Source organism: Enhydra lutris, unplaced genomic scaffold (assembly GCF_002288905.1).
Source record: "Enhydra lutris kenyoni isolate GAN:26980312 unplaced genomic scaffold, ASM228890v2 scaffoldscaffold147, whole genome shotgun sequence".
Lineage (NCBI taxonomy): Eukaryota > Metazoa > Chordata > Mammalia > Carnivora > Mustelidae > Enhydra > Enhydra lutris.
In genome coordinates, this window is record NW_019154231.1 from 207,644 (window position 1) to 278,909 (window position 71,266).

General features: G+C 45.4%; 4 protein-coding genes across 7 annotated transcripts; 3 read left to right on the forward strand and 1 right to left on the reverse strand.

Annotated features, from left to right (window-relative positions):
• Window positions 1-5,851: 5,851 nt before the first annotated feature.
• On the forward strand, window positions 5,852-27,951 carry LOC111140043 (leukocyte immunoglobulin-like receptor subfamily A member 1). Its single transcript, XM_022492416.1, is given in 19 exon segments — window positions 5,852-5,885; window positions 6,041-6,080; window positions 6,248-6,531; window positions 6,676-6,768; window positions 6,771-6,977; window positions 7,202-7,498; window positions 7,679-8,023; window positions 9,509-9,556; window positions 9,669-9,820; window positions 13,423-13,493; window positions 21,314-21,360; window positions 21,553-21,588; window positions 22,391-22,675; window positions 23,354-23,653; window positions 25,525-25,831; window positions 26,429-26,472; window positions 27,200-27,304; window positions 27,632-27,684; window positions 27,781-27,951. Coding segments are annotated over 19 exon segments (2,895 nt in total). The 3' UTR covers window positions 27,928-27,951.
• A 6,095-nt stretch (window positions 27,952-34,046) lies between these two features.
• Window positions 34,047-44,003, forward strand: LOC111140044 (Fc fragment of IgA receptor). Its single transcript, XM_022492417.1, has 4 exons — window positions 34,047-34,080; window positions 38,902-39,186; window positions 41,892-42,141; window positions 43,913-44,003. Exons 1-4 carry the CDS (start codon window positions 34,047-34,049, stop codon window positions 44,001-44,003), a joined length of 660 nt encoding a protein of 219 aa, XP_022348125.1.
• A 7,575-nt stretch (window positions 44,004-51,578) lies between these two features.
• On the forward strand, window positions 51,579-56,555 carry LOC111140056 (natural cytotoxicity triggering receptor 1-like). Of its 4 annotated transcripts, XM_022492433.1 has the most exons (7): window positions 51,579-51,627; window positions 51,711-51,746; window positions 51,931-52,215; window positions 53,733-54,011; window positions 54,273-54,323; window positions 55,039-55,086; window positions 55,210-56,555. In XM_022492433.1, the coding sequence occupies exons 1-7, from the start codon at window positions 51,594-51,596 to the stop codon at window positions 55,398-55,400; spliced, it is 924 nt and encodes a 307-aa protein (XP_022348141.1). In that variant the 5' UTR covers window positions 51,579-51,593; the 3' UTR covers window positions 55,401-56,555. The 4 variants fall into 4 exon arrangements, with proteins under 4 accessions (XP_022348141.1, XP_022348142.1, XP_022348143.1 ...); XM_022492435.1 differs by lacking the exon at window positions 51,931-52,215 and having other exon boundaries at window positions 51,594-51,627; XM_022492434.1 differs by lacking the exons at window positions 54,273-54,323; window positions 55,039-55,086 and having other exon boundaries at window positions 53,733-54,038; window positions 55,192-56,555.
• A 9,837-nt stretch (window positions 56,556-66,392) lies between these two features.
• LOC111140045 (NACHT, LRR and PYD domains-containing protein 7-like) lies at window positions 66,393-67,981 on the reverse strand (the record flags this gene model as incomplete). Its single annotated transcript, XM_022492418.1, has 1 exon — window positions 66,393-67,981. A coding segment is annotated over one exon (1,470 nt), but the record flags the coding sequence as incomplete, so codon positions are not given.
• Between the last annotated feature and the right edge of the window lie 3,285 nt (window positions 67,982-71,266).

Here is a 71,266-nt window from a genome sequence, read left to right on the forward strand (position 1 = left end):
ATGAATCCAAAACCATTCCCTGAACCCTCTCTAGACTCACAGAGCTCTTCTGTCCTCATGCGGCAACACGTGGTGGAATCTTCCAGAAACAACACCAGTTTGAGTGAGCTCAGGGGTGTTTGAGGTGAAGTCAGTTAGGAGCTGCTACACTGGCTCCAAGGAATAAATGGGTTTTCCTTTTTTTTTTTTAGTTGTGATTTGGTGCCTTTGAATTTCATTCTGTGAGGCACCTGCCTTGGGCTCAGGTCATGATCCCAGGGTCCTGGGATGGAGTCCTGTGTTGCGGGATCGCTGCTCAGTGGGGAATCTGCTTCTCCCTCTGTCCCTCCTTCCCGTTTGTGTTCGCTCTCTGTCTCTCTCTTTCTGTCTCTCTCTCAAAAATAAACAAATAAAATCTTTAAATAAATAAATAAGTAAATGAATGTACGAATGAAGATAAAGTTGTGTGTAACCGTCCCTCAGAACAAGGTACTGACCACACATGCTTGATCGTGGACCAGCAGGGGCGCCTGGGGAGAGGATGAAACACGTCCTTGCAGTGGAGCAGCTGAGGTCACCCGCCTGCTCAGGGCGGAACTTCTGTTTTCTCCCCTTCTCCCGAGATCGCCTGTAGTTAATTAGATGATTCCTCCAAATGCCTTTACTCAACCACTAACCCCTCCTGCTTGGTCAGGCATATCTGGTTTATCTCTGTCTGCTTCCTCCTCTGCTGATTGGTACCTCGTATCTAACAAATACGGGACTGAGGAGTTGTTCTGGGCTGCGGTCTCCGCACCTGCCGACCCCTGCTCCCACTCTCGGGAAGCGGAATTGTTTGTGCCTCGTTCTTCCCCGAGTGCCGTTGGGAAGTGGCAGTTGTGATTGTGGCTTCTGCCTGTTTCCTTGCATGTTTATGTAAGGTAAGTTATGAAATACGTCATAATTGTATACTTTTGAGCAAGCATTTAGCGTAAAAGTTTATTTTGTGCACTCACCACATCTTATGCATAGACTTGTAAATCTGATAACCTTTTTTTTTAATTTGACAGAGAGATCACAGTAGGCAGAGAGGGGGAAGCAGGCTCCCTGCTGAGCAGAGAGCCCGATGCGATGCGGGGCTCAATCCCAGGACCCTGAGATCATGACCTGAGCCGAAGGCAGAGGCTTAAACCACTGAGCCACCCAGGCGCCCCTAAATCTGATAACCTTATGCAGATTTTTTTGTTATTTAGTCACCCCCACAGTACGTCATCACAGTACACACAGTTTCTGATGCAGTGTTCCATGATTCATTGTTTGTGTGCAACACCCAGTACTCCCTCCAACCCGTGCCCTCCTGAATACCCAACACGGGCTCGCCCATCTGCCCCCGCAAAACCCTCAGTTTGTTTCTGAGGGTCCGCAGTCTCTCGTGGTTCATCTCCCCCTCCAATTTACCCCCGTCATTTTCCCCTTCCTTCTCTCGATGTCCTCCATGTTATCCCTTATGTTCCACATAAGAGTGAAACATATGATAATTGACCTTTTCTGTTTGACTCATTTCACTCAGCACCATCTCCTTCAGTCCTATCCATGTTGATACAAAAGTTGGGTATTCATCCTTTCTGATGGCTGACTGATATTCCATTGTATATATGGACTTTTCTTTTAGTAATGACTCTGAAAATAAATGGGCTTAATGCTCCAATCAAAAGACACAGGGTATCAGATTGAATAAAAAAGTAAGAGCCATCCACATGCTTTCTAGAAAAGACCAGCAGAGTTTCACTTACTTGTGGAGCATAAGGAATAACATGGAAGACATTAGGAGTAGGAGAAGGAAAAGTGAATTGAGGGAAATCGGAGGGGAAGACGAACCATGAGAGACTGTAGACTCTTGACTGTACAAAGCTGAGGGTTTTGTAACGAAGGGGGCATTGGGGAAACCTGGTGGTGGGTATTAAGGAAGGCAGGTATTGCATGGAAAAATGGGTGTGGTGCATAAACAATGAATCTTGGAACACTAATAAAATAAAATTTAATTCAGATGTTAAAAAACAATAAAAAATAATAAACAAAAATTTCTTTGATTTCCCAGATTAAATAAAAAAGAAAAAGAAAGAAAACATTGCCTTATTCCAAGTACAGGAGGGCCCCAATGATGAGGAGCTGGGAACACAGCTGCTGGGGAGCTCTCCTCCTCCCTCACAGAGATGAAGCCCAAGGCTTCATGAAATCCCTTTCTCCTTGTGCTTGAGGATGTGGGCCCTGCCAACCCTTTTACCTTTGTCCTTTCAAGCTCCCTTGGGTGAGTAAAGCATCCCTCATTCATGATTCCGTATAAGTGCATATCCCGATCTCTCTGCTTTTTTCTTCTCCTTAAAACTCAGCTCCTGTCTTCTGCCCATTTTTTGACATGATTATATATATATGATTATATCAAAAAAATGGGCAGAAGATATGAACAGACACTTCTCCAATGAAGACATACAAATGGCTATCAGACCCATGAAAAAATGTTCATCATCACTAGCCATCAGGGAGATTCAAATTAAAACCACATTGAGATACCACCTTACACCAGTTAGAATGGCCACAATTAGCAAGACAGGAAACAACATGTGTTGGAGGGGATGTGGAGAAAGGGGAACCCTCTTAAACTGTTGGCAGGAATGCAAGTTGGTGCAGCCTCTTTGGAGAAAAGTGTGGAGATTCCTCAAGAAATTAAAAATAGAGCTTCCCTATGACCCTGCAATTGCACTACTGGGTATTTACCCCAAAGATACAGATGGAGTGAAAAGAAGGGCCATCTGTACCCCAATGTTTATAGCAGCAATGGCCACTGTCGCCAAACTGTGGAAAGAACCAAGATGCCCTTCAACGGACGAATGGATAAGGAAGATGTGGTCCATATACACTATGGAGTATTATGCCTCCATCAGAAAGGATGAATACCCAACTTTTGTAGCAACATGGACGGGACTGGAAGAGATGATGCTCAGTGAAATAAGTCAAGCAGAGAGAGTCAATTATCATATGGTTTCACTTATTTGTGGAGCATAACAAATAGCATGGAGGACATGGGGAGTTAGGAGAAGGCATTTGGGGGAAATTGGAAGGGGAGGTGAACCATGAGAGACTATGGACTCTGAAAAACAATCTGAAGGGTTTGAAGAGGTGGGGGGGTGGGAGGTGGGGGAACCAGGTGGTGGGTATTAGAGAGGGCACGGATTGCATGGAGCACTGGGTGTGGTACAAAAACAACGAATACTGTTATGCTGAAAATAAATTTAAAAAATGATTAAAAAAAAAACTCAGCTCCTGTCAACTTCCTTTGCTTTATCGGGAGACACGGAGACACAGATCTGAGGGACACATCCATACATACCAGCAGCCTCCTGCTCTGTCTGTGTCTCTTTACAACACCTGACCACTGGCCCTGGGACTGTTGCCTCACACCTTCCTCGCTGCTCTCCTTCCAGACTCACAGTATCCACCGGCCCCCCGTTCCCTGGGTATCTGCATGTTCTCATTTCAGCCTGTCTGTCTGGCATCGGACAAAGCATCCTCAGTGTTGACTTCCAATTTCGTGTTCTGCCTTTCAGCTGCATCTTCTCACAGATGGAATGATTATTCACGTTAAGTTTTTGCTTTTATTTTTTTACCTCCAAGAATTTAATTAATTCATTTCCAGATTTCTATGTTCTTTCATAATATAACTTCATTATTGCTGCAAACAATGTGCTCCAATTTTTTAGTAGTTCACATTTTTAACATAAAATGTTAAATTTTATGTTATAAAATATAAATATAAAATTATTATAAAATATAAATTATTATAAAAAATTAAAATTATTATAAAATATAAATGTTATATTCCTGCCGTTTCATGTCCTGGACTATGACTGACAAGTCTGCACACAGTCTTCCTGAGCACTCCTTATCACCTTGGGGTCCCTCTCTGATGTCCATTCCTATTTGGCACTCACCTCCTACACCCCTGAGTTCCAGAGACAATTGCTTCCAGGGCTGTCCTGAAGCTCAGGACTGCAAGGGCTGGGTGGTTACAGCCCCACTGGCCTCTGGCATCCACTGTCCCAACTTAGCATCTGAGCAGGGATGGGTCTGGCAGGGATGACTCCCACGGGAACCACACCCTCACACAGGGACAGATGCCTGGCAGGACTCCACTGGACGGAACTCTTCCACACATACACACACACGTAGAGGGGACACGGCTCAGTGCTGATGTCTGGGCTGCGTCAGTGGCATAAACATGCCAGGGCCCACCCCACACATGGTAGAAGGGTCACACTGCTTCCACAGTCAGCCAGAAACTGGATGTCCTTCATGCTGTGATAATGTGGCCTCCTGTTCTGGTCACACAGAGGCAGAAATCGAATTTGACGACCCCCAGCTTGACCCCAGCACTGGCGGTCACTCAGCTTTCGCTTCTGTTTCTATTGTGGTCCGTTTCAATTTCAGAAACTTTTGTTTCTCATTTCCTGCAAATGGCTGTTTCCAATAATTTCATAACATTATAAATAGCATTTCTCAGTGTTAAGAACACATGGAGTCTCTCAAGGATGTGGAGACCTAACTGCAAGCTGACAGGGTCCTTGTAGTCTCGGGAGTCTTGCCAAGGACTAGCTCCCCCAATCCCTACAGTTCACTCATTACTTGATTGGGCTCACATAAGCACTCTGGGTCATGCTGACACAGTGCTTGAGATCCTCTGTAAATATGCTTGAGAAAAGTTTGCTTTGAAGCAGGGGTCACCTAGGACTTGGGGTCCTCCAACCTCAAGCTCCCTGATAAATTCTGGTTATTGAACTCTAAAGTCTCTTGGGCATGTTGGGGCTCCACTGGGTCATCAGCCCATGGAGATCTCCTGATTCTAGCTTTCTGTCTCTTGTTTTTCTGAACTCCCCACTGTTCTCTCTCGGTCTTCCCTGGGACTTCTCACGATGATCACTGATCTAACCTGACTGTGGGGTCTGACACATGGACCTCTTCTGTCTTAACCACACCCCTCTTAATCAGGTCAGGAATCTAACATGATTCATCCCATCCACTATATAGATCCCACTGACCCCACAATTACTCTGAGGAGTAGAGTCAGGACAGCAGGCTACAGACCAGGTCACTGTGCTCACGGTCACCTGGGCAGTGGACACTGGAGTAGTAATGACATGAGAATCAGCTTTGTCTCTCATATCAGAGCACTCACCCAAGTATTGTTCCCTACAGCTTACAGGCAAGACCCCTGGGTGTGGAGGACGTCTCTGCCCCTGCAGCAAGGAGCGCCGAGGAGCCAGGAGGGACTCACTCAGGCATGTGCCCATGAATGGGGTGTGGACCATGTCACAGGAAAGAGAGAAGTCCTTGGAGGCTGTGACAGAAAGAGAGCCCACAATCCAGGGCCAAGAGAGGGTCTGTGTTCCCTTCCCTATTTGCCTGTATTTCTCCTCTGGGCTCATTGTCAACGTGACCTTGACCTGACTGATTCAGAGACGTCACACAAGTGTGATGCAGGAATCCATGTCCCCTGCAGCAGCTCTGGGTCTGGGGTCCCACCAATGGTGAGGACCAGGATTGTGGGGATGAAGAAGACACTTGGGGGAGGCTCTGGGAGAGAAGGACCTGCCCTGGTCTCCTCACCTGATTGGGCATCACAGGGAGCCCAGGGTCCCCCCGCTGCACCATCATGGACACCAGAGCCAGGCTAGGCCCCTGGGCAGGGGTTGTTCAGCTTCCTATTGTCATATCCTACATACGTGACAACTCCATGAAAGGACAACTGCCTCTGAGAACCACACCCTGTGTGTCTGCCTGACCTGTGGGCGCCGTGGTCTCACTTTCTGCACATCCAGAGTGAGAGAGAAGAGACACCATGACCCCCATCCTCACAGCCCTGCTCTGTCTTGGTGAGATATGAGGAGGGAAAGGGATGCCCTAGTCTGGGAGGAACCCACCCCACAGTCAAGCCCTGGTCTGTCAGAGACCCCAGGCTCAGGAGGCTTGCAGGAAGAGGGATTCTGCTAGGATTCAGGGCAAACCTCTCACAGGGACTCTCTTCCAGGGCTGAGTGTAAACTCCAGGACCAAAGCACAGACAGGTGAGTCTGTCCCCAGAGGCCCCAGCCCCACTTCCTCACTGGGCACAGGGGTCACCCAGCAGGCAGTGAGGGACGGAGACCAACACTTCTGGGGGCACGCTGGGGGTTTGGTGCTGAGCTGGGACCTGGGGGTGAGGAAGATCTGTGTCCCAGCCTCTGTTTCCTTCCAAGGACCCTCCCCAAACCCACCATCTGGGCTGATCCAGGCTCTGTGATGCCATGGGGGACACCTGTGACCATTTGGTGTCAGGGGGGCCTGGAGGCCGAGGAGTACCACCTGCATAAAGAGGAAGACTCATGGATCTGGGACACACAGAAGACACTGGAGCCCGGGGACAAGGCCAACTTCTCCATCACATACATGACAGATGTATATGCAGGAAGATATCGCTGTGACTATGAACAACCCAATGACTGGTCAGAGTACAGTGACCCCCTGGAGCTGGTGGTGACAGGTGCGAGCCCACTCAGGGTCCCAGCCCCAGATTCTTCCCTCAGGAAGGGGGTCTGCCTCCAAGTGTCTCCCTCCCACAGCTCAGCCTGGGGATGATGTAGGGGACCTGAGCCTCTTTTTACACTGTCCACTCCTCCTCTCCTAGGATCCCAGGACAAACCCAGGCTCTCAGCCCTGCCCAGCCCTGTTGTGACCTCAGGAGGGAATGTGACCCTCCAGTGTACCTCACGGATGGGATTCCACAGTTCGTCCTGATGAAGGAAGGAGAGCGCCAGCCCTCCTGGACCCTGGTCTCCCAGGCAGCCACCCATGGGGGTACCCAGGCCCTGTTCCCTGTGGGCCCCGTGACCCCCAGCCTCAGGTGGACGTTCAGATGCTATGGCTATTACAGCAACACCCCCCAGGTATGGTCGGACCCCAGTGACGCCCTGGAGTTGATGGTGTCAGGTGAGAAAGTCTGACTATTGCCCCATTCATGCTTTGAGTCACCCGACAGGTTAACAGGGACTCTGCTCCCAGGGGAGCCCCAATGAGATGGTGGGTGTGAGGACCACGGGAACTCACAGGTCAGAGTCACGGAGGGTGATGGACAGTGAGACCCGGGGGTCAGGAGGGGAGAAGGGAGGTTTGGGAAGAAGCAGCCCCTGCCTTCCACGGCTGGTCTCTCCCAGGTGTGTCGGGGAAGCCCTCCCTCCTGACCCAGCAGGGCCCTGTCGTGACACCTGGACAGAGCCTGACCCTCCAGTGTCGCTCTGATGTCAGCTACGACAGATTCGCTCTGTCCAAGGAGGGGGCACCTGAACCTCCCCAGCGGCTTGGCCGGCAGCCCCAGGCTGGGCTCTCTGGGGCAGACTTCCCCCTGGGCCCTGTGAGACCCTCCCACGAGGGCCGGTACACATGCTATGGTGGACACACCCTCTCCTCCGAGTGGTCGGCCCCCAGTGACCCCCTGGACATCCTGCTCACAGGTGAGGGCTCATGGGTTCAGTCAGGACCGCAGACTCTGCACAGGTCCTGCCAGGGGAGCCCAAGGTGGTGGCAGCTGGGACCAGGGTTCTGGGGTCCCCAAGGAGAGAGAGAGACAGAGAGAGATGGGGGATGGGAAGGGAGAGACTCGGAGGACACAGACAGATTCAGTTCAGAACAAGGGCTGGACAGGCCCTCACCCGCCTTTCCTCTCTCTAGGACAACTGCCCTACACACCCTCCTCTCAGTGCAGCCTGGACCCACGGTGGCCGCAGGAGAGAATGTGACCCTGCTGTGTCAGTCACGGAGCCCTGTGGACACTTTCCTTCTGTCCAAGGAGGGGGCAGCCAATCCCCTGCTGCGTCTTAGATCACAGTACCGAGCTGGGCAGCACCAGGCTAAATTCCCCATGAGTCCTGTGACCTCAGCCCACAGGGGGACCTACAGGTGCTACGGCTCCGCCAGCACCTCCCCCTACCTGTTGTCACAGTCCAGTGACCCCCTGGAGCTCCTAGTATCAGGTAAGGGTCCCTGACATTGTCCTGTCTGAGCTCTGTCAGCTCAGGACCCATGTCTCAGGAAAGCCTGACACAGTAACAGATGTGGAGGTCAGGGGGGCTCCACAGAGGAGGGTCCTGCCCTGGAGAGGTTGGGAAGATCCACAGTGTGTACCCGGGTCCCCCATCGTACAGTCTCAGCAGAGTAAGGATTAGGGGCCGCGTGGGGGGTGAGTGAGGATGATGGTGAGTAGACAGCGCCTCCCACTCACCTCCTGTCCCTCCATAGCAGAATCCAATCCATGGCGTCAGGGACTCTCCTGGACAGAAGTCTCCCACCTGCGGGCACCACTTGCTGCCCTCCATACTCACCTGGGGGCCTACATGCCCCTCAGTGCACACCTGAGACCCAGGAGGGTCGAGTCTGGCTCATGGGATTCCCCAGGGAGGCTGCACCCCATGTCTGTGTACACTGGTGTCCACTCTGCATTGTGTGTGGTTGCTGGTCCAGTGTCCCTGTGTCTGCTTCTCACACCTTCTAGAGCAGCACCTGCAGATGAGGACAAAGGGAACTCAGGTGACAGGGACAGCAGACTCAGAAACCGTCCTCCTTCTCCTGTGTGCATTGGGGTTAGATGGATTCACACGGTCCTTGTGGGGAACAAGCTCTGGGCACTCCCGGGTCTTAGCACATTTTCAATGAGTCTCTTTTTTTGCTTGTTTGTTTGTTTACTTATGTACCTCTTCTTCCCATCTCGATCCACACTGCATGTGAGCAATAACAGTGTTCCTATGACCCAGTGACTGACCATCACCTTTCGTGGATACATATTTATATTCCTGTTGTAGATGTGTGCACACAGATCTCTCTCTCTCTTGCTCTGTGTGTGTGTGTGTGTGTGTGTGTGGCACTGTGGGTATCTGTAAGTAAATGAAGAATGAATTAATGAACATAACCAAGGAGGAATACTGTAGGTACAGAATAAAGTGCAGACCCTGAAGGAAGGGAGCTGGTTGACATGGAGGGACAGGGACCCGGCCCCAGACATCGGCCCCTCTGTGCTCCTGACAGTCAGGAGCCCCTGGCACCAGCCCCTCATCCATGGATGCTGCTGGGACCTCGGCTACTGAATAAATGGAAACTGTCATCTGCAGGGACATGAGCCCAGGAGGTCTTGTGTCCCAGACTGAGCAGAGAACATGCGAGGACATGATGATTTCTGTGCTGGGAGGCCATTTTTCTCTGCAACCCTGAGCTGGTGGGGCACAGCCAGAATCTATCCCGAGTGACTCAGAAGCATACTCTGAAATCAAAGAGAACAAGGAGGCTGAAGGAATCCAGTGAGGAGAGCAGAGGAAAGCCCCTAGTGCAGAGAAGGGCTAGTTCAGGAACTGTACAAAAACCACATAGTGACAGGCTGAGGGATAAAGACACAGAGCAGAGGACAGGCTGGACGGGGGTCTCTAGCTCCTTCCATCTGCTTCCATCTGCTTCTGTCTTCCCTGCGGAAGCAGCTGGCACTGTGAGCCCACCCCAAAACAACTCAGACCCCAGCAGTGGTGAGTAGGAGAAAGTCCCAGTGATGGGACTGCTGTGGAGGGGGGTGTTCTCTTCGGGGAGGCAGGTACCTTAGGTGGACATGCAGGATATGGTGATTTGGGTCCTCTCTGACATCTGCAACCTCTCTGTCCTCATTCCTAGCCTCAGACCCCAAAGATTACACCGTAGAGAATCTGACCCGCCTGGGTGTGGCTGTCTTGATCCTGGTGGTCCTCGGGATTCTGCTGCTAGAGGCTCAGCACAGCCAGAGAAGGATCCCAGACGCAGCCAGGAGCTAAACACGAGGGGGAGCAAAGCCACCACTCCCTGTGGCAGAGCTGTGGGCATGCATCCCAGGTGCCCAGAGGGATCTGGAGGAAAGTCTGCAGCTCACCCTCGCTGATCTGTCTGCTGACAACATCAAGGGGGAGCATGGTTCAGGTGCAGGACATGTCTGGGCTGCTCCCTGTCCAGGACTCATCCCCCGTGACCTGTGGTGCTTTCCCTCCTGCATTGTTGGACATCCTTGACTGCCCCCGTCTTTCCTCATCCCTGTGACTTGAGGGTTCATCCCACAAGGCAGGGCTGGTTCATACCTTCCTACAGAGGCAGCTCTGGTCCACCTTCGTGGGATTCATTTTCCTTCACTTTCCATTTCCACTTTCCCTGATGGGCGCTGCTGTCCTCCATCCCTTCAGCCCAAAACACGGACTCTGTTTTCATAAGTAAATAAGTGGGTGAAAATCAGGTCCACGTTGCAACAGATGAATCCAAAACCATTCCCCGAACCCTTTCTGGACTCACAGAGCTCTTCTGTCCTCATGCGGCGACACCTAGTGGAATCTTCCAGAAACACCATCAGTTTGAGTGAGCTTAGGGGCGTTTGAAGGGTAGCCTGGTAGGGAGCTTCTACACTGGCTCCATGTATTAAATGTTTGGGGTTTTTTTTCTTTTTAAGTTGTGATTTGTAGTATTTGCCCACTTCTTTGGTGTAAACACTCCCGTCATGGGCAACATCAAGGAGCCGTGTGAACGCACTGTGCACCCAGGTGGGAGTCATGGATACACCGTCATCACGAGTGAGTGTGATCCAGCTGTGGGCTCACCTCACTGGTCATCCCAACGTGCACGTGTGCCTCCCTGTATTGTAAACATCCTGGTATTTTCCAGCTCAGTGTAATGCCACGGTTTCAGGGAAACTGTGACACACAAATCCTACTACAGCCACAGGACAGGCAAGAGAACACAATGGCAATAGCCATCGTTGGAGAAAATACTGTGTACTGAGATCCCAGCACATTCCTGGTAGGAGTATAAACTGCTAAGGACAGGCTGGGGAGCAGATCAGAGTCACCTGGTGAAAGTAAGGGGCGCGGCTCCGCCCCAGGAGCCCACACCCTAGCGGCAGCCGTGTGTGTCGGCGTGGCGCCTGCGGGAGAATATTGACAAGTGTGTTGCTCAGTGTAGACACAAACCATAGAGTTCTATCCCACACAATTAGTATTTTTTTTAATTTTTTATTTTTTTCAGCGTAACAGTATTCATTGTTTTTGCACCACACCCAGTGCTCCATGCAATCCGTGCCCTCTCCAATACCCACCACCTGGATCCCCCAACCTCCCACCTCCCGCCCCTTCAAAACCCTCAGGTGGTTTTTCAGAGTCCATAGTCTCTCATGGTTCACCTCCCCTTCCAATTTCCCTCAACTCCCTTCTCCTCTCTAACTCCCCTTGTCCTCCATGCTATTTGTTATGCTCCACAAATAAGTGAAACCATATGATAATTGACTCTCTCTGCTTGACTTATATGAACAGACACTTCTCCAATGAAGACATACAAATGGCTATCAGACACATGAAAAAAATGTTCACAATTAGTATTTTTTTAAGAATTTATTTATTTGACAGAGAGAGATCACAAGTAGGCAGAGAGGCAGGCAGAGAGAGAGAGGGAAGCAGACTCCCTGCTGAGCAGAAAGCCCAATGCGGGGCTCGATCCCAGAACCCTGAGATCATGACCTGAGCCGAAGGCAGAGGCTTAAACCACTGAGCCACCCAGGTGCCCCTCACAATTAGTATTTAATGGCAAATGTGGAATGGGATGTTTTAAGGTTGAAAAATCACAAACTGAAACCACCAGCAGTGTACAGATCAATTTCATCCTCCACATCGTGTATAGGAAAGCACATGTCAAGAACCCTGCGTATGATTAATCCATCACATATATAATGTTCATGAAGAGACAGTCATTTTTTAAGCACAACTGACTAACTTCAACCCCATAAATAATGGGAGGAAAAGCTTCCCATAATCCATTATGGCGGTAAACCATACAAATGCCTGAGCTACGTATAGGTCCGTCTCTAAGAATCTGTCTGTTCTTCCTCATGGACTCGCCCTCTGTCCTAACAGACCGTCATCCTGAGCAGCTGGGAGGAACCTCAGTTCCAGCTCATTCCTCATCTGTCCCATCCCTCATCTCTGAGAGTTCAGGGCAGACAGCTGTGTGCAAGGCTGCTGGTCACCAGGGTCAGAGTTCTCTCCACTCCATTCCTAGATGGAAACTTATTAGGGGCTTGACCTTGAAAACAGATACAGAACCCCTCGACCTTAGTGTTGTATTAAAAAGTGGAAATAGGGCACCTGAGTGGCTCAGTGGGTTAAGACTCTGCCTTCGCCTCGGGTCATGATCTCAGGGTCCTGGGATCAAGACCCATATGGGGCTCTCTGCTCAGCAGGGACCCTGCTTTCCCCTCTCTCTCTCTGCCTGCCTCTCTGACTACTTGTGATCTCTCTCTGTCAAATAAATAAATTAAATATCTTTAAAATATATATAATTTTTTTTAAGTGGAAATGACTTTTGGGTGGCAGAGAGCTTCCAACACAGGAAAACCTCTAATGACAATCCCTGGAATAATTCTTGCCCCACAGTTAATTGTTCCTTCCCTTATGGATCTTACTTCTGGAGAGAGAAAAGAGTGGGACCCGTGAAGAAAGACCCCCATTTCCTCCGGGATTCACCATGCACGAGGGTCCTAGATATGCTGACCCATTTCCATGGCAATGGCAATATGACCCTCTACACCTCTACACCTGCAGGAAGAGAAATGCTCTGAGCTCGAGGATAACCAGGCTCTCTGAGATCCCAGAATAAGCCAGCAGGCCTCAAGTAATGACTGTGGGCACTGCAAATGCCACCAACAGAAAGTGCCCCTGGTGAGTGGAGTTGTCAGGTCAGGGTCCTGTGTCTCCACATGAAGCCCATCTTACCCTTGTGACCTGAAGTACCGTAGGGACCAGACCTCGGTCCAGTGCTGCTGATTCTCACAGTAGCCCCACAGACTCTGTATGCTGTTCCACACCCTTCAAATAACAAGGTGACATGCACTTTTGTTAAGTGCAACAAACAGTTTAGTTCTCTCATAAACCTCAGCATGACATTAGCAACACTGTTGTCATTCAGGAGATTGGTTTTCACATCAAAATCCAAAATTTCTTGGTGAAAAACACATCCACAAGGTTTGGGGGACGCCAGGTGTTGCTTGTTCAATAACTCAAGCCCAGAGAGTCCAGTTAACTCTTGAAGAAAATGAGATTGAATTTGAATCAAATTCAGCTGCTTCCATTCAGTAAGCCAGAAGAGTTAAAAATGCTGATTACCAGGGGCAACTGGGTGGCTCAGTGGGTTAAAACCTTTGCCTTTGGCTCAGGTCATGATCCCAGAGTCCTGGGATCGAGCCTCACATCAGACTCTTTGCTCAGCAGGGAGCCTGCTTCCTCCTCTCTCTGCCTACCTCTGTCTACATGTATTCTCTGTGTGTCAAATAAATAAATAATCTAAAAAAAAAGAAGGATAACTAAAAAATGTTTGGGTGGTATCTCTGTTTCAGAGAAAAGAACAGCTCAGCATGCTGATGAACAAGATCCAAGTTTTCCAGCTACAGAAACAGCAAGATGCCAGGTGATTTTTCAAACTTATTTGTGATATTTTATTTTTTATTATTATTTTTGATTGTGTTATGTTAGTGACAACCATAACACAATATTTGTGATATTTGAAAGATACAATAAAAGCTGAATTGATGTGGAGGGGGTGGAAACAATTTCATTTATAATAACATCAATAATAAAATATTTGGGAATAAATTTAACCAAAGAGGTGAAAGCTATACCCTGAAAACCGTAAGACTTTTGATGAAAGAAAATGAAGAAGACCCAAACAAATGAAAGATGTCCCAAGTTTATGGGTTGGAAGAATACTATTGTTAAAGTATCTCTATCACCTGTATTATCTAGATAAGCATGCTAGCCAGATATCTATAATAATAAGAATGGAAAAATACATGTTGATATATTCATGCAAGAAATACTATATTGCAGTCCAGAACAATGAAATGGAGATATAAAAATTGTTATGTGGAGAACGGTGTGGAGATTCCTTAAGAAATTAAAAATAGAGCTGCCCTATGACCCTGCAATTGCACTACTGGGTATTTATCCCAAAGATACAGATGTAGTGAAAAGAAGGGCCATCTGTACCCCAATGTTCATAGCAGCATTCATAGCCACGATTCATAGCCACAGTTGCCAAACTGTGGAAAGAACCAAGACGCCCTTCAATGGACAAATGGATAAAGAAGATGTGGTCCATATACACTATGGAGTATTATGCCTCCATCAGAAAGGATGAATACCCAACTTTTCTATCAACATGAACAGGATTGGAGGAGATTATGCTGAGTGAAATAAGTCAAGCAGAGAGAGTCAATTATCATATGGTTTCACTTATTTGTGGAGCAGAACAAATAACACGGAGGACATGGGGAGATGGAGAGGAGAAGAGGGTTGAGGGAAATTGGAGGGGGAGATGAACCATGAGAGACTATGGACTCTGAAAAACAATCTGAAGGTTTTGAAGGGGTTGGGTGGGAGGTCGGGGGAGCCTGGTGGTGGGTATTATGGAGGGCACGTATTGCATGGAGTACCGGGTGTGGTGCATAAACAATGAATTCTGTTACACTGAAAAGAAATTAAATTGGGAGACAAGATGGTGGGGAAGTAGGAGGAGGCGCCGTTTCAACCTGTACCCTAAAGTGAGCTGATTACCTACCAAAGAACTCCGATCACCCATGAAATTAGCCTGAGATCAGAATTATAGACGTCTGGATCTCTACAGGGGCAGAAGTTGCCAGTGGGCAGAACCGTTCGAGGGTGCACCTTGACTGCACCATGGTCAATACATCCAGCTACATCCATTCAGCCATCTCTCACCAAAATGACTAGGAGGAGGAATGCCCAACAGAAGAAAAATACAGAGGATGGGCCTTCTGCAACAGAGCTAATGGCTATTGACATAGACAATATGTCGGAAAGGGAATTCAAGCTAACAATTATCCAGGCAATAGCTAGGTTGGAGAAAGCCATGGATGACCAAACGGAATTGATTAGGGCCGAACTGAAAGCCACCAGGGATGATGTTCACAATGTTAGGGCAGAAGTGAAAGCCACCAGGGATGATGTTCACAATGCTCTCAATGAGCTCCAATCTAATCTAAATTCTCTAAAAGCTAGGGTAACTGAGACAGAAGATAGAATTAGTGATCTGGAGGACAAACAGATAGAAAGGATCAGGAGGAAGCCTGGAACAAACAGCTTAGAAGACACGAAAACAGAATCATGGAAATAAATGATGCCATGAAACGTTCCAACGTCAGAATTATTGGAATCCCTGAAGGGGAGGAGAAAGAAAGAAGTCTAGAAGATAAACTGGAACAAGTTTTCCATGAAAATTTTCCCAATCTCACAAATGGAACCAGCATTCATGTACTAGAGGCAGAATGGTTTCCCCCCAAGATTATAGATTCTCAAAAGTCCTCGAGAAACCTAATAGTAAGAATGAAGAATTATAATTGTAGGCAGACCCTCTTGAAAGCTGCTAGGACAAAAAGCTCCTTACATACAGAGGAAAGCCCATCAGAACAATGTCAGACCTGTCCACAGAGACCTGGCAAGCCAGAAAGGGCTGGCAAGATATATTTAGGGCACTAAATGAGAAGAACATGCAGCCAAGAATACTTTATCCAGCAAAACTGAAATTCAAAATGGATGGAGAGATAAAGAGTTTCCAAGACCAGCAAGGTTTAAAAGACTATGCAACCACCAAACCAACACTGCAGGAAATATTAAGGGGGGTTCTATAAAAGAGGAAAAATCCTAAGAATAGCATTGAATAGAAATACAGAGACAATCTACAGAAAGAAAGACTTCAAAGGTAACATGATGTCAATAAAAATGTATCTATCAATAATCACTCTCAATGTGAATTGCCTAAATGGGCCCATAAAATGACACAGGGTTGCAGATTGGATAAAACGACAGGACCCATCCATATGTTGTCTACAAGAGACCCATTTCGAACCTAAGGATACACCCAGACTGAAAGTGAAGGGATGGAGAAGCATCTTTCATGCCAATGGGCCTCAAAAGAAGGCCGGGATAGTGATACTCATATCAGATAAATTAGATTTTAAACTAAAGACGCTGAAAAACAATCAGAGGGGTTTGAAGCGGTGGGGGGTGGGAGGTTGGGGGAACCAGGTGGTGGGTATTAGAGAGGCACAGATTGCATGGAGCACTGGGTGTGGTGCAAAAACAAGGAATACTGTTATGCTGAAAATAAAAAAAATTGTAATAAAAAATAGTAAAAATAAATAAATAAATAAATTTTAAAAGTAAAAAAATAAATAAAGATGTCTATCAAAAACAAAACAAAACAATGAATACTGTTATGCTGAAAATAAATAAATAAATAAATAAATAAATGGGAAAAAAAAAAGGCCGGGGTAGCGATGCTCATATCAGATAAATTAGATTTTAAACTAAAGACACTGAAAAACAATCTGAGGGGTTTGAATCGGCAGGGGTGGGAGGTTGGGGGAACCAGGTGGTGGGTATTAGAGAGGGCACGGATTGCATGGAGAACTGGGTGTGGTGCAAAAACAATGAATACTCTTATGATGAAAATTTAAAAAAAAAAATAAAGACTGTAGTCAGAGATACAGAAGGACACCACATCATTCTTAAAGGGACTATCCACCAAGATGATCTAACAATTGTAAATATCTACGCCCCCAATATGGGAGCAGCCAATTACATAAGAAAACTGTTAATCAAGATAAAGAGTCATATTGATATGAATACATTAATAGTAGGAGATCTTAACACGCCTCTTTCAGTAATAGATCATCGAAGCAGAAAATCAATAAAGAAACAAGAGCATTGAACGACACATTGGACCAGATGGACCTCATAGATATATACAGAACATTCCACCCTAAAACAACAGAATACTCATTCTTCTCAAGTGCACATGGAACCTTCTCAAGAATAGACCACATAGTAAATGAAATCGATTCTCTAATTTCCCTTTCTGTATTTTCATTGTTAGTGTATAAGAAAGCCACTGATTTCTGTACATTGACTTTGTATCCTGCCATGTTACTGAATTGCTGTATGAGTTCTAGTAGTTTGGGGGTGGAGTCTTTAGGGTTTTCCATATAAAGAATCATGTCATCTGCAAAGAGAGAGAGTTTGACTTCTTCATTGCCAGTTTGGGTACCTTTTATTTCTCTTTGTTGTCCGATTGCTGTTGCTAGGACTTCTAATACTATGCTGAACAAGACTGGTGAGAGTGGGCATCCTTGTCGTGTTCCTGATCTCAGCGGGAAGGCTGCGAGCTTTTTCCCATTGAGGATGATATTTGCTGTGGGTCTTTCATAGATAGATTTTATGAGGTTCAGGAATGTTCCCTCTATCCCTATACTTGGAAGTGTTTTAATCAGGAACGGGTGCTGGATTTTGTCAAATGCTTTTTCTGCATCAATTGAGAGGACCATGTGATTCTTCTCTCTTCTCTTATTAATTTGTTCTATCACATTGTTTGATTTGTGAATGTTGAACCATCCTTGTAGCCCAGGGATGAATCCCACCTGGTCATGGTGGATAATCTTTTTAATATGCTGTTGGATCCTGTTTGCTAGGATCTTGTTGAGAATCTTAGCATCCATATTCATCAGTGATAATGGTCTGAAATTCTCCTTTTTGGTAGGGTCTTTGCCTGGTTTGGGGATCAGGGTAATGCTGGCTTCATAGAAAGAGTCTGGAAGTTTTCCTTCTGCTTCAATTTTTTGAAACAGCTTCAGGAGAATAGGTGTTATTTCTTCTTTGAAAGTTTGGTAGAATTCCCCAGGGAATCCATCGGTCCTGGGCTGTTATTTTTTGGGAGGTTTTTGATCACTGCTTCAATCTCGTTACTAGATATCGGTCTATTCAGGTTGTCAATTTCTTCCTGGTTCAATTTTGGGAGTTTATAGTTTTCCAGGAATGCATCCATTTCATCTAGGTTGCTTAGCTTATTGGCAATAACTGTTGATAATAACTTCTGGTGATTGTTTCTACTTCCTTGGTGTTAGTTGTGATCTCTCCCTTTTCATTCATAATTTTATTAATTTGGGCTTTCTCTCTTTTCTTTTGGATTAGTGTGGCCAATGGTTTATCGATCTTATTGATTCTTTCAAAAAACCAGCTTCTAGCAAAAAAAAAAAAATTATCCACCATGACCAGGTGGGATTCACCCCTGGGTTACAAGGATGGTTCAACATTCACAAATCAATCAATGTGATAGAACAAATCAATAGGAGAAGAGAGAAGAACCACATGGTCCTCTCAATTAATGCAGAAAAAGCATTTGACAAAATCCAGCATCCATTCCTGATTAAAATGCTTCAAAGTATAGGGAAAGAAAGGGAAATTAGAGAATCGATTCCATTTACTATAACACCAAGAACCATAAGATACCTGGGAATAAACCTAACCAAAGAGGTAGAGGATCTGTACTCGAGGAACTACAGAACACTCATGAAAGAAATCGAAGAAGACACAAAAAGATGGAAGACCATTCCATGCTCTTGGATCAGAAGAATAAACATTGTTAAAATGTCTATACTGCCTAGAGCAATCTATACTTTTAATGCCGTTCTGATCAAAATTCCACTGGTATTTTTCAAAGAGCTGGAGCAAATAATCCTAAAATTTGTATGGAATCAGAAGAGACCCCAAATTGCTAAGGAAATGTTGAAAAACAAAAATAAAACTGGCGGCATCATGTTACCTGATTTCAAGCTTTACTACAAAGCTGTGATCACCAAGACAGCATGGTACTGGCATAAAAACAGACACATAGACCAGTGGAACAGAGTAGAGAGCCCTGATATGGACCCTCATCTCTATGGGCAAATAATCTTCAACAAAACAGGAAAAAATATACAGTGGAAAAAAGACAGTCTCTTCAATAAATGGTGCTGGGGAAACTGGACTGCTATACATAGAAGAATGAAACTCGACCATTCTCTTACACCATACACAAAGATAAACTCAAAATGGATAAAAGACCTCAATGTGAGGTAGGAATCCATCAGAATCCCAAAGGAGAACATAGGCAGTAACCTCTTTGATATCAGCCACAGCAACTTCTTTCAAGATATGTCTCCAAAGGCAAAGGAAACAAAAGCAAAAATGAACTTTTGGGACTTCATCAAGATCAAAAGCTTCTGCACAGCAAAGGAAAAAGTCAGCAAAACAAAGAAGCAACCCACGGAATGGGAGAAGATATTTGTAATTGACAGTACAGACAAAAGGTTGATGTCCAGGATCTATAAAGAACTTCTCAAACTCAACACACACAAAACAGATAATCATATCAAAAAATGGGCAGAAGATATGAACAGACACTTCTCCAATGAAGACATACAAATGGCTATCAGACACATGAAAAAATGTTCATCATCACTAGCCATCAGGGAGATTCAAATCAAAACCACATTGAGATACCACCTTACACCAGTTAGAATGGCCAAAATTAGCAAGACAGGAAACAACGTGTGTTGGAGAGGATGTGGAGAAAGGGGAACCCTCTTACACTGTTGGTGGGAATGCAAGTTGGTGCAGCCTCTTTGGAGAACAGTGTGGAGATTCCTCAAGAAATTAAAAAGAGAGCTTCCCTATGACCCTGACATTGCACTACTGGGTATTTACCCCAAAGACACAGATGTAGCGAAAAGAAGGGCATCTGTACCCCAATGTTTATAGCAGCAATGGCCACGGTCGCCAAACTGTGGAAAGAACCACGATGCCCTTCAACGGACGAATGGATAAGGAAGATGTGGTCCATATACACTATGGAGTATTAGGCCTCCATCAGAAAAGATGAATACCCAACTTTGTAGCAACATGGATGGGACTGGAGGAGATTATGCTGAGTGAAATAAGTCAAGCAGAGAGAGTCAATTATCATATGGTTTCACTTATTTGTGGAGCATAACAAATAACATGGAGGACAAGGAGAGATGGAGAGGAGAAGGGAGTTGGAAATTGGAAGGGGATGTGAACCACAAGAGACTATGGACTCTGAAAAACAACCTGAGGGTTTTGAAGGGGCGTGGGGTGGGAGGTTGGGGGAACCAGGTGGTGGGTATTAGGGAGGGCACGAATTGCATGGAGCACTGGGTGTGGTGCAAAAACAATGAATACTGTTACGCTGAAAATAAATTTAAAAAATTTAAAAAAATTAAATCATGCATCTTTGGCAGGAATACCACAGAAATGAGGCTGTAAGTCCTTTTCTCTTTGTAATTAGAAATTAATTTTGTGAGAAGCTTCTTTTAAACTATGTAAGAATTTCATTTCTCATCATATTGTCAATGTATTCATTTATTTATATCAGGATAGACTCATGCTTTCTAATTTCATTAAATGGCATACATCCATTATTACTATTGCCTATACTGATGTTCAGTTTATCCCAAATTTAGTTAGTGGCAACCTATTTCAGCTGGATCCAACACCCTTCTGATATGTCCCTGTCATCCTTTGAGTATTCCTTTAGTTTATGGCATAAGATGTCCCAGCATCATCTTGTAATCCCCCATTCCAAGCCCTGAAATCAGCCATTCTTTCCTTTCATGTCATTCCTTTAAATAAATTGTGTTTAGAAAAATAAATAAAACAATAATAAAAATAAAAAATTTTAAAATTTAAAAAGAAGAAATTAAATTTAAAAAATTTTTTAAAAGAAGGTGAATTTACCATAGCATTATATTAATGGATATTTAAATTTATGTAACATTGAGAGAGATATATATAGATAGACACAGACAGATGAATCTCTGAGTTTGGATTTCTGGGTCATACAATGAATTTCAGGTAAAACCATATGATCCAGAATTTACATGCACTGTTCTTTGCTAATAAAGTGATATTCTATGATTCTAAATGAGTGCATAATCCTTCAAAAGGGAAATTAAATAATTTTTAATAAATATGGGTTCAGTACCAGAAATGTCAGCTTAGAAAATCATTTTGATTCGTATATTATAATTGTTTTATAATAGTATCTACTAGATATGTTGTATGTTACATACAGAGATTTTGAAGCTTAGATTTAAAAAAAAAAAACTACTATCCTTTCATCATTCTGGGTATGAGACATTGTGTCTGAGATGTGTTTCAAGTCTGACCACAGTAAATGATGTGACACGACAGGTCCAGTCTAAACGATTTCCAGGAAGCCCAACTTTACCCTCCACTGAGTCCCCACAGCCACCTAGATGCAGAGTAAGAAGAGTGTGCGTCACCTTTCCTCGCTGCGGTCAGCTTATGAACATGAACAGGACCCCATTTCACGACATCCTGTGTACTTGTCAACTCTGTTGGGTCACCGTGCAGCAGGAGCAGCACCATGTCCCCTGCAGTCATCAGCCTCACATGTCTTGGTGAGTCCCAGAAGGGGACGAGGAGAGGGAATGCATGGTGGGAATATTGGCCTGGGAGGCTTGGTCTCCCCACAGCAGAACATTCCCATGGGGACAAAGCAGACCTGATGGTGACGCTCAAGCCAGGTCGGGGGAGTGGGAGGCTGGGTCTTCTATGGAGATGGACAATCCATTGTGAGTCTTTCTTTCCAGGGTTCTTCTTCAACCAGAGGATCGGGGCACAAGTGGGTGAGTCCTTTCCCCAAACCTTGGGCTGCCATCCACTCAGAATAAGAGAATTCCTGTAATAGGAATGCAGACGGCACAGGAAGTTGGGTGATGGTTTGACTGTGGGAGGAAATGTGGGTGAATCTCTTGTGAACTAGAAAGTAGGGGGCCCAGGGAAACCCTAGTCCCAATTTTGGTCCAGAGACCCTCCCTACACCTTCTTCCCCTTGGCTGAGCCAGGCTCTAAAGCCATCTGGAGGATACTGCTGCTCAGACATGGGACGTCTAGGAGGAACTGGTGCTGTCTGTAGATCAGAGTTGGCAAGCAGTGCCAGGAACAACAGACTGTCTGAAGTTGGGACAATTACTCGAGCTCCCCAGCACACCCACGAGGGTAGGAGCCCCAGGCAGCTGCCACTGATGTTCTCAGCAGAGGGGAGAGATCCCCATGTCAGGACCCCTGGAATTCCAGCACATTCCAACATGGCACTATCATGTAACCTGCTTCATGGGTTTTGGCATGTTATGCTGATGTTATGGCATACACATAGGTCATTACTCTTCTGTTCAGCATCTCCTTTGTCTTCTTTTACATAACTGACTTACATTACTAACACCTAGGAAGAGCCCACTGTTCAGTACTCACCCAGAACTGTCAGCTGACATGTGTGTTGTAGGAGAGGCCTACATGTCTGTGTGGTGTGGGGAGTCTATGTGTGGTGTGGGCATGATGGGAGTGGAAAGGAGCCATGGAGACTTGGAAAGAAGGGAGGCCTCTGAGTCAAGGGAGGGGAAACCAATTCTGTGCCTCCTCCTCCCCCAGGTGGTCAGAACAAGCCCTCCCTCTCTGCCTGGCCAAGCCCCGTAGTTCCTCAAGGGCAGCATGTGACTCTTCATTGTCGCTCCCATCACAAGTTTGAAACATTCAGACTGTACAAGGACAATAACATCTTCATCTCCAAGCTCCACAGCACAATATCTCAAAACAGTGTTCTCATTGGCCCTGTAACCCCAGAACATGCAGGGACTTACAGCTGTCGTGGATCCTACCATGATTCCCCCTCTGTGTGGTCAGCACCCAGTGACCCCCTGGTGATTGTGGTCACAGGTCAGAGAACACCTGTCTAGAGGGGCTAGTCACTATCCCAATCTTTCTAATGTCAGAGTTTCCTGATGGGAGTGTTAGTCAAGTCCAGTTAGAACAATGGGAATGGCTCCAAGTATTGTTGATGAAAGGGCATTTCATGAAGGTGGGCAGAATAATGGCCCCCCCAATGATGTCTATATCATAACACTCCACGTCTATGAATAGTCCAAGGGCAATTAAGGGTGAATATGGAATTAAGGTTATTAAGTAGGTGACCCTGACATGGGGAGATTATCCTGGATTATCCAGGTGAAGCTTACTGTAATTACAAAGTAGAAGGAAGCAGGAGAATGAGCTTCAGAGTCATGCTGCCTGAGAGAGTCCACCAGCCACTGCCAGCCCTGGTGATGGAGGAAGGAGTCACAAGACAGGGAATACAGGAAGCCCCCAGGAGCCAGAAAAGGCTCAAGTTCGAATTCTTCCCTTCAGCCTCCAGAAGGACCCCAGTCCTGTCAACCCCTCCCTTGATCCTAGCCCATAAGACCCACGTGGGCAGAGATAGACAGGGACATTCAGACAGAAAAGGACACAGAGGAGAAGGAGACAGACAGACACAGGGCACCCTCAGTCATTTCAGATCCCAGGGAATGGGGAGAGGCAGGGTGGCTCCTTCTCAATTTACAACATCTATGTTCTTAGGAGTCTACAGAAAACCTTACTTGTTAGCCCAGTCGGGTCCCCTGGTGAAATCAGGAGGGAACATGACCTTGGTCTGTTGCTCAGAGATCCTGTTTGAAAGCTTCATTCTTCACAGAGAGGGGGTATCCAAGGACCCCTTGTACCGTGCTGGTCAGCACCATCATGGGGGCTCCCATGCTAACTTTTCCATGGGTCCTGTGACAGCCGCCCATGCAGGGACCTACAGGTGCTTCGGTTCTCTCAATCGCTCCTCCCATGTGTGGTCTGCCCCCAGTGACCCTCTGGACATCGTGATCACAGGTGAGACTGTCCAGACCTGTCCTCATCCTCTTGGAGATACAGATAGGATGTTCTAAGACCTGGAAGCCCCAGGTGGTGAAGAAAGAGATGAACGTGGGTTTTGAAGAAGAGAGGCAGCCTTGGCGAGAGCTACACCAAGAGAGACAATGACAGAAGAGAAACTGCTTGTTATAGGGGGCAGAGACAGAGTCAGTAATGGAGGCAAAGAGCAAAGGGACAGATAGAGTCGGGTACACCCCCATCAGAGATAGGGTGCTCTTCCACCCTGAGTTTGTTCAGAGACCTGGGACAGTTTAGAATGTGGTTTCCAGTTAATGTCCATGCCCTTTTCTCTACCAGGTAAACCCAAAGACACACCATGTATGTGACCAAGTTTCAGGGCCAGGCTGGTCTGTCTCACGCTGGTGACCAATGGGCCCCGGGTCCTCACCACATGTGGCACCCACAGACGCTGCATGCACTCTCACATGCCTTCATCCCATGTCATTGAGCCACAGTAGGCCCCCGGAAACCATGCTCCCGGGTGGAGGAACCTGAACCAGCCCCTGTATGTGGTATGTTTTATGGGTTCCCAAAGCTGACTCTCAGGCCTATGTTGAAGGTCACCCCAGATGTTACAGGATTACTGAGGTCAAAGCCTGCAGAGAGTTGCCATCAGACAGAAAGCAAAGTCAATGTGTGTCAATGTTCATGAAAGTTTCTGTGTAAATAGACCAGAAATGCATGTGTGCCTGTGAACACACACACAGAATGGAGGGATGACAGAGAAAGACAGACAGACAGACACTGGCTTGGAGGCACAAAACACAAAAGAAAGAAAAAGGGGTAGAGAAATAGAAAGATGGAGAGTGCAGATAAAAGCCCTAAAGGACTGAGACCTGAGAGTGGGGCAAAAAGAGAAAGATGATGTGGGGGTGGGTGACAGAGATCCCAGAAGAGGACTGGGGACAGAGAATCAGAGCAGGTCACAGAAACCAAGGTGATGGAGATAGATGATAGATAGATGATAGATAGATAGATAGATAGATGATAGGTAGATAGATAGATAATAGACTGATAGATCATGATAGATAGATAGAAGGTAGATTGATAGATGACAGATAGATAGATAGATAGATGATAAATAGATAGGTGACAGATTGATAGATGATAGATAATAGATTGATAGGTGATAGATAGATGATAGATAATTGATTGATAGATGATAGATACATAGATAGGTGATAGATTGATAAGTGATAGATGATAGAGATGATAGATGATGATGATAGATGATAGTAGAGAGATAGATGATAGATTGATAGATGATAGAAAGATACATAGATACATAGATACATAGATAGATAGGTGATAGATTGATAGATAGATAATGCAGAAAGACAAAGACAAGGTGGAATGAGAGACTCATAATTAAAGTAAAAGGCATCTCAAACCAACAGACCCCAGGAGGGGCAGAGAGAGTAAGGCAGCACAAAATGGAAAAAGGAGGGGTGCCTGGGTGGGTCAGTGCGTTAGGCCTCTGCCTTCGGCTCAGGTCATGGTCCCAGGATCCTGGGATTGAGCTCCACATCAGGCTCTCTGCTCAGCAGGGAGCCTGCTTCCCCTCCTCTCTCTCTCTCTCTCTGCCTGCCTCTCTGCCTACTTGTGATCTCTCTCTCTGTCAAATAAATAAATAAAATCTTAAAAAAAATTTTAAAGGGAAAAAGGATAGGAGGGAGGCAAGCACAAGAAACAGTAGGAGAGGTGGACATGAGGGGACACAGTGGGTCTTGGGCTCTGGGAACAGGGGGAGAGAATTCTCAGTCCAGGTGTGAAGGACACTATGAGCAAGGAAGAGCCTCTCTGTACTGAACCGCCTCCACTTCCTCCAGGTCTACATGAGAAACCTTCTCTCTGGACCCAGCCAGGCACCGTGGTGAGGACAGGAGAGAACGTGACCTTGTCCTGCTGCTCAGAGAGGTCCTTTGATGTGTATCATCTATCCAGAGATGAGCAGCCCCATGAGTGCTGGCTTGCTAAGGGGCAGAAGCATGGCAGTGCAACCCAGGCTGACTTCCCTCTGGGCCCCGCACACCCAGCCCTGGGCGGGACCTACAGATGCCATGGCTCCTTCAACCGCTCTCCTTGTGAGTGGTCAGGCCCAAGCGACCCACTGTACCTTTCTGTCACAGGTGAGGAAGTCCAGAACCTGCTCTGTGTCCAGTGATTCAGGATAGATTTGAAGGCCATACGACAGGGGCGTCCTGCTGGTACTAGTGGGATGCTTAGGAGTTCTGGGGAGATGGAAGCATAGATAGAGACAAGGAAGGAGAGACTGAGGACTCACTTCCAGCATCCTCCTGCATGGCTTGTGTGGTGACCCAAACTGGGGATCTCTGTCCCCAGGAAGATGGAAAGAGGTCAGGGCAAACCCAGGATCAGGAGAGAAGAGGCTCGGTTTAACATCGATATCAGATGTTGCATTGGCCCATCACCATTACCCACTTCCTAGCAGCCCTTCCTCAACTCTCGCCCACAAAGTGCTCTCCCAGGTGGTATGAGTGTCTTTACCACAAGATGGAGAAGCCTCCTCTTTAGTAGAGGCCCTTTTCATCATCAACCTCTCCCGTCTCCTCTCAGCAGCTTGAAGCCCTAGGGAGTCAAGGCCCCAGAGATTCTGGGGAGGGGTTCTAGGAGCTCCCAGGAGCTCAGTGTTAGATGATGAGGAGCTTCAGTGGGTAGAAGACAGTCAGTTCCACTTCTCCACCTCTCTCCTGGCTTGTTTTTTATGAAACTCTTCAATAGTCGTCTCCCATCCACAAAACCAACCTCCAAAACTGGTGAGTAAAGAGTCCCTTTTATCCCTGTTTGTGGAAACCTGACAGAGAGAAGCCTTGGGTTTGAGTGTTGGCTCAGCCACCTTCTGGTTCTGTGATCTTGGGCTTATTACCTTCCCTCTCTGATCCCCAGACTCTATGACAGCAGAAGCAGTCTGGGTCAGCACGGGGCCAGTGAGGACTCTTAACCTCTAATTTTCTGCAGCAGAGACCTCCTCCAGGAGAGGAGGGTGAGAATAAACCTGATCTCCTGGCTGGGAATAATGCTGGGCTTACTCTGTCCCCATTCCTAAGTGGAGATAAGGTTTGTGGGGACTTGAGGGCAGGGGGAAGGAAGAGAGCATTTGGTGAGGGGCAGGCAGTGCTTAGAGAAGTTCCATTTGCCAAGAAATTAGCTCTTGTCTGTCAGGCTGCAACCGTGATGTACCCAGTAGAGGGAGAGAGAACTGAGAATGCAGTCTGCCACCCAAATTCATGATTGCCTCATTTATTCATTGAAGAACTGCTCCACTATACATCCTCGTGCTGGATATGCACTTTGTATCCATTTCCTGGGCTGCTATAACAAATCTCTACAAGCTCAGTGCATGAAAACAACACAGTTTTTAAAAATAATCTTACAGTTGTGTAGGTCATAGATCTGAAATGGTCTCATGGGGCTGGAACCAAGATGGCAGTAGACTGGGTGCCTGCCTGGATTTGCTTCTATTGGATTCATTTCTTCCTACAGGTAACCCCGGACACCAGCATGTTCTGGCTGTGCCCTTAGTGGTCATCGTCTTCCTCACCATCCTTCTTTTCTTCCTCACTCGTCAGTGGTGCCCTCCCAAAGAGGGTGAGTCTTGGGAAGTAGAGGCCAGTGCCTGTCTGGGGAGGAGTGGGGGAGTGGGGGGACCTCTGTGTGCAGGCTGACTCTTGGTTCAAAGCAGGAGCCACAGAGGTTGGGCTTTCTAGAGAGAACCTCCATGCCCCCATCCTCATCAACAGAATGGAAATAGGGAGACACGAAGGGGATACATCTTTGAACTTCAGAGAGGTAGAACTTCTGACTCTACTTTGTGGCAGTAATTCCAGGCCTTCACTGCACCTCTCTGTGCTTTGGTATCTGTATCTATAAAATGAGAACCTTCCAAGTTTTTCTGATGACTTCCATTCCTTGCAGATGCTGCTATAATGAGCAGAGAACCTGAAGTGGATAGAATGGTGAGCAGGGAGGTAGGTTGTCCTCACCTCACCCTCTTCAGGGCCATCTCATCTCCTCTAAATCCCCTGAGTTTGTGCTCATCCTCTTAACCATTTCCTGTCATGCAGGACCCTCAAGCAGAACACCCACAGGAAGTGACATACACGCAGTTGGATCATCGCATTTTCATGAAGAAAAACACCACTCCTACTTCCCAGAGGCCTGGGGAACCCTTGCATGATGAAAGTGTGTACATGGAACTCGCAACAGGCTGAGACCAATCAAGGCATAAATCCTATGCCCCAAGAACCCACAAGAAGACCTTGAGGAGGCTCTCCATGGATGCCATAGCACTTTCTGAACACCCCCCGCCCACTCAACAATAGCCAGAATCGGAAGACAGAAGTCTTCATCTTCCTCTCATCCTAAGAAGGAATAAAAATCTCGGAACCCCCCTAGAAAACCCCCCATCCCTTCTAGGATACTATTATGATGATCCAGACATTTCCAATATTGTCCACAAAACCACCTTTCCTTCTCAAGGGTAAGTTCTGACTTGTGTTGCTATGTTATATAAACAAATAAATCTATCATCTCATTAGTCGTGTTTCTTCCTAGCTATTATTGAGTTTCATCTACATGGAATCACATAGTATGCATTTTTGAGACTGACTCCTTTCATTCAACATTGTATGTTTGAAATTTTTTTTCTTTTTTTTTTTAATTTCTTTTCAGCGTAACAGTATTCATTGTTTATGCACCACACCCAGTGCTCCATGCAATCCGTGCCCTCCATAATACCCACCATCTGGCTCCCCCAACCTCCCACCCCCCGCCCCTTCAAACCCTCAGATTGATTTTCAGAGTCCATAGTCTCTCATGGTTCATCTCCCCCTCCAATTTCCCTCAACTCCCTTCTCCTCTCCATCTCCCCATGTCCTCCATGTTATTTGTTATGCTCCACAAATAAGTGAAACCATATGATAATTGACTCTCTCTGCTTGACTTATTTCACGCAGCATAATCTCTTCCAGTCCCGTCCATGTTGCTACAAAAGTTGGGGATTCATCCTTTCTGATGGAGGCCTAATACTCCATAGTGTATATGGACCACATCTTCCTTATCCATTCATCCCTTGAAGGGCATCGTGGTTCTTTCCACAGTTTGGTGACCATGGCCATTGCTGCTATAAACATTGGGGTACAGATGGCCCTTCTTTTGACTACATCTGTATCTTTGGGGTCAATACCCAGTAATGCAATTGCAGGGTCATAGGGAAGTTCTATTTTTAATTTCTTGAGGAATCTCCACAGTGTCCTCCAAAGAGGCTGCACCAACTTGCATTCCCACCAACAGTGTAAGGGGGTTGCCGTTTCTCCACATCCTCTCCAACACACGTTGTTTCCTGTCTTGCTAATTTTGGCCATTCTGACTGGTGTAAGGTGGTATCTCAATGTGGTTTTAATTTGAATCTCCCTGATGGCTAGTGATGATGAACATTTTTTCATGTGTCTGACAGCCATTTGTATGTCTTCATTGGAGAAGTGTCTGTTCATATCTTCTGCCCATTTTTTAAAACATTTTTTTTATTTATTTTCAGCATAACAGTATTCATTGTTTTTGTACCACACCCAGTGCTCCATGCAATCTGTGCCCTCTCTAATACCCACCACCTGGTTCCCCCAACCTCCCACCCCCCCTCTTCAAACCCTTCAGATTGTTTTTCAGAGTCCATAGTCTCTCATTGTTCACCTCCCCTTCCAATTTCCCTCAACTCCCTTCTCCTAACTCCCCATGCCCTCCATGCTATTTGTTATGCTCCACAAATAAGTGAAACCATATGATAATTGACTCTCTCTGCTTGACTTATTTCACTCAGCATAATCTCTTCCAGTCCCGTCCATGTTGCTACAAAAGTTGGGTATTCATCCTTTCTGATGGAGGCATCATACTCCATAGTGTATATGGACCACATCTTCCTTATCCATTCGTCCGTTGAAGGGCATCTTGGTTCTTCCCACAGTTTGGTGACCGTGGCCACTGCTTCTATAAACATTGGGGTACAGATGGCCCTTATTTTCACTCCATCTGTATCTTTGGGGTAAATTCCCAGTAGTGCAATTGCAGGGTCATAGGGAAGCTCTATTTTTAATTTCTTGAGGAATCTCCACACTGTTCTCCAAAGAGGCTGCACCAACTTGCATTCCCACCAACAGTGTAAGAGGGTTCCCCTTTCTCCACATCCCCTCCAACACATGTTGTGTCCTGTCTTGCTAATTTTGGCCATTCTAACTGGTGTAAGGTGGTGTCTCAATGTGGTTTTAATTTGAATCTCCCCGATGGCTAGTGATGATGAACATTTTTTCATGTGTCTGATAGCCATTTGTATGTCTTCATTGGAGAAGTGTCTGTTCATATCTTCTGCCCATTTTTTGATATGATTATCTGTTTTGTGTGTGTTGAGTTTGAGGAGTTCTTTATAGATCCTGGATATCAATCTTTCGTCTGTACTGTCATTTGCAAATATCTTCTCCCATTCCGTGGGTTGCCTCTTTGTTTTCTTGACTGTTTCCTTTGCTGTACAGAAGCTTTTGATTTTGATGAAGTCCCAAAAGTTTATTTTGGCTTTTGTTTCCTTTGCCTTTGGAGACATATCTTGAAAGAAGTTTCTGTGGCTGATATCGAAGAGATTACTACCTATGTTCTCCTCTAGGATTCTGATGGATTCCTGTCTCACGTTGAGGTCTTTTATAATTTTGAGTTTATCTTTGTGTATGGTGTAAGAGAATGGTCAAGTTTCATTCTTCTACATATAGCAGTCCAATTTTCCCAGCACCATTTATTGAAGAGACTGTCTTTTTTCCACTATATATTTTTTTCCTGCTTTGTTGAAGATTATTTGACCATAGAGTTGAGGGTCCATATCTGGGCTCTCTACTCTGTTCCACTGGTCTATGTTTGAAATTTAATCCTATCCATGCATGTAAGAGAAGTGTCTTCCCTCCTGTATAGGAATCCATTGTGTGACTATGTCACAATTATGTATCTAGTCATGGTAAGTCTCTCAAACTCTGATGTCTTAAATTTCTTGCCCTCCTTCATCCTTCTAGAATCATCTGGATAGGTCTACCCATTCCTACTGGAATCTGGGAAGCCATGCTGGGGCAGGTCCAAACATCCTCAAGTGAGAGACACCTGGTAACTCTGGTTGGTTGCCAGAGAGCACCGGGCTGGTGTCCCCAGCATGGGGACTGGCTCTCTCCCACCACCTCTGCAGCTCCCACTTCAGGGCACATTAAAGAGTCCCATGCACACCATGTCTCAGCTCAGTATAGATGATTGGCCCCAAGGCTCAATCAAGGAGATCCAGTAGGAGCAAGTGGGTCTATCTGGATGATTCTGGAAAAACAAAACAGTGTAAGAAATTAAGACATCTGAGTTTGGGAAGCTCATTAGAACATAGGTCTAGCAATATTTTGAATGCAGAATTAGCATCAAAGTTAGTAAACATCTTTGTTAGTGAACAACAGTGAAAATGATAGGTGTCTTTGTGGCAATGACAGGAATTCACACCTTTTTGAGCACCTGTTTAATGAAATGTGCTTTACGTATGTTTCCTTGATGAATCTTTATGTAAAATTTGCCAGAGCTCCTTGTTATCTCCACTTTGCAAAGTAGGGAAATTCAAAGAGATTAAGTGCCTTGTCAAAGAGAAGGTGTGTCTTGTCAAAGGCCACACAACACAGCACAGTCGTTGACCATCATGGGGCCCCAAAGAGAAGACCCCTGAGCCCATCCATACCACCCCCTGTAAACAAAGGTCACACCTTGGATTTAGGGGATTGTTCCAGATATGGACTTTAAAACATACTTGAGTTTAGGAACCAAGTATGGCCTTGGACTTGGCTCAAAAAATTTCCAGGAAGTCAGTTAATTTTGTTCATCACACATTGTGGGAAAACAGCTACAATTAGAAAGGATGTTTTTCAGCTTCCTCTTCCTCTACATCAGTTTGTAGAGGGACCTGAACAGTGATGACAGAGCCTGACAGACCGCACTCAGGGTATGGATCAGTTCTGTGGGGCTCCTGGTTTCTGCACAACATAGGTGTACAATAGCCAGGGAAGGAAAACAAGCATATTATATCTTACTGAGATCTCCAAGGGGAAACATGGTGGAGTTACCTGGAATTCCCCAGACATCAGGGCATGCATGAACCCATAATGATCACATGGACAACTGAGGTTTTCTGCAACCCCAGCCTAGATGTGGCTTTTTGAGCAGAGTTTCAGCATGGATGCTAGGGTTAAGGCAAGAGTTTGGAAGAGAGGTTAAGTCTCCAGGTAGCTTCTCATGAAGTGTTATGAATGAATGTGAGAAGGCATGTTTTTCCTCCAGACTACAGTGTCTTCCTCCTTGGTAGAGAAGCAAGAGATTCCTTCAGGGTAGTTGGGAGGAAAAAACAGGGTGTTTAGGATAGGTTTGATTCTGGGAGGAACTTGTTGAGACCTCAGGGTTAAAGGAACACTTTGAGGATTTGTGCTTGGAAATGTGCTCTAGAGGCCTTCCCACTGGACTGATCTACATTCTGTGACCCTAAGTGGGGCCTACATCCTGTAGAACCTAAATGCCTCAAGGAAGGGAGGTGGGATGCTGTGGGATGTATGAAGCTAAGTGATGTCTCAGGACAAGGTCCAGTTCCACAGCCCGCATGTGCCAACAGATGGTGCAGGACACTGGTTCTCAGTTGGGCAATACTGCCCACCAGTATTGCCCACCACCAATATTGACCATTATGGCAATATCTGGAAACATTTTTAGTTGTCATGACTGTGGAGGGGGTTGCTACTGGCATCTACCACGCAGAGGTCAGGGATGCTGCTCAGCACCCTTCAGTGTCCAGGATGGCCTCCTCCACACACACAGGGAGCAGAGAATCCTTCTCCAGCCCCAAATGTCAATAGTACTAAAGCTGAAAAAACCTTTGTCTAGGATACAATGCTGGTCACCATTTCAAAACACTAGCAGCTGGGAAATGTGATATATCCTGAAGTAAACTCATTTTTTTTCAATGACAAAGGCATATTTTATTAGACAGTGATCGATATATATTATAACTATATATATAGATAAATAGATATATGATGTAGTTATATAGATAGATAGTATAGTTATATGTATATCTAGATATAAATAGATATTGTAGATAGATATATCTTATAGCTAGATAGCAACACTTCCATTTATTCTCTGACATAAAACATAAAATGTTCACATATCAGTATATACTAAGAAAAGCAACTTTCACCATTTCTCAAAGTAGATCCCTCGGGTCTTTTCAAGTCGACCCGTCCCTCAAGGGTAAGTCACTATGTTCCTACAAGCAAATAGAAAAATCCACTCTCTATCAGTCATTGGAATGTAACATATTGGTCATGATCATCTCATCCCAGGATGAAGTGATCAAATAACCTTGGCATCTCCCCTGGAGAGTCCAAGACATGCTTCAGAGATTAATATTTTTTGGATGTTTAACAATTAAATTTTGTTTTGCTCCTTCTTAGCTGCAGGGTCTTTGGCAAAGTCATTTCTCTTGAAGACTCATTTTCACTGTTTTTAAAATCTGACTGTTGGTGGTGCCTTCCAAAAGATGGGAGAAGCTCAAGACTTTGGGCATTTGGTGTATTGGAAGGCAAGAGTGTATGTATTATAATTAAAATGTGGCAAATGTTAGAGAATTTGATTTGGAATATTTGACTTCCCATCCCATCTTAGCTAAATATCTATCTATCCAGTATCTGTATCTAGATATATAGATAAGAATAGGTATAGGTATAAGAGTTTCTTTCCCTACAGATGATGAATAGCTCCTGAGAAAATTCCTCTGCATGCTGGCATAAAGAAAATCCCCTGTGTAAGAGTATATTGTCTTCCTGATCAAGTCCAAGGGGATATACTTAGTCCCTGAATTCCAGAGAGGGCACATGGGTCCATAACAGGCAAAGACATGTGGCTTTTGACTAATGGTCCAATGAAGACGAATCTCTGTCTGTATGGCACCATCTGACACTCTGTCCCAGGCCCCTCCACTTGGATGTGGGCTCTGGTTTAAAGAAGGATTTGAGCCCCAATAGACATCAGTTGAGGAAAACACTCACTTCTCATAGGAAACATAAGCAGTAAGATTGGTCTCCTCTCAGGCCCCACCCAAGAGCTATCCAGAACTAAGTTCTTGGGAAGGAACCATTATTTGTGGGGCAATAGATGGAGAAATTCTCTGACCAGAGACTCTGACCTCATACTTCCTGCTGATCTATCTTACTGTCTACAAGATCTCTCATTCTGCAAATGTACACCAACAAGAGACTAACTGGGCTGAGCCTGTTTCAGAATCATGGATCCCAGAGACACCATCCTTCTCTGTTTTGGTGAGTCCTCAAAAGCAAGTGGGTCCAGGGGAAGGAGGGGGAGTTCCAAAACAGTAAATGTCCCTCTTACTATGAGGACTCAGAAGATTCTAACCACCATATTGGAGAGTTGGCCTTTGCCCAGGTGTCTATAACTGGTCTGCCCAAATCCAAGTAGCTTATGGGACCTATTAAACCCATGTAATGCTGTCTAGAGATCCATGAGGGGTCCAGAATTCCTATAGATGAGAGCTGTAGGGCCTGGAATCTAGAAGATAAAACTAAAAGATGAGCCTCAAAGCTATGCTTGCTGTGGAAGAAAAAAATTACACCCTGCATGTCATTAAGCAGGGTGACTTGAAATAAAGATAGAAACTGGAGAACTAATCTCTCATGAATCTCTCTCTTCCAGTGCTCTGTCAGAGCCAGAAGATTTGGGCACAGGAAGGTAAGTGTTCTGCTAAATCTCTCCAAGCTACCTTATATCTTGGGACAGAAGGGTTGGAAGAGCAGTCAAAAACCCAAGCAAATTCCAATTTTATTCCCCATCCCAGCCATCTCTGCTGTGTTCCCCTCTCCAAACACATCTCACTCAGACCTGGATTTAGTGTTTTCTTCCATTAGTGTTTTCTTCCATTGTCTTCCCCAATATCAAAAACACATATTTAACTGACTATTCACAACTGCAGGGGTGAGGAAGTTGGGAACCATTGGTGATTGCCAATATCTGTCTCTGTGTCAGACCTGCTTGTTTTCACAATCTAATTCTCTCCACTCTAACCACTTTGCTTCATCTAATGGGATGTTACCTTAGTCCCACCCTCACAAGCTGTCTCTGTACTGGACACCAAGTAGCTCTCAAGTATGAGTGTATGTTGTCCCCTCCACTACTGTCTTGTCCATCCATGTCTTCTCTCTTCCAGCTCCTTCCAAAGACTGTAGACTGGATTACTTGAGTGTTTAAAGCACAGGTATCTTTATCTCCCTCCAACCCCTCAGGGGTCAAACTTCAGATAAATCTACTGATGTAACTGGTTCTCCCAAGTGCTGCCCGCACAAGCTGCATTTGCTCCCCCAACCCATCTTCTGCTCTCCCACTGAAACTCTGCTCCACACCCATGCAGAACTTACTTTAATTTGTCCCTCACTTATTTGTACTTTATTAACCCTTCTCCCATCAACCCTTCTGTCCACAATGCTCCTGATCTACCCATCCACATTGCCTAGTCAAATGCTACTCATCCTCATGTATCAGCTGAACCCTTACACTATTATCAAACTTCCAAGATCTACATCTCTGCACTGCAAACTGTGTGTCATGACCTGTGATTATATACTTTTTTATTTTTAAATTTATTTTATTTTTATTTTTAAAAAATTAGTATTGAGTTTGAGAAGTTCTTTATAGATCCTGGATATCAATCTTTTGTCTGTACTGTCATTTGCAAATATCTTCTCCCATTCCGTGGGTTGCCTCTTCGTTTTGTTGACTGTTTCCTTTGCTGTGCAGAAGCTTTTGATCTTCATGAAGTCCCAAAAGTTCATTTTCACTTTTGTTTCCTTGACATATCTTGAAAGACATATCTTGAAAGAAGTTGTGGTGGCTGATATCGAAGAGGTTACTGCCTATGTTCTCCTCTAGGATTTTGATGGATTCCTGTCTCACGTTGAGGTCTTTTATCCATTTCGAGTTTATCTTTGTGTATGGTGTAAGAGAATGTTCGAGTTTCATTCTTCTATATATAGCTATCCAATTTTACCAGCACCATTTATTGTAGAGACTGTCTTTTTTCCACTGTATATTTTTTCCTGCGTTGTCAAAGATTATTTGACCATAGAGTTGAGGGTCCATCTCGGCTCTCTACTCTGTTCCACTGGTCTATGTGTCTGTTTTTATGCCAGTACCATGCTGTCTTGGGGATCACAGCTTTGTAGTAAAGCTTGAAATCAGGTACCGTGATGCCCCCAGTTTTGTTTTTCTTTTTCAACATTTCCTTAGCAATTCAGGGTCTCTTCTGATTCCATACAAATTTTAGGATTATTTGCTCCAGCTCTTTGAAAAATATCGGTGGAATTTTGATCAGAATGGCATTAAAAGTATAGATTGCTCTAGGAAGTATAGACATTTTAACAATGTTTATTCTTCCGATCCAAGAGCATGGAATGGTCTTCCATCTTTTTGTGTCTTCTATTTCTTTCATGAGTGTTCTGTAGTTCTTCGAGTACAGATCCTTTACCTCTTTGGTTAGCCTTATTCCCAGGTATCTTATGGTTCTTGGTGCAATAGTAAATGGAATTGATTTTCTAATTTCCCTTTCTGTATTTTCATTGTTAGTGTATAAGAAAGCCACAGATTTCTGTACATTGACTTTGTATCCTGCCACGTTACTGAATTGCTGTATGAGTTCTAGTAGTTTGGGGGTGGAGTCTTTTGGGTTTTCTGATATTTCCCACATCATCATTCCCTTAAAGGTCTTACCCCAGTTGTGTAGGTCAACCTCAGACCTATCAACATTTGGGGGCAGATAGTCCTTTGTTGGGAAGGAAGTCCTGTGCATTGTAAGACCCCTGGCCTTTACCCAGTAGATGCCAACAGTGCTTCCCGTCCCATTTCTGACAACCAAAAATGTCCCCAGGCATTGTCATATTGTCCCCTGGGAGGCAAAATTGCCCCCGATTGAGAACCACTGGTTTAGGTCATGGTATTAAATGAACACTGTGTCTGCATTAATGGAGGCATCACTCCACATACTTTGGAAGAAAAAAAAAGCACTGTTGTATTGGTGAATGAATAATACTGAATAACAGGAAATCCTGCAATTTTTGGTAAATACAGTCAACACCTTCAATGGCCACAGGGAGTAGGCTGGTTGTCCTTGATGGCAATCCTCCTGAGCATGGCAGAGTCTTTCCTCCTTCACAGAGCTGCAGTTGGGCACATCACTATCAAGTCTAAAATAGATGATAAACCTCAATAAAGGAACCAGCAGGTTGTGAGTTGTTGAGGAGGATTTCCATGGCAACAAAACACTACTCAGACTTTGTGGCAGACTCATGGTTGCTAAGGGAGGGGCTGTGGGAAGAAAGAGTGGGAAGTGACCTCTTAGTGTGTACAAAATCTCCTCTGGGGTGATAAAAATGCAACAAGGTAGAGGTGATGGTTGGACAACATTGTGAATGAACTAAATGCCACCAAATCATACTCTTTAAAAATGGTTCATTATACACTATGTAAATTTTACCTCAAAAAGAAAATTAACGGGGCGCCTGGGTGGCTCAGTGGGTTAAGCCGCTGCCTTCGGCTCAGGTCATGATCTCAGGGTCCTGGGATCGAGTCCCGCATCGGGCTCTCTGCTCGGCAGGGAGCCTGCTTCCCTTTCTCTCTCTCTCTCTCTCTCTGCTTGCCTCTCTGTCTACTTGTGATCTCTCTCTGTCAAATAAATAAATAAAATCTTTAAAAAAAAATAAAAAAAAATAAAAAAATAAATAAAAAAAAAAAAGAAAATTAACATTAAAAGGAAGAAATTTGTTTCCTCAAAAGGCGAAACAGAATTATCATATGACCCACCAGTTCCATTCCTATGTATATAACCAAAGGAATTGAAAGTAGGGACTCGCATAGACGCCTGTACACCAATGCTCAAATCAGCATTATTCATCATAGCCAAAGATGGAAAAACCTGACATCCATTGGCCTGTGTGGATAATCAAAATGTGGTCTACACAGACATAGGAATGTTATTCAGCCATTCAAACAAAGGGTATTCTGTCACATGCCACAACATTTGTGAACCTTATTCAGGATATTATGCTCAGTGAAATACACCAGACATGGAAAGACAAATATTGTATTATTCCACTGATATGGAGTACCTTGAAAGTAGAAAGTAAATCAGCTATTACTGGTGGTTGAAGAAAGAGGGAGTGGGGAGTTTCTGCTTAATGATTATAGAGGTTCTGTCTGGAGTCATGAAAAAATTCTAAAAATAGAGGTCATGTTTTCACAATACAATGAATGTAATTAATGCCATTGAACTGTTCACTTAAAAAATGGTTAAAATGGGGGGTTGGGTTGGTGCCTGGCTGGCTTAGTCAGTAGAGCATGTAATTCTCAATCTCGGTCAGGAGTTCCAAGTCCCACGTTGAGTGTGGTGCTTATCTAAAAATTTTTTTTTAAAAAGTTGAAATAGTGAATTTTACATTATATATATTTTACTACATTTAGAAAATACCAAAAGAAAGATTTTCTTATTTTTTTATTTTTTTTTATTTCTTCTCAGTGTAACAGTATTCATTGTATTTGCACCACACCCAGTGCTCCATGCAATCCATGCCCTCCATAATACCCACCACCTGGTTCCCCCAACCTCCCACCCCCCACCCCTTCAAAACCCTCAGATTGTTTTTCAGAGTCCATAGTCTCTCATGGTTCACCTCCCCTTCCAATTTCCCTCAACTCCCTTCTCCTCTCCAACTCCCCTTGTCCTCCATGCTATTTGTTATGCTCCACAAATAAGTGAAACCATATGATAATTGACTCTCTCTGCTTGACTTATTTCACTCAGCATAATCTCTTCCAGTCCCGTCCATGTTGCTACAAAAGTTGGGGATTCATCCTTTCTGATGGAGGCATCATACTCCATAGTGTATATGGACCACATCTTCCTTATCCATTCGTCCGTTGAAGGGCATCTTGGTTCTTTCCACAGTTGGGCAATTTTTAAAAGGAAAGAATTGCAGGTCCTTCACACCTTAATTTATTTGTATTCTGCCCACAGATAAGGAAAGAAGTATGGTTTCTCCACAGCAGACCCCCTGAGTCTGGGCTTTATTTTCTTCTAGGGGATTTTCCTATTCCTGTCATATCTGCCACACCTGGTTCTGTGATTCCCTGGAATGAGTCTGTGAAGATCCTGTGTTGGGGGACTCCTGAGTCTTACTTGTACCAACTGGAAATCCTGAGAAACTTCACATTCGAGGTGGTGGAGAAGAAACTGGGATTTCAGAATGAGGCTGAATTCCTCATTAAACACATGAATCTAAACACTGCTGGGCGTTATCAGTGCCAGTATAGGAAACAGGACCACTGGTCAGAGCACAGTAAAGCCTTGGAGCTGATGGTGACAGGTGAGAACACATCCAGAGTCTCCAGTCCTCGGGTGTTTTTTCTTTCTTATTTTTTCATAGACTTGACTTTTAGAACAGGTTTTCAGGTTTCAGAAAAAATTGAGAAGATAGGACAGAGCAGCCCCATATACCTATCACCCACTCTCCCCTTTTGTTGACATTCTGTTGGTATGGCACTTTTCTTACCATTAATGAACCCCTCTGGGTAGCTAAGCATGTACCAGAGTGCACAGTTTATTTAGGTTTCCTTAATAAGGATGGGTGATAGAGAATGGCCTGAAGGAGGCATGAAGGAGGGCGCCTGATGTGATGGACACTGGGTATGGAAGGCAACAGATGAATTATTGATCAGTACATCTGAAACTAATGATGTAGTATATGTTGGCTAATTGAATTTAAATAAAAATTTAAAAGAGTTCCATACACACAATGGAATATCACTCAGCCACCAGAAAGGATGAATACCCAACTTTTGTATCAACATGGAGGGGACTGGAGGAGATTATGCTGAGTGAAAAAAAAGTCAAGCAGAGAAAGTCAATTATCATATGGTTTCCCTTACTTGTGGAGCATAAGAAAGAGCACGGAGGACATTAGGAGAAGGAAGGGAAAAATGAAGGAGGGGTGGGGAATCAGAGAGGAATATGAACCATGAGAGACTATGGACTCCAGGAAACAAACTGAAGGTTTTAGAGGGAAGGGGGTCGGGGATCAGTGAGCCCGGTGATAGGTATTGAGGAGGGCACATGTTGTGATGAGCACTGGGTATTATATACAAAAAATGAATCACGGAACACTACATCAAGAACTAATGATGTACTGTATGGTGACTAACGTAACATAATTTAATTCATTAATTAAAATAAAATGTAAAAAAGATTTTCTTAGCTTTTACGCAGCATCCTTCATCTGCCCTAGGATCCCATCCCACATTGCATGCAGTTGTCATATCTCCTTGGGCTCCTCTTGGCTGTGGCAGCTTTGAGGAGGGCTGGTCAGGCACTTCGTAGGATGCCCCACCATTGGAAGTTGTCTTATGTTTCTCTTGTGGTGAGACAGGGGTCCTGGGCATCTTGGAGGTAGACCACAGAAGCACAGTGCCATTTTCACCACATCACATTATGGTACACACCATACACATGAACACAGCTGTTGGTGCTGAGTCATTGGAAGTTGTCTGATGTTTCTCTCGTGGTGGGACAGGGGTCCTGGGCATCTTGGAGGAAGACCACAGAAGCACAGTGCCATTTTCACCACTTCACATCATGGTGCACACCATACACATGAACACAGCTGTTGGTGCTGAGTCTGAGCACCTGGCTGAGAGAGCACATGCAGGTCTCTCTCCCTGACCCTTCCTGTATGGGAAGAAATCAGTAAAGGCAGCCTGTGCCTAAGGAGGGGGAAGTTATGTTCCCCCGACAAGTCCAGCCCTAGATGTTAAACTCTCTGTCCTCAGGGTGGCTTGACCGTGTGTTTCTAGAAGAGTTTGTTTCTAGAAGTGTTCATTCTGAATTTCCCAGTCTTTTCACCTGCTAACGTTCTTTTTACACAATGTTGCCTCTCTCAGCCTCTGACGCAGCTCCTCAAACCCTGGACACTATCCCCCACTTTCCCCAAATATGGCTTGTGGTATTGGGATTTATAATAATATCTATATATTTGGTCTTTGCTCCTGTTCTGGCACAGAGCTCTTAAATCCCTTGGAATCTCCTGAATGATTAAGAAAGATAAAGATGTTTTGACATTCCTAACAAACCCCTTCCCACCGTAGTTGAGGTTAGGTTAATGAGGTGACTTTTGGACTCCACAGTAAGGACAGAGGCTGGTTGCCAGGAGAACCAATCATGTGACTACAATGTTAGAACTTTCCATCCCACTTACCCCCACCTCAAGGGAGCAGGGAGGGGCTGGAGGTTGAATCCATGGCTAATGGCCAAAGATTTAATCAACCATACCTAGGTAATGAAGCCTCCGTAAGAATCCAAAAGCTCAGGGTTCAGAGAGCTTCCAGGTTGGTGAGCACGTGGTAGAGCAGCACACCTGAAGAGGGCACCCAGCCTTATGCATCCCTACCATCTGGCTGTCCCTGATTGTATCCTTTACAACAAACCAGGGATCTAGCGAGTAAGCTGATTTCCTGAGCCTGTAAGAAGCTCTGGCAAATCAAATGAACCCAAAGACGGCGTTGTGGGAACTTATGATTTACAGCCATTCTGCCAGGACCGCAGGTGACACAGGGGGCTTGTGATTGGCATCTGAAGTGGGAGCAGTCTCGGGACTGAGCCCTTAACCTTCGGGATCTGATGTTGCCTCCAGGTAGATAGTGTCAGAATTAAGTTGAATTATGGGATGCCCGCTGGGTGTCTCAGGATTGCTTGGTGGTGTCAGGGGGAAACCCCACATGCTGTACTTGGAACAGAATCACAAGGGTCTTATGGCTCTAGAAACAAGACCTCTCTGTCTCTTGAGGATGGCGTCTTGTCCAAGCCCCAGAGGCTGCTCATTTGCTAAGCTCTGTCTGCGATATTCTGGAACAGAGTAAGGGTCCTGGGGCAGGGAAATGGGATGTTCCCAGCTCCCACTCTTTTGGGTCAGGGACCACCAGCGTGTTCCCTTCTCTTACCAGGGCCCCAATAGGAGTGGTGGGTATAACGGGGAAAGGAAGAAAAATCTTGCTAAGAGCTCACTCTCTTCTCTTTCAGGCTTCTACAACAAACCCTTCCTCGCTGCTGACCAGGGTACTGTGGTGATGCTAGGGAAGAATATCTCCCTGCGGTGCAGTTCAGCACACATCCCATTTGATAGATTTTCACTGACCAAGGAAGGAGGAGCTGCCCTGGGGGACAGAACCAAACTGGGGGACACCAAGGCGACTTCGCAGAACCAAACTGGGGGACACCAAGGCGACTTCATTCTAGGTCCTGTGAACCAAAGCTTCTCAGGGAACTACAGGTGCTATGGTTGGTACAGTGGAAGCCCTTATGTGTGGTCAGCCCCCAGTGATGCCCTGAGGCTTGAGGTCACAGGTAGGTGCACCCCAGCCCAGCCCTGTGTCCTCCTCCCCTGGGGCCTTGGCCTCAGACAGGAATACAAAGAGAATCACTGAGAAAGAACAGTGGGGCAGTAGAGACTGTGAAGAGAGAAAGACTTTAACCCATGCCCCATTAGATTTTCATATCATCTCCTAGAGCTCTCCAGATGGTGCCCTTTATTTTTTTTCTTTGCCTTTTTTTTATTGTGCTCTGTTAGTCACCATACAGTACATCATTAGTATTTGATGCATTAGTATTTGATGCAGTACCCATTGTATGCATATAACACCCAGTGCTCCATGCAATCCATGCCCTCCTTAATACCCATCACCAGGCTCACACATCCCCTCACTCCCCTCCCTTCTAAAACCCTCAGTTTGTTTCCCAGAGTCCACAGTCTCTCATGGTTCATCTCCCACATGGTCTGTTGAGAATGGAGCAGCCAAAGTTCAGAATCATGTTAAGGGGTATTGTTGAGACAATAGATCTCAGGCAGCACTTCAAAGACTAACCCATTTCTCTTCACATCCTTAGTTGCATCTGGAAACCCTTAAACTGACCTTCTGTACTAGAGTCTGCCCTGAGTGATTGGCTGGAAACTTATGGCTCATGGGAAGAACTCTAAAAACTCTAACATGAGCCCCATTATCACAGCAGTTGCATCCCTCTACTAAGCAGGAGAAGACAAGTTACAGAAAAAGAAAGCAACTGCTGACTGCTGAGCAGGCCAACCACATTCATCTCTTGTGCCTACCTTGTCCAGTCACTCTACAAGCTGAGCACATATAATGGTCATGGTACTGTAAGATCATACAGGCTAGAGTGCTCTTTTCATTTAACAGTGCATGGATAATTGGGCATCAATGGAGGAGGAGTGAATTTATTAGTCTTTTTCTTTAGAGCTGATAGTCATTGCATTTTGTCTTAGAAATCATCTATCCTGGTGTCTGGATAATACTAGCCTGTATTATCCTCTCAAACTCAAAATATTTTGCATTTTGTAAGTAGGAACTAATTTGAAATTCCAAATCCACTTGAAATTACTTTCTGAATTTTAACAAGAGAGTTACTATGATTTCTGAGCATTGTTATTTCAGAGTATTTTATTACGTCTTTGAGAGAAACGTGGGCCCAGAAAGTCCATATAACAAATGAATTTTTTTTAAAGATTCAGAGAATAGCAATGTCTAGTGAACAATCACACAATAGTGGAGATGCAATTTACCTAAGAGTATCTGAAAATTTTCTCCGAGCTACTTCCCAGATACCAACAGTGCTGTATCCTTTGTCATGTATGAAAGAGGAACACAGGTTGTTATGTGGGGTGAAGAAAGTGTTGAGGAAAAAATTTAGCCTTCCAAGTGTATGGAGGTGTTGCAAGGATATGACTAGACTTCGAGGGAAATGAAGAGGGAATGAAAAACAAACACAACATCCCCTAAGCACCTCATTTCCCATTCACAAGACTCCCCTTTGACCCAGGTTCAAGATTAGGTATGACGCTCATGAAGGCATGATCTCATTGAGGAGGGGTTCTGACTATAATGATGTACCATATGGTGACTGACATAAGACAATAAAAAATTAAAAAATGAAAGAAATAGGGAAATGAGCTCCTTTTCAGGGCTTCTGGGTTGGGATAAAATGGAACATGACCAATGATTGCTATCTCCTTTGAATTGCATCTGCAGATATAATGAAACAAGATTACACAATGGGAAATTTGATCCGAATGAGTGTGGCAGTGCTGGTCCTTGTGGCTCTCTTGGTCATACTGGTTGAAAATTGGCACAGCCATCAGACTCTAAACAAGGAAGACAGAGCAGATTTTCCTGAGCTGAGCTGGAGTAAACAGAAAGACATGTGGACCTTTGAACAAACCCCTGACAGCCACAAGGTAGACACAAATCACTGAATTAGAAATGAGTCAGCACTTGTGGAGTCCTGCAGAGCTACTGGGAGAACAAAAGAGAGAAAGAGGCACTAACAATTTTGGATCCATTTTCAAACCAATGGTATTTTCTTATACATATCTGATATAGTTGTGCACCACCTTTCTAGATGTTGGTGATAAAATTCTTGGTATAGTCTTGGTTTAACTCATTCCTTGATAAAAATCATGCAATGCATTCTCAGTTCTCATTGCTGACTGTTTTTCTCCCAGCCTCTACAGAAGGTCTGGCTCAAAATTTCAATCTGTCTTGAATTTATCAGCAAAACTAGATATCCTCACCACCTTCTAGGTAAGACCTTAACACTTAGAATTCCATAAATTATTAATGCTACTAATTAATTATTAATAATGTCCATTCAACATACCATATATTCCATGACATGTATGCTTCTGGTTTTCCCTACACTGACATTTTTGTATTAACACATGCTTTCCCCATAGTTAAGAAGACTCTCTTGTTCTTTTGAAACTAACATTTCTTTTTTTCTTTTTATTTATTTGTTTAAAATAAATTAATTAACATATAGTGTATCATTAGCTTCAAAAGTAGAGTTTAGTGATTCACCAGTTGCATATAATACTCAGTGCTGATTACATCAAGTGCCCTCCTTTTGCCCATCACCCAGTTACCCATCCCCCCGACTTCTCCTCCAGCAACCTTCAGTTTGTTTCCTATAGTTAAGAGTCTCTATGGTTTGTCTCCCTCTCTGATTTTGTCTTATTTTATTTTTCCTTCCCTTCTCCTGTGTTTATCTGTTTTGTATCTTAAATTCCACATATGAGTGAAGTCATATGATATTTGTCTTTCTCTAACTTATTTCGCTTAGTATAATACCCTCTAGTTCCATCCACATCATTGCAAATAGCAAGATTTCATTCTTTTTGATGGCTGAGTAATATTCCATTGTATATATGAAACATTTCAAAATGTCTCATGCCTCCAGTGCAAAATCAATAGACTTGTGAAAACAACCCAAACAAGCATCTCCTCTGGGAATTTTCAATATACTGCTTAGTCTGTTGATTCATCTCTTTGTAGTGTTTCTCATGAGGTCTACATGGCATAAAATATCAGAAATATTTATTGAGATTATGAATAAGGAAGTTGATGAAGGACATGTTAGAGATTGGGCCAGTTAAACTACAAGGAAGTGCCATAGTTTCAGAGGAGGGCTAATCAGAGACTTTACATCAGAGCCAGGATTTGGGCCCAAGAGATGAAAGGGGGTTTGATCCTGACAGAGGGAAAAGATTAGCCTCACACAAATGGTTTTATCCACACCAGGGGCTTGTTTGGAAGAGCATGGTGTAACCCTGGGAATAAAAAGATCCTCCAATCCTAGGAAAATACTATATTATCCTGTAGCCATGGTGACAAGGAGCCACCAGAACTGGGTTTTCACCCATCAGCAATGACCACTCGCCTCAGGGAAAATGCCTTGGCCATTCAACCCACCAGCTCCTTGCTTCTAAATGTCAGCCAATCAGAAACAGGTTTACTCGAGTAAGCACTCCTGTGAGTGATAGCCAATCAAAAGTCCCCTTTAAACAAACACCTTTGGCAAATAATTCCAAACCCCAAGAGGCCCAGAGAATCCCAAAAACCATGTCTAGGATCATCTGTAGGCTCTGCTCAGAGTCTCAGAGACATCCCATCTGGCCCGCATACCAGCATAACTCTCCCTTAATGTAGTAAAAATAAATTCCAGTCTGCTTTTTTTTGTTCCAGGCACTGAATGGTGAGTGCATTGGCCTACACAGTTCTTATATAGGGTTGATTTCGGTTAGGTGTAAGGCTTGGCTTAGGGACAGAGTATGGGGACTTCTAGTCACTTCTTCGCAGGAGCATAATGCAACCCTGTGAATTTTATTTTATTCAATCCACCTGTCACGGGAGCAAACATGCTCACAAATGATAAGATTTGATGGGCACCTGCTGGCTCAGTTGGTAAAGCATGGGACTCCTGATCTCGGGGTTGTGAGTTTGAGCCCCGCACTGAGTGTAGAGATTACTTAAAAAAAAAAAAAAACTTTTAAAAATGTTATGATTCGAATAATGATACAAATATATATAGATACAGAGTTTCAGTTTTGGATGCTGAGAAAGTTCTGGAGACAGATCCCCACAATGTGAATGGGCTTAATGCTGCTGAACCGTACACTCAAAAATGGTTAAAATGAAACCCTATGTCTGTCAAGGAGCAACTGTCTTTTGGGGTATAGAGTTTAGTTTTGAAAGATGAAAAGTTCCGGAGCAACAATGTGAATGTCTGCACACTAATGTATAATTGCTGAAGATGGTAAATTTCATGTTATGAATTTTTTGTTACAATAAAAAAAATTTAATAGTTAAAATGGTAAAAAAAAAAAAAAAGTTACGTATTTTTTACCACAATTTGTGAAAAGTTCGTTGTGGTCTGTAGAAACTGAAAGTAGATTACTGGCTGCCTGGATCCTGCAGAGTTGGGGTGTGGGGGGTAAGGTAACAGGCAATGATGGTCAGTGGGCACTGGGTTTCTTTTTGTGGTGGTGAAAAAATTTTAAAATTACATGGTGGTAACGGTTGAGCAATTCTGTGAATATACTGAAAACCATTGAATTATATAAATAAGTAAATTGTATGGTATGTAAGTCATACCTCAATAAAGTTTTTTTTTCAAGTACCAAGCGAATAAATTGTTAGTGACATCCTTGGAGTTGCTCACTCTTTTTTTTTTATTTTTTTAATTTATTTTCAGCGTAACAGTATTGCTCACTCTTTAAGAGATTGAGTGATGGCTTGAAATCCATCATCTCCAACATGGCTTACAGTCTCTAAACAGAGATAGTCCCAGGAGTGTGAGCTTAAGACAGAAATGGGCTCAAGAAAAACACGTGGACAAAGTCAAGTCTTTGGAAGGATTTCCCCCTTAGAAAAAGTGGCTGTAGAATTGTTCCTATCACATCTCAGAAAATGACAAGCAAACATGCCTGTCTGCAAGTCTGGATGCAGACTTACGAAAAATCGGAAACACTGATATCTTGCACCAGAGTGTGCGGTTAAATTCCATTTCTGAGCCATGTAGGACCAAAACCATAAGTGAATGTAAGATTGATTACAGCCTGCTGAGACACCTGGGCCCTCCAGAAGAATCAAATAGAAGGAAACACTTCCGCTACAAGTACACACAACAATATATATTGGAATCCCATAGGTAGGAAAACTCACTGTGAATTACCAGCAATTAAAAATTGTAAACTTCTTCATTGCCAATTTGGATATCTTTTATTTCTCTTTGTTGTCTGATTGCTGTTGCTAGGACTTCTAATACATGTTGAACAAGAGTGGTGAGAGTGGGCATCCTTGTCGTGTTCCTGATCTCAACAGGAAGGCTGCAAGCTTTTTCCCATTGAGGATGATATTTGCTGTGGGTCTTTCATAGATAGATTTGATGAAGTTCAGGAATGTTCCCTCTATCCTTATACTTTGAAGCGTTTTAATCAGAAATGGATGTTGGATTTTGTCAAATGCTTTTTCTGCATTAATTGAGAGGACCATGTGGTTCTTCTCTCTTCTCTTATTAATTTGTTCTATCACATTGATTGATTTGCAAATGTTGAACCATCCTTGTAGCCCAGGGATGAATCCCACCTGGTCATGGTAGATAATCTTTTGTTGGTGGGAATGCAAGTTGGTGCAGCCACTTTGGAAAACAGTGTGGAGATTCCTCAAGAAGTTAAAAAAAGAGCTTCCCTATGACCCTGCCATTGCACTACTGGGTATTTACCCCAAAGATACAGATGTAGTGAAAAGAAGGGCCATCTGTACCCCAATGTTTATAGCAGCAATGGCCACGGTCGCCAGACTGTGGAAGGAACCAAGATGCCCTTCAACGGACGAATGGATAAGGAAGATGTGGTCCATATACACTATGGAGTATGATGCCTCCATCAGAAAGGATGAATACGCAACTTTTGTAGCAACATGGACGGGACTGGAAGAGATTATGCTGAGTGAAATAAGTCAAGTAGACAGAGTCAATTATCATATGGTTTCACTTATTTGTGGAGCATAACAAATAGCATGGAGGACAAGGGGAGATGGAGAGGAGAAGGGAGTTGAGAGAAATTGGAAGGGGAGGTGAACCATGAGAGACTGTGGACTCTGAAAAACAATAGGGTTTTGAAGGGGTGGGGGTGGGAGGTTGGGGGAACCAGGTGGTGGGTATTAGAGAGGGCACAGATTGCATGGAGCACTGGGTGTGGTGCAAAAACAATGAATACTGTTACGCTGAAAAGAAATTTTTAAAAAAAGGAGAAAGAAGATACAAAACAAAACAAAAAAAAGGAGCTAAAAAAAATTGTAAACTTCATAAGGAAACAAAGAAACCACAAAATATAATGAAGGAATTAGCAATACTAAGGGAGAGATACAGAACTGTCATATGCCTATGCAAATTATTAAAATAGTAGTTAGAGAAGAAAGCCAAAGGGAATCAAGATTAGACCCATTCTCTAAAGTACAGACCCAACCCCAATTAGGGCCATGCCATAGAGATAATAGCCTGATCCTTTCTGGTGCCAGGAGGTTGACTTGAATTCCAAGGATCTTCCCCAACTTTTGAAACAGTCTCACAGGAACATGTTATCAGGCAACCAACCTCTTGAATAGACTCTCAAACTCTCTGAAGGGATAAGTAGCAGATCTTTCTCACCATACCAAGAGAACTACTTCTCTGCCCCTGGTCACTTTATCCCCACAGTACATCATTGGTCTCACTAGCTCTTTCCTGACATAGGAACCCACTCACTAGGAACCTTACCTTCATGCTATGAATGAGCTTTAGGCTGATAATGATGAGTAAATTAAGATGTATTATGGGAGAGAAGTGAGACAAGATGCCCTCTTCGCCCAGAGACACCTTTGTCATCTACAGGCAAGCCTGCCTCATTGTCTCCTTTGAACTAGCAACCACTGCCTTCCTCCTCCATGGTTTGGTATCTAAATGTTTCCATAGGTCAAATGTGATTTTAAAAATAAAAAACAAAAAAAAACATAAAACAAAACAAAACCGAACCATAGCATATAACCAGGTTTCTCACATGCATTGGGTGTGCCCTCTCTCTAGAAATGTGGTCAACATAAAAAAAACTCCAGTGGGTGGCCCTGGGTCCTCACCCACTACTTCTTCTGCACCCATATTTCCTGTAAGTTTATTGAGGCTAAGTCTCCTAAGTGATGCACACAGGAAGTCAGCTGGAAGAAACCCCCTGCTGCATCCTTGGCAAGTCTTAATGGGGAGGACAAGACAGTACCAATCCAGTCTATGGCCCTTTATACAGGGAGAGCAGAGCTTCTGATTTTAGGTCTAAAATCTACTCCCAGGAGTAGATGCATAAGCTATGATCTCAATCAAAAGTGACCATCTCACTTGAGCTTTTCTTCTCCAGCCTGGCTTCTGAGAAAGATGCTATAGATACATGAGAACGATGCCCTCCCTCAAAATGTAAGGACATTCTGGTGGAGATTATCTAGACAGGTGGGGGGCGTGGGGAGGGTTGTTGGCTGGCTGGAGAAGAAGGGTTCTGGAATTTGGAGCCAAGGATTGGAGGCAACAAAAAGGAATGGAATAGAAACCCTATCATTTGCAACAACAGGAATAAACCCACAGGGCATTCGCTAAGTGAGATAAGTCAGACACACAAGAACAAACACTAATAATACCATTAATACAAGGGCAAATCTGTCCTATATTTTGACTTAGGTGTTGGTTACATGACTATATACATTTATCAAAACTCATATAGAACTGAACAGGAAATGAGTGGGTTTTATTAAATGTAAATAAGAGAGTGAATGGAATATATTCAACCACAAAATCAAGAAATAAGAACAAAGGTAATAGATTGGGTGAGATTTCCTCAAGAATGTAAGGCAGAATATAAATTGGCATTATATTTCATTTTCAATAATTGTTTAGACCCTTTGAGGATAAAAAAAACATTTTTTTAAAAATTTTATTTATTTATTTGACAGACAGAGGTCACAAGTAGGCAGAGAGGCAGGCAGGGGGGTGGGGGGGGAGCAGGCTCCCTGCTGAGCAGAGAGCCCTACTCGGGGCTTGATCCCAAGACCCTGGGATCATGACCTGAGCCAAAGGCAGAGGCTTTAATCCACTGAGCCACCCAAATGCCCCTAAAAACACATTTTGAGTTTTAAAATATATTCAAATAATTAAGATTTTAATATTTAATTTCTGTTTTATAACAGACTAAAGGAATATACTTATGTAAGAAACACCATTTTGTTTCAAGTTCAATTTGTTGTTGTTGTTGTTTATGTTGTTTTTGTTTTTGTTTTTCTTTTCAGCATAACAGTATTCATTGTTTTTGCACCACACCCAGTGCTCCATGCAATCCATGCCCTCTCTAATACCCACCACCTGGTTCCCCCAACCTCCCACCCCCCCACCTCTTCAAAACCCTCAGATTGTTTATGTTTTTTTAAATTATGTTACATTAGTTGCCATACAGTACATCATTGGTCTTTGATGTCATGTTCCACGATTCATTGTTTGCGTATAACACCCTGTGTTCCGTGCAATACATGCCCTCCTTAATACCTATCACCAGGCTCACTCATCCCCCACTCCCTCCCCTCTAAAGCCCTCAGTTTCCCAGGGTCCATAGTGTCTCATGGTTCGTCTCCCTTCCAGTTCCCCCCCTTCATTTTTCCCTTCCTCCTAATGTCCTCCATGCTATTCCTTATGCTCCACAAGTAAGTGAAACCATATGGTAATTGACTTTCTCTGTTTGACTTATTTCACTCAGCATAATCTCCTCCAGTCCCGTCCATGTCAATGTAAATGGTGGGTATTCATCCTTTCTGATGGGTGAGTAATATTCCATTGTGTGTATGGACCACCTCTTCTTTATGCATTTTGTTGAAACATTGTAACAAATCCTTGGAAAAGATAGTGTTATCATTTCATTCTGTTGAAGCCAACCCACTGACCCAAGCATATGCACCAAACAAAGGGGAGCCAAGATTAAACACATATTTTTTTAAATGATTCTAAGGTTTCTGCTCTGTACACTACCCTATCCCTTTCCTGGGCATAATGTCCACACTTCAAAATAGGTCAAATTTTGACCTATTAGAAGAGGACCCTAATATGAGTTTCAGGTGGGGCAGACAATTGTCAGAGGATCTGGTTAGAGCACAGAGATGATCAGATGTGTCATGGGGACCATGACCTGTCTTTATGCCTCGTGGTCAGAGGTAGAAGGAAGACTGTGAATCTTCTTGTAAGAAGTCCGTGTGAAAGCCCCATGGCGATTAGTGCTGGGCTTTACCCACCACATCCTGTGCACCTTCCTGCCCTACTGGACTCAGTCTCCACCCAGCTGCTCCACATTCGCCTGGTAGGATCAGTGCTATGACCTCTACACTCACTGCCCTGCTCTACCTCGGTGAGTTCTTGCACATGAGAGAGATGGCATCCAGGGGTCTGGGTGTGGATGGGGCAGCCTGTCTCACTGTTTCTATCTTCCAGGGCTGTTCCTGAGCCAGACCATCAGGACCGAGAAGCGTGAGTCCATCCCTCATAGGCCCAGAGTCTCTCTACTAGGCTCAGACAAAGTGTGCACCTAGGAGCCACCAGAGGAGAGAGCAGGGCCTCTGGTTTTGTAGGAAGGCTTGGTGCCAGCAACTGCGTGGACATTTGGGTGGGAAGTTGCTATATCTGGGAACTCCAACCTCTGATTCCCTTCCAGAGAATCTTTCAAAACCCATCATCTGGGCCAAGCCAGATTTCATGATTCCGAAGGGAAAGCAGGCCCTTATCTTCTGCCAGGGGACTCCTGAGGCTGTGAAGTACCAGCTGTATTTCGAGGGACACCTCTTTCGTCAGCAGAGCCCAAAGCAACTTGGAAGGAGGAACATAGCCATGTTCCACATCCCAGCCATGACCCCACTCACTGCAGGGCAATACAAGTGCATTTACCGAAGCAAGAAGCTCTGGTCAAACCCGAGTGACCCTCTGGATCTGGTGGTCACAGGTAACTGTCCCATCCTCGGCCTGAATCCGGGGAGGGTCATCACGTATTTATTAATCCTCTTCAGTGTCATTCAGCCTCTCTTTGTGGTTGTCTGTGACCTAGAGGCAGGTTGGTCATAGGTCAGGTTCTCCAGGTGAGAGGCCCTGAGATGGATGTGTGTGTGCATGGGGCAAGGGCTGGGGGGAACCCTGGGAGGTATCCTCAAAAGTGACCCTGGTGATGAGGAGTGAGGGGAACAGGCCAGGCAAAAGGCAGGAGCTGACCACAGTGCAGTTTCAGCAGTCACCTCAGCCGAGCAACGGAGTTCTGGACTTGGGATGGTCCTTCTGGATCTGGGATGGTCCTTCTGCATGGTCTCAAGATCTCAAGATGAGGCTAGGGGTTCTGTACCCACCAGTGTCAGCCCCTCCTGGGGAGGAGGTTCCATTCAAACATCCATGCTTTTGTGGCACTTGTACCCTAGCAGGGGGAAGACAGACCATGAGTCTAAGTCAGGACAAATCAGTCCGTCATGGGCACCTGAGGAATAAATGATATGGAAACAGACAGAGTGGAATGAGGCTGGGAGGGAAGGCAGTCTCAGGTACAGGAGTTGCCTTCAGCTGAGGGATGTGGCTCTCAAACTCAAGCAGGTATCACAATCATCTGGAAAACACGGATGTCTCTAGTACTCCAGGTTCATGAAAGCATTGTTCACAATAGCCAAAAGCTAGCAACAAGCCCAGTGTCTACTGATAAAGGAGTGGATAAACAAAATGTGGTCTACCCACACTAGGGAATATTATTCGGCCTTAAAAAGGAAGGAGACTCAAACACCTGTTATGTCATGAATAGACCTTGACGGCCTTATGCCGAGCGAGATAAGTCAGTCACAGAAGGACAAATACTGTAGGGGTCACTTCCATGTAGGACTTAGGATGGTCAAATTCGTAGAGACAGAAGGCAGAATGTGGGGTGCCAGGGGCTGAGGGATGGGGACGGAGAGAGGGTGCTTAGTAGCAGGGACAGTTTCAGTTCTGTAAGATGAAAAGAGTCCTGGAGATGGATGGTGGTGATGGTTGCATGACAATGTGAATGTAGTCAATACTACTGAATTGTCCCCATACAATTGCTTAAGATGGTAAATTTTATGTGTCATGTATTTTATAGCAATGGAAAACAATAACAATTTTTAAAACACAGTTGGCTGCCTTACCCCTGAGTTTCTGATGCAGTGGGTCTGGGGTGGATCCTGGGAATCTGCATTTCTAATAAGCTTCCAGCTGATGATGATGTCACTGGCCCCAAGGATCTCTAACTCTGAGAACCACTGATGTCAGGCAATCCCCACAGAGAGAAGGCTAGAGGAATGAGTGTCTCAGTCTTGAAGGGTGAGATCAGCGAGGGCATGTCCATGACCAAAGCGGAGGAGACAGAGATTCTGGGAAGTGACATCCCAGTCTTAAGGTCAAGGAGGAAAGGGCACATAGGAGGCGGGATAAAGACTCTCTTAAACCACCTGTCTCCTTCCCCCACAGAATTGTATGACACCCCCACCCTCTCCGTCCATCCTGGGCCTGAGGTGACCTCAGGAGAGAACGTGAGCTTCTACTGTCAGCTGGGCACTGCAACAAACAAGTTCTTTCTGCTCAAGGAGGGACAATCCCCTCACCTTCAGCACAGATACGGGAACACCCAGGTGGAGTTCCCCATAGGTCCTGTGACCACAGCCCACAGAGGGACGTACAGATGTTTTGGCTCCTACAACAACCATGCATGGTCCTTTCCCAGTGAGCCTGTGAAGCTCCAGGTCGCAGGTGAGGAAACCCCCAGATTTCCCCCACGTCCTCTCCAGAACCCCAAGTGAACCCCAACCAGTGATGAGGAAGACAGCAAAGGGACAGGTGGGAAGAGGCAGCAGGCACCTCCCTGCAGTGCCCTCCCCCACATGCATTTTGGGGAGGCCCAGCTGATTGTTTCTGAGGAAGAGGAACAAGGAGGGGGGAAGACGCAAGGACTTGGTGGGAAGACCGGAGGAAACCCAAAACCCTTATGGTTTTCTTTGTTTCCACTGCTAGAAGATTTTGGGGACACCAGCCTTGCACCCACAGAGCACACCTCTTTTTCTGGTGAGTAAGTTACCTCTAAACTTGGGGGGGTGATTAGAGCCTCCCAGTGACACTAAGAACATGTTGCTTTTGTGGCACTTGTGTCCCAGTGGGAAACAGAACTTGAGTCAAAGTCAGAGAAACAAGCCCAGCATATAGCACAGGGGGAGCAAACAGTGGTGTGGAGGAAAGACAGAGCAGAACAAATGGGGTCAGGGTGACCAGGAGGGCAGGTGGCAATATTAGAACTGTCTGAATCGGCCTCACAGTGAAGCAAATACCTGAAGAACTGAGGACATTTGTTCTGTGGCTACCTGAAAAAGAACATTCCAGAGAGAGGGAATGGCCACTGCATATGGCAGGGGGAGGGCGAGTCCCAGGAGTAATTCCCTGCACCGGGAGGGACCTTGCATGCATGTTAGTGGGGATGGGGAGTGGGCTCAGAGCTTGGAAGAAAATGGGGAGACTGTGAGTCATCCAACGTGTGAGGAAGAAGCCATGTTGACCGAGGTAATGAGGAAGCTGAGGGCCGGAAGGAAGACATGCCTGGCATGGGGTTCTGGAGCTAGATTCCCCCCGGGTCTCACCAGACAGATGAAGCCACTAGGACCTGGAGGGTGGGGTGTGGACCTGGAAAAGCTGCACGAGGCCATGGGGTCCATCCTAGGGAGGAGAGGAGGCCTGGTGGCCAACACGCTCTCTTTTTCTCACTGCTTTACTTCCCTTTCGTCCGCAGACTATTGGGATCTTGACTTGGTAACCACAGAGGCAGAATTCCAGCAAGGTAGGCAAGCAGCGGGCACTGCAGGCTGTGAAGGAGTGTGATCTAGAATGGGGAGAGGGAGAGAGGCGGGGCGAGGTATGTACACCCATTCCTGTCAGTCATCAGTCTGTCCTCTGACCCCAGACCTTGCCTCCTGGGATCACACTGCCCAGAATCTCCTTCGGATCATTCTGGCTTTCCTGGTCCTGGTGGCACTCATGTGCTTCCTGGCTGAAGACTGGCTTTGGAGGAAGAGGGCACAAGAGAAAGCCAACGGGGCTTCAAGTCAGGAACACAGGAGAAGGTTCAGAACACAGAGACGCCTGATCGAATGACCAAGAGATGTGCTGGTCCCAGGTAGAGCTGAACGCTGTCCTTGACCCTGAGCTGAGCGAGCTCTGTGTTGTACCCATGAAGGGGGTTTCTCTGCAGGACACTGAGGGACAGCTGCATGGAGTCTGGCAGGGTGGGATGAAAGAGCTAAATTTCCCTCCAGACAGACCCTCCTGTCTCTTCTGGGGTGTAAGCATTTTTGTGCCTTCCTGATGCGAACCAAAGCTTTAACCACCCTGGTTTTCCCCCAGAATATCTCCTTTGTTAACAGCATGGCCACAAATATTTCCTTCCTACTTTGGTCTTCATCCCTACTTCTTTTTTCCATTACTGCAGTATGTCATTCAAGATATTTAATAACCAGTACAGAAAAGAAACAGTATAGAAAATAATAATAATAACCAGTACAGAAAATAATAGTAATAACCAGTACAGAATAGTCATTTATCAAAAGCAACAGGAGCCAGTGAGGCACCAACAGGTTGAAGGAGATACAGGCTGTGAGCACACCTATGGCTGAATGTGTCCTGGCTGGGTCTCAGCCTTGCCCTGATTGCTCTGTCCTACACCACTGCAGGCTTCTGTCTTCCTTGCTTCTTTATCCAGACTCTGCCTTCTTCCTTGGGTCTCCCCCAAGAGAGCTCCCAAACCCTCCATCTCAACATCAGATATCACCTCCATGCTCCCAAAGCACTTTCTGTTCATCTATAACAGCACCGGGGCTCTAACATTGCATACATATCCATTTTCCCATCTCTACCATGAACTTGTGTGAATTAAGTCTGTGCTGGGTCTGATTACTGTGCTCACAGCTCCTGCCACTAAGAGAGCTCTCCAGAAATATATATTAGGTCAGTCGGTACACAAATGGGACAGTAGTGCAACTTAGCCCTTGAGACTCCTGACTATTGTCCTTGAAATGCTGTCTGGATCCTTTGTTCCTTGAGAACTTCTACTGGATCAGCCCATTAATATAACCATGATGTGGGTCCCTTCCCCTGCCAAGACTCTGATGCCTCACACAGCTCAAATCCATTCTCTAAATCTGAGTTTTCTGTTACGCATCAGAGAACATTAAGTCCAACCTCAAAGGGGTGACATGCATGTTTAACAAGATAAAGAATGTTGGGGCACCTGTGTGGCTCAGTGGGTTAAAGCCTCTGCCTTCAGCTCGGGTCATGATCCCAGGGTCCTGGGATCGAGCTCCGCATCAGGCTCACTGCTCAGCAGCGAGCCTACTTCCTCCCCTCTCTCTCTTTCTCTCTCTCTCTCTGCCTACTTGTGATCTCTGTCAAATAAATAAATAAAATCTTTACAAAAAAAAAAAAGAATGTCAAGAAACCAACATAGGCTCTGACACATGGAAGTTAACCCAATGCACAGCAGCTGTGACTGTCCTGTGTACTACAGGGAACTGAAACTCATACCAGTTGTTACCTCAAAACCAGTGGACCAGTACTGAACATCCTTCTTTCTGTTCTTCATCTGCTAGGTGTTCACGGACCAAGGACATCTGTTGATACTAAATCATAATGTTCTTTATCCCAAGACATGACAGACTTCTTTGGAGTATGTTTATAACATCCCAGATTTTCCATATTCTAACCTGTGGTAGGAAACCTACAGTTTCAAGGGGGGAAAAAAGGTGTAAGGTAGAAGAATTTTGGGTCTCCAGATGTAAGTGCGGGGGCCTGAGAGCCTCCTCAGAGAGATGGGGGGGGTCTTTTCCACACAAGGCTGTTCCCCTCACTCAAAGTCTTCCAAAACTGGCCAACAGGAGTAGACCGGGTGGTTAAGTAGAACATTACTCTTCTTGAAATGTTAACCCAGTTTGTATTCCAGACAGCAAAATGAAGCATGGGGAGGGACGGAGGGAGGGAAAGGCGGAGGAAGTACCGGCCAATTGTTTGTCACGGAGATTTATTGGAAACACTCAAAAACACTTCCATTATTTCTCAGTGGTTAGAACCTAATAGCTTGCCCCACTTGGATACAAGGGAGGCTGAGAAAGATAGCTTTTATTTCAGGCATCTCTGTGACAAGATAAATAGTGGCGTTCCTATGACCAATGGGGTGAGGAGGGACGTGACAGAGTTGTGATAGGCAGCAGCAGTCTCTTTGACAAGACCCTACTATGTGCCGGGCAGTGGTGAAATGACCACATCCCTGGGCTGATTGTCCAGGAGAGCAGATCTTCAAGAGAGTGAGTAAATGCAGTGAAAGGGTTTAAGTTGGGATCGAAGAACTACAGGATGATAGTGGAGCTTCTTTTATGCAAAACTCCATTCTGTAGGGACATGGAGGCAGGCACACAGACGAGGAATGGGGATGACGGTGGTAGGTGTCCGCACCAATTCAGGCTGAGACTCACAGGCAGGACAGAGGGTGAAAGCACGATGTGTAAGTAGAGCTTTGAGCCTGGGTGACGCTGGGTGCACCACACCAAGCACAGCCATGGAAGCCACATCTGAAATGCCCATTTCTTCCTTCAGGCTAAGGGAGCTCATTGAGCGCTTTGATCATGGTGTCATAAGATGACTTGTGCACCGCAGAAAGACCCTCCCAGGGACAGAGAGAAAGACCCTCCCAGTGACAGAGAGAAAGACCCGCCCAGTGACAGAGAGAAAGACCCTCCCAGTGACAGAGAGAAAGACCCTCCCAGGGACAGAGAGAAGGCAATGCGCAGGAGAAAACAAAACCGTGGAGAAACAGCACAGTCGAGAATGTCACCTGTTTTTGGAGTTGACAACCAGGGCAATGACTGGTATCGATAACCCAGAGGGAGGTCCAGCGATGGGTGATGGGTCCTGGTCCTGAGATTGGTAATATTTGTTGGTTTTGTTATTTCTCAGGATTGCTTACGTTATTCTGGGCCCTTTAGATTTCAATATTAACTTTAAGATGTCAGTTGTCACAAAAGACCAGCCTGGGTTGTGCATGAAATTGTACTAAAGCCACAGATCAATTTAGGGGGGAATTATCATCTCTTCAATCTTTCAGTCCATGAAAACTTGCACCCTAAATGTGTCATATTTCGCTATGTGTTTATATGTTCTCTGATTTCTTTAAATAATATCATGCAGTCCTCTGTGTACAAAATGTGCACATCTTTTGTTAGATTTCCATGAGATATATCTTCCAGTTTTATCAGCCCCAGACAGATCCCTAGGTACGTGACTTTTATTTTGCAAGTGGTATCATTCTTTAAATAATTTTACCGCCGTTGTTTGTGCTGGTGTTATAAAAATAAAACTGGATCTTGTTTACCGAATGTGTACTCAGTTGTCTTGCAGAGTTCACATCTTAAAAATTTTAACATTTTTAGATTATTTTAGATTATTTCTAGCTTTAAAAAATGTTTAGGATTTTTTTGTAAAATTGATTTCTTTTTTATTGTCTTACTATCCGGCTGGAACCTCCAGCACATTAATAGATAGTAAGAATCCTTTTCTTATTACCAATATTATGGGGAATATTTTTAATGTCTTACCACTGAGTAAGCAAATGGCTATAATTTTTTGTAGATATTCATTGTCCCAGTTAGAAAATACTTTTGAGTTATGAATGGGACCTCAAGGTTCAGAACGCGGACAGTTATGTGGGGAAACCTTCATCCCCTCTACTTTTACTGGTCCACGGCTCTGAAGACCAGTTTTCTGCTTTGCCCCTCACACTCAGGCCTCAGCCCCCCAGGAGGTGGTTTCTCCCCACACAAACATTTCCGCTGAAGGTGTTTTTGTGATAAACATTTATGGCTTCCTAGAACTCGTAGTGGATGCTTCTCAGCCTCGTCTCACCTTTGTGCCTGTGTCGGTTGTATGACCACTTCCTCCCTGAAACAGTTGGCTTCAGCTGGCCTCCTCTGCTCGTTTTCTGACTATCCTGCACTACCAGTTTTGCAGGGTTTCCACCACCAGAGCTTGTGGTTCCCATGGTAGACCTGCCTTTCTCCGGACACAAGCTGGGTAGATCTCATTTAATGCCATGGTTCCAATTTCTCTAAGACAGATGCCCAAGTCAAGTCTGTCTCTCTGAACCCTAGTTTTTTGGGATTTTTTTTTTTTTTTGGAACTTTGGATTATTTTATCAGGTTCTTCCAACCAACCTGGACTCATCATCCTCCTACCACCAAAGTTGTTCTTCTCATTTGGAAAACTCCCAGCTTTGCTCTCTTTTCTGTACCTATGCTTGTGCTCTGATCACTGCTGGGAAGAAGTGCCGTACAAATTAGCAGGTAATGGAACATTTGTCATTTACGTGCTTGTGGGTAGAGATCAATATTTTTATTATTTCTCATAACAACTGTCCCTTTGGCCATTTGCCTTTTGGAAGTTCAATCAGGTAAAGAACTTATACATAAATATTTTTAGGGGCACCTGGGTGGCTCAGTCAGTTAAGCATCTAACTGGTTTTTGTTGTTGTTTTTTAATTCAGTTAGTTAATTCAAGTTAACGTGTAGTGTAGTATTGATTTCAGAATTTAGTGGTTCATCACTTACATATAACCCCAAGTACTTATCCCAACACATGCTCTCCTTAATGCCCATCACCATATTAGCTCAGGACTTGATCTCAGGGCTGTGAGTTCAAGCCCCGCATTGGGCTCCGTGCAGGGCATGGAATCTACATAAATAAATAAACATTTTTAAAAGATTGTCTTATTTTTTTAATTTATTTTAATTTTTTTATTTTTCATTATGTCAAGTTAGCCAACATATAATACATCATAAGTTTTTTAAAATATATATAGTATATGTTATATATTGGAGGTATAATTTCCTCAGTTACATTCATATCACAGTGTTTTTCTGATATATGGTATCAACTGCAACTCACACTTTGATTTATGTGTCATTGTTGGTAAATGCCTTTGACCTCTCTTCCTCTATTCCATTTAAAAGACCTCAAAAACCCCAACACAAAGGTCCTCAATCTTTCCACCAAACGTCTTTGTCTTTAGATTATCTATTTCCTCACATACATGCATACATCATATGTCCACACTGTAATAGTTGTTTAACTTTACAATCAACTTAATGTAACTATTATGTACATCATGGCTAGTGTGAAGCACTAGGACAGTCAGCTGCCTGCCAATCAGACACCCACTGGGACAACTCTACTTGCACGTGTATGTCTGAGACCCTCAAATGCAGCATGTTGGGGCGCCTCTGCACTCCTCTCTTCTGGGGCCAGATGATCCTGTATTGTGGGGGAATTGCCTCCCTCAGCTCAACTGCTGTAACGAAATACCATAGACTCGGTGGCTTAAACAACAGAAATTTATTTTCTTGTAGTCCTGAGACTGGCAAGTCCAAGATCAAGGTGCCAGACAATTCAGCTCCTCAATAAGGATTACTTCCTGCTGGGGAGATGGCCTTTCCTCAGTGCTGGCACAGATTCTGAAAAGACCACCCATCCTATCAGATCAGGAGCCCACCAGTATGGCCTCATTTAAACTTCATGATCCAGGACGCCTGGGTGGCTCAGTCAGTTAAGCCGATGACTTCAGCTCAGGTCATGATCCCAGGGTCCTGGGATTGAGTCCCCACATCAGGATCCGTACTCAGCAGAGAGCCCGCTTCTCTCTCCACCTCTGCCTGCCACTCTGCCTATGTGCGTTCTCTCTCTCTCTCTCTCTCTCTCTCTGACAAATAAATAAAATCTTAAAAAAATAAATTATGATCCCTTAAAAGCCCTCGAACCAAATACAGTCCCAGTAGCAAAGGCTTCAACCTATGCAACTGGGGGAGGGGGGAACAATTCAGTCTCTATCCACAAGATGCCAGGTGTACCCCCTTAACCTTGACTCTGGATGTTGCTAAATGTCCCTTTGGAGACAAAATCACCCCCGGTTAAGAACCTCAGGCCTAGAAGGATATAAAGAGGGCACTGGGAGTAGTGAGTGGCATGAGGCTGGTGACCATGTGAGCCCCTACCAACCCCCCAGGCAGAAGGAACAGGAAGGCAGGCCAAAGGGAGCGTGCTTGGGAAAATAGCAGGTGCCCAGCATGGCTAGAGCAATGAGCTCCGGGAAGGTGGGTGACTGGGTCAGCAAGGCCAGGTTAGACGTGAAACCTAACGCCAGTTCTCTAAAAAACAGAGATGTCTTACTCAATGCTGAGTCTGGGGAATTGCCCTAGAATTGTAACCCTACATCTACTCCGAATTGAGGGGTGGAAGGTGGTTCTTGCTTTCTGGCAGAGAGTCATCTCAGCCAGCATTTCTCAACCTCAGCACTACTGAGATTTGGAGCCAGACCATTGTTTGTGGTTGGAGCATTGCAGGATGTTTAACAGCATCTTGTCTCTGCTCCTCGGACACCAGTAGCTCCCCCTCCCTCAGTGCTGACAACCAGAAATGTCTCTGGACATCAAGGGGGTGGGAGAAGGATCACCCCAAGCTGAGAACCACTGGGTCTGGGGAGAGATCCAGGAGGCTAGTCTAAGCGTCAGAGCTGGACGTCAGCAAGCTCTGAGGGAGAGTCTGAGGGGGACCCCAACAGACAGAGATGTCAAATGGGCTGCTGGGCAATGGATCTGCTGCAGAGAGCCCAGCCGGCCCTGCCCCTGCCAGTTCCATTCACCCATCACCCATCATTGTCTTCTCCTGGGTCCTGAGCCCTGTCCAGGGTCCTCTGCCTCTGCAGGAAGAAGGGTATTTCCCTAGTCTATCTGGACCCATCTCTGAGGTGTGCATTGTGTGCCTGTGCTCTGGACACTGCAGATTTTTCTCTCCCCAAGTGTGAGGGCTCCCCACCTGCTCTATCGTGGATTGTTCCACTTCTCCCCCCACCCCGGTCTATGATGGATTGTTCCACTTCTGGTTCCCCATGGGTCTATGGTGGATTGTTCCACTTCTGGCTCCCCCCTCCCCGGTCTATGGTGGATTGTTCCACTTCTGGTTCCCCCCTCCCCTACCCCCCACACCCCACACCTCCACACCCCTCCCGTCTATGGTGGATCGTTCCACTTCTGATTCCCCCCTGAGTCTATGATGGATTGTTCCACTTCTGGTTCCCCCATGGGTCTATGGTGAATTGTTCCACTTCTGGTTTCCCCCTACCCCCTCTATGGTGGATCATTCCACTTCTGGTTCCCCCATGGGTCTATGGTGGATTGTTCCACTTCTGGTTCCCCCCACACCCCCTTATGGTGGGTTGTTCCACTTTTGGTTCCCCCATGGGCCTATGGTGGATTGTTCCACTTCTGGTTCCCCCCTAACCCCTTATGGTGGATCGTTCCACCTCTGGTTCCCCCCTGGGTCTATGGTGGATTGTTCCACTTCTGGTTCCCCCCTGGGTCTATGATGGAATGTTCCACTTCTTGGCTTTCCCCGGAGCCTGTCACTGATTGACCCAGACCACCTGTTTGCAATTACAGACCACGCACCTGCAATCACGGAATTGGGAAGACCTGCAAGAGAAGGGCTGGCAAGTGTGCCTGGGAAGTAGGTTCCAGCCCCGAATCTTCCTGTATTCAGGGCTCCGGGCCATCTTCTATCCTGAGGCTTTTTATGGGAGAAGGAAGCTTAAAACCCCACATCTGTCTTCCCCAGCCACTCTGTGCTAACCAAGAAGTTCAAGTAGGCATGAGGTGGGGGGCAAGATTCTCTGACTCGGGGACCCTGGGCCTGGACACAGCGCTGGACGAGAAGCCCAAGTAAGCTCACCCCACACCTGCAGGGTTTCTGTCTCATCCTGGGCACAGGATGGCCTGGCACTTTCTTTCTGGACTCCCCAGGCTCAGCAGGGTAGGAGAGTTCAGGAGGTGCAATGGCCAGTCCCCAGCCCACGTGCACCTGCAGGGCTGAACTGGTAAGGGGTGATTTCTGTGGGGAGTGTCTCGTGGCAGCACAGATGTGGAGAGTGGGACCCACTAACCCCAGGAGGCTGAGGTCTCCAGCACCTGCCCTGTGGACCCTAGAGAGAAGGAAGGGTAGACTCCTCCTGGGGGTTTATTTTCCCAGCAGAGCACAGTGTCCTGAAGACACAGGATCAGACAGGAAGCCGTACAGCTGTCTACCTGCTGTGGGGTGTTCAGCCCCAGAATGATGGAATTATTTTAATCACAATTATTGACATATAGTTGGCCATGTTTGGTTAGTTTCAGGTGTAAAGCATAATGATTCAATTATACACAGTGCTCACCTTAAGTCTAGTCACTATATGTTATTATGATATTGTTTATACTCACTATACTGCGCTTTTCCTCCCCGTGACATGTATTTTATAACTGGAGGTTTGTACCTTTTAACCCCTTTCTTTTTTTTTATTGATTTGATTGATTATCCCCACACCCTCCTCCTCCCCTCGGGCAACCACCAGTTTGTTTTCTGTATTGATGAGCCTGTTTCTGTTCTTTTGGGGGTTTTTGTAGGGCTGTGGTGTGCCTTTTAGGATGGTCAGCAGCACCCTGGGTCTCTGCCTGCTAGAAGCTACTGGCACAACCAGGTGCAGCCAACAAAATCTGGGACAGTCACACACAGAGGGACAGAAAGGAGATTAGTGGGCATGTGGCTTCCCTTTGGGGTGAAGAACACATTCTGAGACTAGATACTGGGGATGTTTGCATAGTGTTGAATACACTCAGTGCGGCTAAACTGTACACTTTAAAAGATTACAATGGTAAATTTGATGCTATGTGTGCTTTATCACAGTAAAAAAAAAAAAAGTCTCTAGGTATTGCCAAGTGTCCTCTGGTTGAGGTCAAATTTTCTGTGGTAATGAATGCAGAGACCATAGAGTTTCTTAATTTTAGCCCTACTGAAATTTCAAGCCAGACCATTCTTTGCTGTGGGGCTGTCCTGCGTGTTGTAGATGTTTAGCACATCACCGGGTTCTGCCCGTTAGATGCCAGGAGCACCCCCTTGTTGGGACAAATATCTCCCAACATTGCCCAGTGTCCCATGCATGGCAAGTCACTCCTGCTGAGAACCACTAAGACTCTGTGCTGTTTTGCCCACTGAATCCCTAGCAGCATAAAATAAATAAAAAATAGGAAAGGCGGAATAAAGACAGTCTCTTCAACAAATGGTGTTGGGAAAATTGGACAGCCACGTGCAGAAAAATGAAACTGGACCATTTCCTTACACCACACACAAAAATAGACTCAAAATGGATGAAGGAATGTGAGAAAGGAATCCATCAAAATCGATCAAAATCCATCAAAAGAGGCACCAATCTCTTCGACCTCAGCCGCAGCAACTTCTTCCTAGGAACATCGCCAAAGGCAAGGGAAGCAAGGGCAAAAATGAACTATTCGGACTTCATCAAGATCAAAAGCTTTTGCACAGCAAAGGAAACAGTTAAACCAAAAGACAACTGACAGAATGGGAGAAGATATTCGCAAATGACATATCAGATAAAGGGCTAGTATCCAAAATCTATAAAGAGCTTATCAAACTCAACACCCAAAGAACAAATAATCCAATCAAGAAATGGGCAGAGGACATGAACAGACATTTCTGCAAAGAAGACATCCAGATGGCCAACAGACACATGAAAAAGTGCTCCACATCACTTGGTATCAGGGAAATACAGATGAAAACCACAATGAGATACCACCTCACACCAGTCAGAAGGGACCTTCACCTGTCTTTACGTTGTACCTCCAAACCTGGCACTACATTCCCTGTTGGGGGAGTGGATATTCTCTTCTCCCAACCCCTCACTTCTTCCTAAACCCACAGCTGATCTTATAACCCTTGACCCTTCATTGTCAGATAATGAACATTCCCTGCAGCTTATCCAAAAGAGGCTCCAAATGAAATTTTCAGCCCAGAGCCAGAGTAAGGGGGATGCCAGCCTTTCAGAACTTCTGCTTACATTGTCGTAAACACTTAGCAGAACAAATTACGGGTGTCTTCTGTTTCTTGTTTCTCACATAATGCCTTGAGCATTACAGAGCAATGTAAACTTTCAAGGCCATACGGAAGACATTGCCATCTTTTCTGGCACCAACCTGTGTCAGACTTCATTGCTTCAAATGCACAAGGCCCATGGCATTCTGAGATCAGCAAGTCAACTGACGTGGGGCATAGCTATTTCTTCCAAGCAAATAGCACGTTTTCAGGACCTTAATTAAACTTTCTAAGACATGCTGGTGTGGAGAGGTAGGGGGAATTTCAGTAATGTGTCTGTAATCTTCAACAGAACTTATGGAGTTTATCACTTGGGCATGTGTTGATTTAACCTTTTAAACCTAACCGTGACCTGCCAAGTGGCTCCGTCATGATTTGCTTCTGCGCCGACCTACCTTACTCAGACTCCTTTCTCAGAACTGTTCCACAAACTAATTATTACTCACCATTGCGTCGCCAACACGTTCTTATTCATGTATTTAAAACCATGCTCTCTGGAATAGTTCCCAAGCTCCCACCAGCTCTCCTTCTGATATGCATGTACCTATGTTTTCCACAGGCTGAGTTTCAAATATGCCCATAGCAGATACATGGAAATATCCAGATGCTTGGCCGAATTTTGTCACAATAACTCAATGCAACGTTGGATTTGCCCACTAGGAACCATTTCAATTCTTTGTATTCTGAGCACCTGATTGGTCAGAGGCTTCTTGAGCATTCAAATACTGCTACCACGTTAAAAAAAAAAAAAAAAAAGCCTGGGGATCATTGTTACAGGAGTAGTATCTACTTACATCACTTTCTGGAGATGACAGGTGACACAGGTGATTTGCTCACAAAGAATCCTCACTGAGGAGTGATGTAGGAAGCTTGGCTCACATCCAAGAAATGCAGGTTCTTGTTTGAACTGAACACGGAGCAGAGATGGACCCAGAGATGGAGAGAGACATGGTCGTGCTGTGACCTAGAAGGAAGGGATGGGCCAGAGCATCTACAGAAAAGCATGTATGGGAAAAGTAACAAGAATTGGTACACTATTCCCCGAAGGAAACCACCAACAAAATGAAAAGGCAGCCTACAGAATGGGAGGAAATATTTGCAAATCATACATCTGACAAGGGTTAGCATCCAAAACACATAAAGAACTCATACAACCCAATTTTAGAAATTGATTGAAAAGGGGCAGAGGAACTGACTAGGAACAGGGCATGAGGCTGAAGCCAGGGCACTAACAGAGTGAACAGGGCAGGTCCTTACCGGTCAGCCTGAGCTTCTGATCCCCATGCGGTATCGTTCTCCAGGAACGTCCCCTTTGCCACCCACAGCCACATTTTCTGCAAGCGGTCACAACCCTTGAGGCAGAACGATGCGTGCACCAGGTCCGAGGTATCTTCCAAATGCAGGGACACTTCCGTGACCTGGGCCATGGCCTCCTTCACAAACTGCTCCTCCTGGGATTCGTAGAGACAATACAAGGTCTCCTTCGTGTCTGTCACCGAGGAGAAGGGTCTGTGTTCAGGGGACCGCACTGTGCATTCCAGTAGCTCCCGCTTGAACTCAGTGGACACTGGGCAGCCAAAGGTGGTCCCCAGCTCCCCGGCCCTCTTTTCATTGGCGAGGCCGAACAGGAAGCGCCCCACGGGGGCCAGGTAGGGGTTCTTGAGGCCTTCTTCCTTGGAGAGCAGCCTCTGCACAGCCCCAGCGTGCCAGGTGGGGCTCCCTGCATCTTGGCGGCCCTCGCTCCCCAGGACGCAGAGCGCAGCGGCCAGGAAGTGCTGGACGCTCAGGTGGACGAAGCGGTAGCAGCCCCCAGTGTCTCCGTCCTTCTGGAGGATGCCCCGGTCCAGGAAAGGGCGCAGGTCAGACTCGTGCACCCCCAGCCTGCGCAGGTCGAGTCCGTCGAACGCCGAGGTCTGCGCCCGTGTGCCCTCGGCGGCCAGCAGGCACAGGACTTGCAGGGCAGCCGCTAGGTGCGGACCCGGGCCTTGGCCCCGCGCAGGCGCAAACCGGCTGCAGAGGAAGCGCAGCAGCAGGGACGTGGCGGTCCGGCAGGTGGGCCGGGGGTCCGCGCCCTCGGCCATCAGCAGCCTCAGGCAGGTGCACGCCATCCAGCACACGGCGGGCGCCGCGCCCATGCGGAACAGCGCCGCGTTGCTTCTCATCAGCTGGAAAGCGCGCAGCGCCTGAGCCTCCTCTCCCAAGTGTCGCAGGAAATACGCCCTCCTGTCGCGCTCGGAGAGCCCCTCCATCTCCACCAAGAGCGGCTGCTGCACCAGGAGCCGCAGTTCCCTCAGGGCCTCGGGCCGCGTGGTGACCAGCAGAGTGGCCGTGGGGAAGAGCTTTCTCTTCAGCAGGCTGCCCAGGAGGACCGGCGCAGGCCTCCGCGTCCTCCAGTCGCCCCCCAGGTCGTGCGCCAGCGCGCCCGTGCCCCAGGGCACGCGTAGCTCCTCGAAAGCGTCAATGACCAGCAGGAGCTTGTGCGCCGGGGCCGGGGCCGGGACCTGCGGAAGGGCGCGCTGCAGGTCTGGGGCGCTCTCGGCCAGCAGCTCTGCGAAGGAGCAAGTCGCCTTGCGGCTGAGCACCTTGCCGCTGAGACAGAAGGCAACGGGGCGGGTGTGCGCTAGGCTGTCCTGCGTCCAGTCCAGCATGCACTTCTTGGCCAGAGTGGTCTTCCCCACGCCCGCCGGACCGTGCAGCACCACCGTGTGTGGCGTTAGCTGTATGGGTGTTTAGGGATTCAAAAAAGATACGAACTTTTCTGGAAGATATGGCTTCTCTGGGTGATGTTGTAGTGAAACTCATCCCCCTCTCCTGGCCCAAAGGTATTCTGGATAGAAGATTCCTCCCCTGCCTTTCTATCTCGCTCCTCTTCACCAGTAGTGATATGGGATGGGACAAAGTGGGGGTGCCACTGATTATACTGACCTTGAAAATACACTTTGTGGGGGAGGAGTCAAGATGGCAGAGAAGTAGCAGCTGAGACGACTTCAAGTAGCGGAGATCAGCTAGATAGCTTATCTAAAGATTGCAAACACCTACAAATCCAACGGGAGATCGAAGAGAAGAACTGCAACTCTAGAAACAGAAAATCAACCACTTTCTGAAAGGTAGGACTGGCGGAGAAGTGAATCCAAAGCAACGGGAAGATAGACCGCGGGGCGGGGGGAGGGGCCGGCTCCCGGCAAGCGGAGGAGCAACGGAGCACAAAATCAGGACTTTTAAAAGTCTGTTCCGCTGAGGGACATCGCTCCAGAGGCTTAACCGGGGTGAAGCCCGCGCGGGGTCAGTGTGGCCTCAGGTCCCGCAGGGTCACAGAAGGATCGGGGGTGTCTGCGTGTCGCAGAGCTTGCAGGTATTAGAACGGGGAAGCCGGCTACAGAGACAGAGCCGAGGAGTGACTCTAAGCTCGGGGTTACCTTGAACCGGTCGCAGCCTCGGTCAGCTCGGAGCGCGGCCGGAGGCCGGGGAGATGGGAGTAACTGGGCGCTGTTCTCTGAGGGCGCACTGAGGAGTGGGGCCCCGGGCTCTCGGCTCCTCCAGGCCGGAGACCGGGAGGCCACCATCTTCATTCCCGCCCTCCAGACTCTACGGAAGGGGACAAAAGCTCCCGAAAGCAAACCCAAGCGGATTACTCAGCCCGGCCCTGGGTAACGGCGGTGCAACTCCGCCTGGGGCAAAGAAGCTTGAGAATCACAACAGGCCCCTCCCCCAGAAGACCAACAAGAAGCCCAGCCAGGACCAAGTTCACCTACCAAGGAGTGCAGTTTCAATACCAAGGAGAGCAGCGGAATTCCAGAGGAGGAGAAAGCAAAGCACGGAACTCATGACTTTCTCCCCATGATTCTTTAGCCTTGCATTTAATTTTTTTTTCTTTTTCAATTTTTTTCTCTTCTTCTGCTAAATTTTTTAAACTTTTACCCTTTTCTTTTTTAACGTTTTTTAACTACTTTATCTAATATATTTTTTCCTTTTTATATTTTTTCTTTATTCATTTTCTTCTTTTAATTGTTTCATTTTTTTTTTTCTTTCTGAACCTCTTTTTATCCCCTTTCTCCCCCCTCACGATTTGGGATCTCTTCTGATTTGGTTAAAGCATATTTTCCAGGGGTTGTTGCCACCCTTCTAGTATTTTACTTGCTCCTTCATCTACTCTTATCTGGACAAAATGACAAGGTGGAAAAATTCACCACAGAAAAAAGAACAAGAGGCAGTACCAAAGGCTAGGGACCTAATCAATACAGACACTGGTAATATGTCAGATCTAGAGTTCAGAATGACGATTCTCAAGGTTTTAGCAGGGCTCAAAAAAGGCATGGAAGATATTAGAGAAACCCTCTCGGGAGACATAAAAGCCCTTTCTGGAGAAATAAAAGAACTAAAATCTAACCAAGTTGAAATAAAAAAAGCTATTAATGAGGTGCAATCAAAAATGGAGGCTCTCACTGCTAGGATAAATGAGGCAGAAGAAAGAATTAGCGATATAGAAGACCAAATGACAGAGAATAAAGAAGCTGAGCAAAAGAGGGACAAACAGCTACTGGACCATGAGGTGAGAATTCGAGAGATAAGTGACACCATAAGACGAAACAACATTAGAATAATTGGGATTCCAGAAGAAGAGGAAACAGAGAGGGGAGCAGAAGGTATACTGGAGAGAATTATTGGAGAGAATTTCCCCAATATGGCAAAGGGAACAAGCATCAAAATCCAGGAGGTTCAGAGAACCCCCCTCAAAATCAATAAGAATAGGTCCACACCCCGTCACCTAATAGTAAAATTTACAAGTCTTAGTGACAAAGAGAAGATCCTGAAAGCAGCCTGGGAAAAGAAGTCTGTAACGTACAATGGTAAAAATATTAGATTGGCATCAGACTTATCCACAGAGACCTGGCAGGCCAGAAAGAGCTGGCATGATATATTCAGAGCACTAAACGAGAAAAACATGCAGCCAAGAATACTATATCCAGCTAGGCTATCATTGAAAATAGAAGGAGAGATTAAAAGCTTCCAGGACAAACAAAAACTGAAAGAATTTGCAAATACCAAACCAGCTCTACAGGAAATATTGAAAGGGGTCCTCTAAGCAAAGAGAGACCCTAAAAGTAGTAGATCAGAAAGAAACAGAGACAATATACAATAACAGTCACCTTACAGGCAATACAATGGCACTAAAATCATATCTCTCAATAGTTACCCTGAATGTTAATGGGCTAAATGCCCCAATCAAAAGACACAGGGTATCAGAATGGATAAAAAAACAAAACCCATCTATATGTTGCCTACAAGAAACGCATTTTAAACCCGAAGACACCTCGAGATTTAAAGTGAGGGGGTGGAAAAGAATTTACCATGCTAATGGACATCAGAAGAAAGCAGGAGTGGCAATCCTTATATCAGATCAATTAGATTTTAAGCCAAAGACTATAATAAGAGATGAGGAAGGACACTATATCATACTCAAAGGATCTGTCCAACAAGAAGATCTAACAATTTTAAATATCTATGCCCCTAACGTGGGAGCAGCCAACTATATAAACCAGTTAATAACAAAATCAAAGAAACACATCAACAATAATACAATAATCGTAGGGGACTTTAACACTCCCCTCAATGAAATGGACAGATCATCCAAGCAAAAGATCAACAAGGAAATAAAGGCCTTAAATGACACACTGGACCAGATGGACATCACAGATATATTCAGAACATTTCATCCCAAAGCAACAGAATACACATTCTTCTCTAGTGCACATGGAACATTCTCCAGAATAGATCACATTCTTGGTCCTAAATCAGGTCTCAACCGGTATCAAAAGATTGGGATCATTCCCTGCATATTTTCAGACCACAATGCTCTGAAGCTAGAAGTCAATCACAAGAGGAAATTTGGAAAGAACCCAAATACATGGAGACTAAACAGCATCCTTCTAAAGAATGAATGGGTCAACCAGGAAATTAAAGAAGAGTTGAAAAAATTCATGGAAACAAATGATAATGAAAACACAACG

Bases quoted from the DNA above. Each gene is read 5' to 3' on its own strand.
- LOC111140056 (XM_022492433.1), top strand. From the start codon at position 51,594: ATGACCTCTACACTCACTGCCCTGCTCTACCTCG. The intron at 51,628-51,710 runs GTGAGTTCTTGC...TCTATCTTCCAG, and splicing joins CACTGCCCTGCTCTACCTCG to GGCTGTTCCTGAGCCAGACC. The intron at 51,747-51,930 runs GTGAGTCCATCC...ATTCCCTTCCAG, and splicing joins GACCATCAGGACCGAGAAGC to AGAATCTTTCAAAACCCATC.
- LOC111140044 (XM_022492417.1), top strand. From the start codon at position 34,047: ATGGATCCCAGAGACACCATCCTTCTCTGTTTTG. The intron at 34,081-38,901 runs GTGAGTCCTCAA...ATTTTCTTCTAG, and splicing joins CACCATCCTTCTCTGTTTTG to GGGATTTTCCTATTCCTGTC. The intron at 39,187-41,891 runs GTGAGAACACAT...CTTCTCTTTCAG, and splicing joins CTTGGAGCTGATGGTGACAG to GCTTCTACAACAAACCCTTC.